We start from the raw sequence: 70,202 nt of genomic DNA, 5'->3' as shown, positions 1-70,202 counted from the left end.
CTCTGCAGTGTTGTATCAATACGGCAAAAGGTTAATGCCTTCAAAGGCAAGGGCTTCCAACAGCGGCTCCCACACTCCTTGCCTCCACCACGTCCCTTTCTCCTGTTTCTCCAGCAGGTCTCAGTCATGCCCTCTCGTTCAACCCCGCTGCAGCTCCTGCAGCTCCCGCCAGGACACGAGCCCGGCCGCCACAGCCGACTCCCTGGGCAGAAGCGCGCAGCCCAGCACTCCCATTTCAACCCGGGCAGCTTGACTTTTTTCAACTCTGATCTTAAAAATGAATCGGAGGAGCGAGCGAGCATCAGAACTGTTGTCCCCGATACGTGGCAGCCCAAAGGGCTGACTGGACAAGTGAGTGGAGGAAGTAGAGGAGTAAATCCTCTCTGCAGCAGCCCATGGTGCGCTCCACCTCTCAGTTAGTATCATCCTTGATAAAGATCCGTTTGTGAACAAGTTGGCCAAGAGTAATTAAATCTAAGCAGAGATCACTGTGGGAAGAACATGGGATAAAGGCTGGAGGGGGCAAATTCCTCCAGAAAGATGCCGGGTTTCTTGTTTCCTGCGGGGATGGGGGTGGGGGTGGGGGGTGTTCCTTACGGCCAGCAGGGAATCACATTCTCCCCCAAACAGCTGCTCTCTGACCCTCCTAGAGGGACTGTCTCCTCCTCCTCTCTCTTCCAACCCCCAGCATCTCCTGCTTCCTCGCTCACAACAACACTGCGCTACTGGAAAAGGATTGCTACACACTCGCCATCTGTCCTCCCCGGCACCCCCACCCCAGTCACCCATCTCTTTGTGACAGACCACCACATGCGTGGCTGAAAACCACCACCACTCGCTGTTTGTTACGTGGCGCCGGCCCGGGAGCCGCCCGGGGGGTGAGGTGGCTCGGGAAGGTAGGGAAGTGGCCGGCCCAGGTGGTCTCCTGCGCCCAGAGAGCCGGACTCGGAAGCACGAGACTCTTTGCACAGAGCAGTTTACTACACAAGGTGGCCGCCCAGGGAGGCCGTTATCAGGCTAGCACCGTAGTGCCGTCAGCTCGCCGAAGGCAGCACAGGGAGTTTTATCTGGGAGGGAACACGACTGTGCAGGATGCCGGGAATGCGGGGGTGCGGGTGGAGCCGGTTACCAGTGAACCTGGAGGGCGGGCGGGGGAAGGAAGGACAAAGGGTGGCTGGAGTTTAATTGCACTTGTTCCCGGTGTTTAGTCTCGGGGAGTCTTTCTGTTTCAACATGGAGGGGATCTGGCTACCGTCTCAGTCAGTTCCCGGAGCCGGGCTCGCCTGAGGACTCACTCTGCACGTCTGGTGCCTGGGCTGGGAGGCTCAGCAGCTGCGGGGTGGAGCAGCTGGGGTTGTGTCTTCCTGTAATGCGGTCTCCCCAACATGGCAGCTGTGGTGGAGCCACACTTGTTACAAGGCCGATGGTTTAGGTCTCCAAAGGAAGTGGAGAGAGAGAGAGACAGACAGACAGACAATACTGGGTGAGGTGGATACTCAGTCCCCTTCTCTGGTGTAGCTTTGGGAGTCCTACGTCACCTCTTGCTGTTCCCCATCAAAGCCCTCGCCAAGCCTCCCGGGCTCAGAGGAGGATGGGGTCGTGCGGACAAAGACGCTGTAAGCCCACGCGAGCGGGCGCGCGCTCTCCGGGTGCCGGCCTGAAAGCCCTGGCGGAGGCCAGTCTCCCCGCCAGCGCACTGGTCTCTGGCTCCGCGGGGTCAGCACCCCAGGTTCTCCCCTGTCTTTCCTAATATCCGCACCGTCCACAGTAACGCTCTGGGGGGTACTTCTGCCCTCTCGGCCTCAAGTGTGTCTTCTCGCCATCATCATAACAAGCTGCTGTCTTTCCCGTCCCCAGATGAGCCCTCTTGACCCCACGGGCCCGGTGAGCCACTGCCGGTGCCTGCTCCCCTTCACAGGGAACTTTCCAGAAGTTTGCCGTCTCCAATCCCTCTTCTCACATTCTTCCAAGAACTTTCATTTGGCCTCACCTTCAAAATACATCCAGCATCTGGCAAGTTCTTACCCGCTCCGCCCCTGCCAGCTGGTCTTTGCTTGAATTGCTGTGGCGGCCGCGTGCGGCCTCTCCAGCTTCTGCCCTCGTCCTCACGGCCTCTCCTCAACACGCTTCCAACACGACCCGTGAGAAACACAGAAGGCTTCCGAGCGCCAGCGTCCACTTAGGCCATGCCACTCTTCCGCTCAAACACTCGCAGTGGATCCGCATTCCACGCCAAGGGGAAAACTGCCATCGCCAGCCTCTCCCTCTCTGGCTTCGTCTCTTGTTGCTCTTCTACTCCCCCTGCCCAGACTGCTCGCCTCCTTACCATTGTCATGAATATTCCAGCATCTTCCCGCCTTGGAGGCTTTGCATTAGGCTCCTCCCCGCCTGGAACGCTCCACCCCCCACCTCGGCACAGACAACCTCCTTTCCCAGAAACCTTTGCTCAACGATGCCCACGCAAACCACCCAATTTTTAGCCCCAGCTCCAGCTCCAATTCTTGATTCCTTTCACACTGCCCTGCACTTTCTTTTTCCACAACTCCTAGCGTCTAGCATTCGATATAATTTATTACAGTTCTGTGTGTCTTAGTTTCTCATTTGGAGAAATAAGCTCCAAAAGTTTGTTTTCTGCTTGGTGCACTGATGTGACCAACACCTCGAAGCAGGGACCTTGCACATAGTAGGCATCAGTGAATATTTGCTCAAGTTGTCACTTTTCACAATTTTCTTCCACTTTGTTATCATGAGGTTTTATTACTTCCTCTGTATTTTTTTTTCAAAAGAATTATTCCTTTATTGTAAGACTTGTACGTATTTTATTTATATTATTTTGTGTAGAACTGGGGTACAGGCCAGAGGTGCAGGGGGTGAGACAATTCACCAGAGACAGAGTGGAGCATAGAACAGGCAGACTGACTGAAATCCACTGCTGAGGGGAGCAGCGGGTGAGACAGGATAGGTCTGCCGTGCCATGTGGGTAGCTCCCCGGCCAGCTATCGAACTTGTGTTGCGGATAGCTTCACAGTGCTGTGCTTAACCCCTTGCATCACCAGGGAGGCTCCGGCTTCCCATTTTTAACCTTTCCCCCACAAAATGGATGGATTGTCATCTAGTTCTATCCATTTGTACGATTGCATAGAGCTAAACAAAACTAAAAGAATAGACTTATCTGGAGATAATGCTTCTTAGGAGAGAAAGAGGCACTACTTGTTGGGAATTTCTTTCCTCTCTGGAAGCCTGAGAAGATTCGTGGTGGTGTAAAGCTTTGCTTTGGCCATTTTGCAACAACAGCGGCCTGAGGTTCTGAGGGACTAGGACGACTCCCAGTGGAGGTTGGAGCCTGCAGATAAGTTTCTGGGGGCTCCAGGCTAAGCGTCAGAGTCACTGAGTAACCGCAATAGGAGAGGACCGTGAGGTGAGTTGACCTCAAGCCCCACACTTCAGAGAAGCTAGGGTTGGTGAGCGCCCAGCCGGCGCTCCTCCACCACACGGTGTGGCCGAATCCTGACCTGACTTCCAATTCACCGGACACTCAGCCCCAGAATAAAGAAAGATGTTTAGTCCAACTGATTCTGGCCTCTTCCCTAACTTGTCACAAGGCAGAAGACTTCCCCTCACTTCCTCACTCTCGCCATTTGTTCTGCTAATCCTCACAACTACACCCGCATGTCTGCTACAAGCTTGCAAAGTCCTGGAGATAAAAAACACTGTTTGTGGCTGCCAGAGGGCAGGGAGCAGGGGCTGTGCCAATCCAGCAAAAGAGGCGGACTGCGGGGTGAAGGATGGAGTTAGTGGTCAACCTGTGGGACATACAGGTGTCGATTTACAATGACCAGCGATGCACACGCGACACCATATAATGTCATAAACCAAGGTTACTTCAGTTAAAAACATTTTTTTAATGGCAGAGGGCCAGTTTAAAAAAAAATGATTTGCAAAGCATGAGGTTCGAAACATCTTGGTAAATGTTTGTTCCAATTAGTCATCATAGTTCTGCTACCGCAGACATTCTTTCTGGTGGGAGTCTAATAGGGATCTAAAATCTGGAGACTCCAGTTCTGAATACAGGCTTGCATCCTGCCACAAAAAACGAAGCATGCGCGGGGGAGCGGGTCGCCACTTTAGAGGGCTGTTGAATCAAGCTTTTTCTTGACGGGTGGGCAGGCAGCTTTGCCTCTAGTCTTTGACCCACAATCTCTCGTTCTTCCCCATCACGAATTTCCCTGACAGGGGAGTTCTGTGCTTAGGAGACATACATGGCTTCTGAGATGTCTCTGGGACACTGGGTTCCTAAATGGGCAGGACCCTACTTTGTTTAACACAGTGCCTTGCATAAAGTAGATTTCTAATACTGTTTGTTGAATGACTACATGAGCACATACCTCTTTATTATGAAGATAAAGCTCAGCATACCTTTAACTTATAAATTCATAAACTACTCTAACATTGCATTGCTGAGCAATGGGTGCAATTCATTTTTTCCCCTGAAGTTGGTCCCACTCAAATCATAAATTTCTTTTTAATATTTGGAATTTTTTTTAAATAAAAACTCTAAATAGCAGAAGAGTAAGACATTACCATGCCAAGAATCCTTGAACTGAAAAAGGAATTAAACAAGATGCAAATGCACATTAGACCGAGTGCCTTCCTTGTAACTGGACAAGAGAACTTGAACATGATTGTCTAAAAGGAGTCTGGATTTTGGTTTAAAATGGCCTCTCTGACCTCTGCTTCCTCATCAGTGAAATGGGAATACTTAGACATCCTCTCAAGTTCATAGGCAGGGCTTGGTAATGTAACATAATTATCTGGCACACGTGACAAAAGGCAGCCATTGTGGAAACAGTCTAAATGCCCCCACACAGATGAGTAGATCAAAATGTGGTATGTATACACAATGGATCACTATTCAGGGATCAAAAAATATAAACTCATGCCATTTGCAGCAACATGGAGAGAACTGGACAGGATGATATTAAGCAGAATAAGTCAGAAGGAGGAAGCTAAATAACGAGTGGTGTCCCTTACATGTGGAATATAGAGAAACCAAACAAAGGGTCAGACACAGACAAGCCTTGAAAGCTGACCACAAATCTGAGGCCTCCAGGAGGGGAAGGGCAGGTGGTGGTAAGGAGGAGGGGTGAAAACAGGAGTGGGAGGAGCACACCAGACTAGGACAAAGGCCACCAGAAGTGGGGTGTGGTGTGGTGGGAGCAATGGAGGCTGACTGGGGCCTGGGTGGTAGGTGTGCTGACATAACATACAGTCGTAGACCTGTAAGCCGTACCGAAGACGTGTACTGTGGTGTCAGTCAGCATTGCCTCAATAAATATAGCTTCAAAGAAACTAAAACTACAAAGGACAGGCTGATGACTCTTCCATGTGAGTTCTACATTTCCCACTTCAACAAAAAGAGGTGGTTTACCCAGAGAATAAAACACCTGTGCGTGTAAAATCAAACATCCCATTTTTACCATAATTAACTCAAAAATTGAGCATCCAGATTTATCCAGCGTATTTGCATATGGCAGTGGCTATGATTCACCACTAAAGCTGGGCCGTGTTATGGTGTGTTATGCATTTTATAAAGCAAATTACTGAATGACGCCCGTCTTTACTCAGTCATTGCCCCAAATGCAAGGAAACCTAAGTACCGTGTAGCACTTATTTCAACGGACAACACAGGCCTGGCTTAAAAGTTCTGCTTTTAAACCTTCCCCCCTCCCTCAAAGAAACCCTGGGGCAAAGAGAAGAGACAGAATGTGACCCCTCGGGACTTTTGGGGATAACCCACAGGCGGCTACTCTAAGGAGAATTTTCTTTTTACTTTAGTTCGCTATTCATTCATGCACTCATTGATTCATTCACTCATGTATTTAGCAAACATAATGCTGCACAAATTAAGTGCCAGGCACCGTTTTATACAAGGACACCCAAGGCCAATGACACATTATTATCACAATGAAGAATATTTAGATAAGTTGGTCAGAGAAGACCTCTTCGAGGATGTTGCACTTAAACAGACACCAAATGTTTATGGTGATGACAATAATCTAAGAGATTATTGACCTGGCTGTGGCAAGAGGTGGAGAAAGATAATTTCAGGAAGAGGTAACAGCCAGCACCGAGAGTGACTCGAATGCAGAACAGAAAACTGGCCAGATGTCTGTTGTGTGGTCAAAGAGGGGGAGAGATGGTTCGGGGCAGAGAGGTAAACTGGAGTCAGAACACGCGTTGTGTAAGCCAATGCTGAAGGCTGGACCTCATTCACTGTTAATAGGCTGTCGTCCCACTTGATGTGATTCGTGCTTACAAAGAATGCGCTCATGCTGTTTGATGAATGAATTGTAGATGGTGAGAAGAATCAGGGAGAGCAGTTTGGAGTCGATTTTGGTAGCCAGGGGAGACCCAATGGCCAGTCGGTGTAGGGAGGAGGGAGCAGACAAAGGGAAAAGTGGACAGGTGCAAGAAGAAGACTAGAAAATAGGGAGAAAAAAGACTTTCTGGCCTCTTTTTCATTTGAATGCACAGTATGTCCATGTGTAGGGGCTCAAGTCTCACACTGGCTCAGGGGTGTTACGGTCAGAGGTTGCTGGGCCTAGCTCCTGCGGGCTTGCCAGAGCAATTCAGGTATCTTTCCCCATCTCTCTACTGACATCGCACCGATAGGTCAAAATTGGCCACATGGGAGTTGTGACACTACGGGACTGGTGCGTGCTCCAAGTCAGGACTTCACAAATCAGCGATTTGGGGAGGAAATGAGTAAAGTCCGTTGTTAAACATTTACCAGCAGACTGCTGTGATTTTTGGTGTAATATGCTTCCTTCATCTCATAGCCTCTTTCTCCTAGTCACAAAAATACTTGAAGCACATCCTGCAAAACTCAGTTTGGTGATTGCTGCCTCAGTTTGGTGATTGCTGCCTTCATGTTTTTAACTCAGTCCATTCAGGGATCCTCCCAACTCTCCCAGGGCCTCATCCAGGTTATGGGAATGGAGTCAGACAAGGGCATCTGGGTCACGGCTTGTCCTTTGTCCGCTTCGGCCCCCGCTGGGCTATAACTCACCTCCCCAGTGCACGACATTGCTCTTCACAGCCTTCCGTGCTGTCTTCTGGGAGCGGGAGCCAGGACTCCATCTTGCCTTCTGTCTGGTGGGGCATGGAGTCCAGGCCCTGGGAGCCCATCACCAGGGACCAGGCTCGCTCTACTTCTTTCTTTCCCTTTCTAAAGCCTTTCCCCCAGCTGGACCCCACCCTTCCTCCTTAAGTGGTAAACATTTTCCCTTGATCGCCATGTAAGCGATGCCCCAGGAAGATGTGCCATGTTTATCGAAGGCCTTCCTGCACCCCCTGGCCCACTGCCATCTTGCCAGGGGTCTGAGTGCTGCAGCTTGAGAAGTGCAGCCTTAGAGGGTAACTGACGGGGGGATGTGGCGGGAAGCGCTCTCGGGGTAGAAGGCTTGAGAGGCAACTGCGAGCTGGGTCTGGGCTTAGTGATTAGAGAAACTGGTGGGGGGTTGGGTCAGGAGAGCCAAAGGCAGAAGATAAGGGACACGCTGTGGGAGACCCTGGATGCCGTGACAGAAGTTGGGGCTCATTCTGTGCAAAAAAAGAAAACGAGACTATCTCAGAGCAATGCAATCTGATGACTGCTGGGCAAGCTTGATGGATAGGGTGGAGTGAAGAGCAGAAAGCCTGGAGGTCAGGTTTTGCAGCGTGGAATAATCTCAACGGAGATGGTGTTGGATCAAAAGGCGAACAGAGGGGGACGTCCAGAAGAACAATGGAGGAGGTCAGCTGGGCTCCGTGAATGGCTTCAGAGACGGGGAGGAAAGAGGTGGTGCAAGAAGCGACATAAGGCAGTGCTGTGGCGCCAACACCAGCACGCGTCAGGCCTGTAAAGTGGCGTGAAGAGGCTCTTTGAGAGCCTCTGAAACATCCTGCACAGAGAAGCAGCACACTGAGGGGAAAATGGCTCCTCTTAGGGGAATCTGATGACAGATAAAAGGGAAGTGGGCGTCTGGTTTATGATATAACGGTATAACTGGTTGATTCAGTCAACTGGGGGGAAAAAAGCATGAGTTGAGCTAGAAGCCAGCTGTAGAGACACAGGCTGGGTCATTCCGCACTAACCATTAAACTAGCCCGGTGTTCAGGAATGAGATCCCGAGAGGACTCCTGGGACACGAGAGCCAGCCCCCGGTGAAACCAGCCGCTAAGGCAGAGCAAGTTCAAGTGACTATGGCGATCAGCAAAGCTCTTCTGCTTCCCATATTCCCCTGGAAGGTCTTTCTCCCCGGGGTTCCAGGGGACGCCCAGTTTGCCTGAGAGTCTTGGTTTCTGCTTCTAATCTTGGCATAATTATTAAGAGCCTCCCCTCCTTTCATTCCCGTAAGTGTCCTGCTTGATCCATCGGCTGTGGAAAAATCCCAACTAGGATTGTGCTGGCTAAAAAAGGCAAAACAAGGACAATGTCAAGAAGTTAGGCAGCGCCCTGGCTCTTTACTCTCTTTTCCGGTTCATGTCATGTAAAAGCAGTATGTAGGGAAAATGCTCATCCCCAAACCATCCCAGGGGTGATTTCCAGAAACAGTTCAAGAGGAAAGCTAGCTTGAAGGGCGGCAGCACCCGCGCGGCAGGAGCAGGGAGGCTCACTTGGCTAAGAATGCCGAGCGATGCTGTCATCTGTAAAATGGGGGTAATGGGGCTCTTTCAGACGACTTTTATAATTTGTGCCAGAGCACGTTCAACAAGCAAACGGTATTCTTCCTGGATGTATTTGCATTTTAACTTTCCTTCAGCCACCAGGTTTCAGACTTTGGCAGCTAATTGATGGCTCCTCCATGTGGCACTCTAAATCACAGGGAATAGGAAAGTGCTGCCTCTGCCTCCTTAAAAGCTAGCTAGGTAGCTGAAAAGCTAAGCTGCCAAAGGTGCGACATACAACTAAATTATTATGAACCTCAGTAACTGACAAATACCGCCCTGGGGTGGGAGGCTCTGCTCGGCCAGCTGAGAACAAGACCTAAGGTGTTTATTTAAAACTGTAGCAAACGGGATGTTTCAATGTTGAGCGTTGGTACATTTTAGAATGGCAATTTGTTCTTTCTTATCCTTTCAGGCATTTCCAATGTGGACGTTGAAGAGACCATTCTTTGTCCTTTTAAACACGATCCTAATTTCCAGACTCCTGGGGGAGAGATGGTTTCCTAAAACTCTGCCCTGTGATGTCACAAAGGAAGATAACATGGCCCAGGTGATCGTGGACTGCACAGACAAGCATTTGACAGAAATTCCGAGAGGTATTCCCACCAACACCACCAACCTCACTCTCACCATTAACCACATACAGGGCATCTCGCCAGCCTCCTTCCACCAGCTGGACCATCTGGTAGAGATCGATTTCAGATGCAACTGTGTACCTATTCGCCTGGGGCCAAAAGACCACTTGTGCACCAGAAGGCTGCAGATTCAACCTCAAAGCTTTAGAGGACTCGTTTATTTAAAAGCCCTTTACCTGGACGGAAACCAGCTTCTAGAAATACCTCAGGGTCTTCCTTCCAGCTTACAGTTGCTGAGCCTTGAGGCCAATAATATCTTTGCAATCACGAAAGAGAATCTAACCGAACTGGCCAACATAGAACAACTCTACCTGGGCCAAAACTGTTATTTTCGCAATCCTTGTAATGTTTCCTATTTCATCGACAAAGATGCTTTCTTAACTATGAGCCGTTTAAAACTGCTCTCCCTAAAAGATAACAATATCACATTTGTTCCCAAGGTTTTGCCATCTACTTTAACAGAACTCTATCTTTACAACAACATCATCGCATCCATCCGAGAGGATGATTTTAGCAACCTCCATCAACTGAAACTTCTTGACCTTAGTGGAAACTGCCCTCGTTGCTACAATGCGCCATATCCTTGTACACCCTGTGAAGATAATTCTCCCCTAAAGATCCACAGAAATGCCTTTGATGCATTGACAGAATTACAGGTGTTACGTCTGCATAGTAACTCTCTCCAGTATGTGCCCCAAGAATGGTTTAAAAACCTTAAAAAACTGAAGGAACTAGATCTATCCCAAAACTTCTTGGCCAAAGAAATTGGAGATGCCAAGTTTCTGCGTTTTCTTCACAACCTTGTCCATCTGGATCTGTCTTTCAATTATGAACTTCAGGTCTATCATTCATCTATAAATCTATCGGATGCGTTTTCTTCACTGAAAAATCTGAAAGTTTTGCGGATCAAAGGGTATGTCTTTAAGGATCTGAACAGCCATAACCTTTCCCCATTACGGGACCTTCCCAATCTTGAAGTTCTTGATCTTGGCACTAACTTTATCAAAATTGCTGATCTCAGCATATTTAAACAGTTTAAAACATTGAAAGTCATAGACCTTTCAATGAACAAAATATCCCCTTCAGGAGATTCAAGTGAAGTTGGTTTCTGCTCTAACACCAGAACTTCTGTAGAAGGTGGTGGAGTTCAAGTCTTTGAAGCACTACATTATTTCAAATATGATGAGTACGCAAGGAGTTGCAGGTACAAAACCCAACAGACTCCTTCTTTCTTACCTTCTGATGAAGATTGTTACCTGTATGGGAAGACCTTAGATCTAAGTAGAAATAATATTTTTTTTATCAAATCCTCTGATTTTAAGCATCTTTCTTTCCTGAAATGCTTAAACCTGTCAGGAAATAGCATTGGCCAAGCTCTTAATGGCAGTGAATTTCAGCCCTTAGTGGAGTTGAAATATTTGGACTTCTCTAACAACAAGCTTGATTTACTCTACTCAACAGCATTTGAGGAGCTACGCAATCTGGAAGTTCTAGATATAAGTAGCAACAGCCACTACTTTGAGTTAGAAGGAATCACTCACATGCTAAACTTTACTAAGAACCTAAAGTTTCTGAAGAAACTGATGATGAACAACAACGGCATCTCTACATCCACCAGTACGACCATGGAGAGCAAGTCTCTTCGTGCCCTGGAATTCAGAGGAAATCACCTGGATGTCTTGTGGAGAGATGGTGATAACAGATACTTAGGATTCTTCAAGAATCTGCTGAAACTAGAGGAATTAGACATCTCTGAAAACTCCCTGAGTTTTTTGCCTCCTGGAGTTTTTGATGGGATGCCTCCAAATCTAACAACTCTCTTCTTGGCCAAGAACAAGCTCAAGTCTTTCAATTGGGGGAGACTCCACTATCTGAAGAATCTAGAAACTTTGGACCTCAGTCACAACCAGCTGAAGACTGTCCCTGAGAGATTATCCAACTGTTCCAGAAGCCTCAAGAAATTAATTCTTAGCAAAAATCAAATCAGGTATCTGACAAAATATTTTCTACAAGATGCTTTCCAGTTGCGCTATCTGGACCTCAGCTCAAATAAAATCCAGGTTATCCAAAAGACCAGTTTTCCAGAAGCTGTCCTCGACAACCTGGAGATGTTGCTTTTGCATCATAATCGATTTCTGTGCACCTGTGATGCTGTGTGGTTTGTCTGGTGGGTTAACCACACGGAGGTGACTATTCCTAACTTGGCCACAGACGTGACTTGTATGGGTCCAGGAGCTCACAGGGGCCAGAGCGTGGTCTCTTTGGATCTGTATACCTGTGAGTTAGATCTCACTAACTTGATTCTGTTTTCACTGTCCATGTCGGCGGCTCTCTTTCTCATGGTGGTGATGACAGCAAACCACCTCTATTTCTGGGATGTGTGGTATAGTTACCATTTCTGTAAAGCCAAAATAAAGGGATATCAACGGGTATTACTGGATTCTTGCTATGATGCTTTTATTGTGTATGACACTAAAGACCCGGCGGTGACCGAGTGGGTGTTGGATGAGCTGGTGGCCAAACTGGAAGACCCAAGAGAGAAACATTTTAATCTATGTCTCGAGGACAGGGACTGGTTACCAGGGCAGCCCGTTCTGGAAAACCTCACCCAGAGTATACAACTTAGCAAAAAGACGGTGTTTGTGATGACGGACAAGTATGCAAAGTCTCAGAATTTTAAGATAGCATTTTACTTGTCCCATCAGAGGCTCATGGATGAAAAAGTGGACGTAATTATCTTGATCTTCCTTGAGAAGCCCTGTCAGAAGTCCAAGTTTCTCCAGCTCCGGAAGAGGCTCTGTGGAAGTTCTGTCCTTGAGTGGCCAACAAACCCACAGGCCCACCCGTACTTCTGGCAGTGTCTGAAAAATGCCTTGGCCACAGACAATCACGTGACCTACAGTAAGCTGTTCAAAGAAACGGTCTAGCCCTTCTCTGCAAACTGTGACTTCCTAACTTATCAAGGAGAAGCGTGGCTGCTTAGATTTTCTCATAAATGTCTTGCTGAAAAAGTCTTTAAATTCTCCAAGACCTGGGGTGTCCGCATCAGACAGGAGTCACCGAGATGTATGACGAAGCCATCGGCAAAGGGGGGGGGTATAGAATGCATCCAGTTGCCTTTCTTATTTCTGCCTCCATTTGCACTTGATGGTGCCCCATCTGCACCTACACAAAACACTGTTGGGCAAAAGGTGCAAGGAGAGGACCTGGGTCTGTGATTCTCCTGTAACTGTGACGATGAAATGCAGACACAATTGCAGAGCTGGGAACGGCACTCCTACCCTTAAGAAGTACTGGTATGTAGACAGGTCAGGTAAAATATGCTCAGGACCTGTGTCTATAACATAAAAATGTACATGGCATCAACAATTAACCAGAGTTAATTACTGAAATGAAAATACAGTTAACTCCTCAACTAATTGCTTCATCACCATCTAGCACCCCCCCCCTGTGCAGACCTAGTGGTGGTACTTGGGGGGCGGCTGCTGCGTAGGTGTCACTTGCTCTACTCCCTTGGGCCTGTTGTTGGGCTCCATGGGGAAACAGTGAGAAGCATCATGAACACTGGTAGACAGTCTACTGACAAATGGAAAGAACTGGAAGTAATCTGCTTCCCTACAATGTGATGCTCTTCACCGTGGCTGATCATTTATCTGCTTTGATATATCATCATGGACTGAATATTTGCACCCCTACCCCCCCTCAGATGCATATGTTGAAACCCTAATCCCTGCCCAGACCCACTGGCTCCGCACCCCCAACTGAGCAATCATTGTTGTTTGAGTCACTCAGTCTATGGTCTTTTGTCATAGCAGCCCCAGCTGATAAAAGAATTGTGTCCCAAGTAAAACTGCCACATGCCATGAGCTTTCAAGCTGTCTGGTTCACTGATGTGGTCTCTTTGTACTCATGTGCAATCTTGATTCACCAGCATTCAATGGTTTTGATGGTAAACTTTAAAAGAGGATGCCAGGGCATGCACTTATTTAGTTATCAGGCAGGGGTGGCAAATATATGGAATCCCTGAAAGTGGGCGAGGTGGAGGGGTGGGGGGCGTGGGGGAGAGAGGTTTACAGACTTTGACACTGAGGAGGTTTCAGCCTTGAGCTTCAGCTTTACTGCTCAAAAGCAATAGAAAGGACCGAGACATGCTGAAGACACACAGACTTTCAACTGGGTATAAAGTCACGAGTTCAAGTGCTGAGACCTGACCAGTTTGCTTTGTTTCATAAAAGAAATGATCTCCAGGGCACTCTGGCCCTTTGAAGAATAGTGTGCATGGGTTCAAATCCCCAAATATTAGCTTGGAGATATTGTATTTTCCTCATATGGAAATGCCATAGGTTTTACCGTAAGTATAGCTAGAAATAGTCCATGAATGATTTCGAAAGAAATTCACAAAGTAATTTCTGGAATGATGAGAGAGAAGTTGCTAGCGCCAAGTATCTGGCAGCTTCTCTAAGCTTGAATGCTCCTGTAGATGCCTTTCTTCCTTGGTGAAAACGAGGAAAACATCATAAAAAATCAACATTGGGCCAGCATACATTTTCTTCCATGAAGACACACAAGCACACCAAGTTGAAGCTTTTTTGGTGATTACTAAATCATAAAGCACTTAAAGAAAACTAAAAGAGTGTCCAAAATGGATCAAGAGGAAGAGAAACTGAAAAGAACGACTCAGCCCACAGCGCTTCTGCCATAGGGTGCAGTGGGGGGTGTCGTAGCCACCGGACCAAAGCATATCCCCAGCTGGCTAGTTTCGTCCCTCTGAAGCCTGCTGCTCTCACCCGCAGAGCGCCCTCCCCCTCGTGGAGCACGGGACAACGGGAGCCCCCCATGAATGGCTCAGCTCAGATCAAAAGCCACCCATTCAGTCGAGCAGGAGAACATGAGGTCTCTCCGCCTTTGGCTCTGCTCTGGAAGGGACCCGAGTCTCCACAAATCCCACCCCACCATCCAGCTGGGGGCCCCAGCCCCTTTCAACCAGGACCTAGCAAGGGTATGTCGTTCCTCCAATGAGAGATGCTGCCCCCCAGCAAGACCTCGGCCTTCGTGGGGTCCCAGCCCAGGGAGGCGTTAGGCAGGGCCACTGGCATGGCTGAGGAAAAGGGAGCAAGTGTGTGCAGGGGGAGCGCGGGCGGGTGTGACTGAGCCCGGTCCCTGGACCGACCCTCCTGGCCGCCTCACGTCCGCTGCAGGCCGCTCTGCGGGCTGAACACGCTCCGCTCCAGATGGCAGCTGCATCTCGTCAGCGAAGATGACCTCGGGGAGGGGGTACCGTGACTTGAACACTGAGCGCTGCTTCCTCTCCAGGGAGCAGTCCCGGACCTGTGGGAGGTGTCCTGCCCTCTGCGCGCGCCCAGCAGAGAACGCGGGTTCTGGGGCACGTCTACTAGCAGGGCCGAGAGAGCGCGCCGGCTGTCAGGGGTAGCAGGGGGCCCACCCCCGTGTCATGTGCTGGGAGACCGAGCCCTTGGCCCTGAGGAACACTGGGCGCTACCTGTAGCTTCTGAAGCGCCCAGGGCAGCGAGGGGGGCGCGGCGCAGAGGGCACGGCCGGGGGCACCGAGGAGGCGGCGGCTTCGAGGAGCGCCAGGACAGAAACGGATCCGTTTCCCCGAGGAGAGCCAGGCCTCACAGGCCTCGCACCCTCTGACAGCGGAGAGGAGGCCGAAGAGGAGAGACAAGTCCCCAAGTGACCATGAGAGCGAGCGGGGAAGGGCCTGGCCCCGCGGGGCCGCCCGGGGTTTCGGCTGGTTTAGCTTTCACAGCTTTTCACCTTGTTCCCTGCCTCGGCCTCTCGCCGTTTCCTGCGGGCTCCGGACGCCCCCGGGACCTCGCGGAGGGCAGCAGAGCGAAGAGAAAGCAGCCGTCGTCGCAGGTGGGCGCTTCTGCTCGGTAGCCATAGCCGTGGTTTGGGGGCGCTCTCGGTCTAGAGCCCGCCCCTCTCCCCCACCCAGCGCCAGCCCACCTGCCCGGGGTGGGGGGGTGGGACTCCACGAAACCCTCCCAGCGCGACCCGGGCAGTCTCCTGCCCCGTCAAATTCTCACTCTCTAGACGCATCCCACCTTGAAAGCGCGAGTTGAGAACGGGGAGACCGGCCGTGGCGCCCCTCAGAGCCCCGGCCTCGCGGGACGGTTGGTTTCTCACACGTCTGTCGTGATATTTCACTGCTTGCATTTTTTGCCCTACCTACGCCTTCTCCCTCTTGGTGATTTTCAGGGACTCAATGCTTTGGAAGAACCCAGAAGCTGAGCCGGAAGGTTCAAGCAGTGTCTCACCACAAGCACCTTCCAGAAAGCATCTGCCAGCATTCTGCAGGGAAAGAAGTCCTGGTTGCCCCGGGGCGGTTTTCAGACATCCCTGGAGCCCCCCAGGGGGCCGTTCCGCCCACAGAAAATGCCTCTCCGTGTTCTGGTCGGGGCAATCCCGAGGCAAAGGCCACACAAAGACAGTCACCTGGGACAGCAGGTGGTCTCGCGGGACACGGACTGGCCGTCTCACTGCCCGAGGCGAGTCGGCGCTGGCTGTGTTCGCAGGGTTCTCGTAGCAGTGCCTGCAAGAGCTGACATCTTCACAGTAAAGGCTCGCAGTAACATCACCATGGCCCCCATGCCTGAGCCCTCTGTCGGGGCGCACGCTGCTCAGAAGAGTGGTTGTGGAAGTTAAAACTAGCCGGCCGTCCTGGAGTCACCCCTAGGACAGAGGACAGTGGGTAGCACCCCAAGGCCAGGTCCAAATGGGGGGCTGCAGGACTCTGTAACTGTGTAAGCTTGTAACCCAGGCTGCATTAAATAAAATGATTTGCTGCGCTCGTCTCTCTCCTAGGCCTGCATTGCCAGCAATTTAGTTCCCTTGGCTTGAAGCATGAGACTGAAGTCCCCGCTTAGTTTACAACCTGCCATGGATGGTTCTAACACATTCCTCTAGGCCATGAACACATCACGATGGATTAATTTGTGAGCGGATCGACTGTCCAGAATGGCCCCGTAGGGAAAAAAGAAGACAGGAGCCTTCTCCTGAGCGGGGAGGACGAGTTTGAAAATAATCACAAGCTGGGCTCCCACTCATGAGGGCAGCCCCCCAAAGGGAAGCAGAGGGAGAAGGACCTTCAGAAGATAGGTGTAAATTGCAGTCACTGGTACCTGGGCACTGTTACTAAGTGGGGTGTGGGTAAGGGGCGGGGAATGAAGTCACATTTATTAAGCAGCAAGTGCAAACTAAACGCTGCATTGATCCCATGGCAGTGTCACGTCACCTCTGTGAGGCAGGTAATGCCATCGCAGGGACGATGGGTTAACTCAGGGATGAAAGTCGTGGGATCACAGGGTTAGGTCCACTGTTGGAGGTCACAGAGGAAGTAAATGGCTGCACCCCAAATTGACCCAGCTCTGCCCAACTATTCCAATCGGCTCTCCATTTTTATGGGGGCCAGAATCACCTCAGCAGTTTGGAAACCAGGTGGTTTCCCAGCTCCCACCCCAGCAGCCTGCTCTCTGGGACCAAGAATCTACATCTCTGAAACTTCGGGAGTAGCTGCCCCACACAGTCCCGCTGGGAAGGGCCGCATCGCCTGTGGGGTACCAGGGGCCGCTGGTCTGCTCCTGCAAACAATCCGTGGCCCCGGGCAAAGTGCTGGCTTGTGAAAATGAAGCGTTTTTGAAACTGCTGTCCCCGGACAACTCGGTAAAGACAAAGTGTCCCCTCTGGGAGATGGGGTGTCAGCGCTCAGCCCTCCTTCCCAGAAGGTAAGACGGATGGACGGGGTACATCTGAGTGTGCACAGACAAGCTCGGCTAGATGCGTTCGCCAGACCCTGCCACATCATCTTTGTAGAAATCCTTGAACTGTTCTGTCTTGCAGACTATAAGGTCCTCACCGAGAGGCTAAGAATTCTGGCAGCTTTCCCAGAGCTATCTGAAGGCCTTCCCAGGCTCGGCTGTTCGGACTTGATTCTTTAATAAACTCTCTTAATTTTTGTTTGCCTCAATTTATTTAAGCCAACAATCTCAAATATTTTATGTATACATTGTATACAGATAAGTTATATAGTACACGTGTACAATGTATCAGCCATATATGCGTGCGTGCACACACCTCTGTGCATGTATATATATTTGTGTGTGTGTGTGTGAATATTAGAATTACTGATAGGCCCACCCTCACCTTCTACGTAAGTTAATTGTGACACTAAGTGATGAAACCCATGAAAAGGACGGGGCATGGGGTCTGACATCTACCAAGGGCTCCGTGACCCTCAGCCTGTCATTTTTATTTTATTCCTTTGGATGCAGAATCCATTTCATCATCTTCAGAAATGAATTCCGTATTCTTGCGTAGTGAATCTTCCTTCTTTCTTTCTTTTTGCATCCATGTCGAGCCACTCAGTCGAGTCCCTCAACCACTTGTGCTGTGTATCAAGGTTATGCTCAACACGTCATGTACTAGATTCCTGTATTATTTTAGAGATATTTTTATGTAAAGAGTGATACTCAATTTGTTAGTTCTCCCGTTCATTACATAGTCTCAATCACAGCTTGGTTTGCTTTTGTTTACTTTGGATTTAAGTCCACGAGACTTTCCAGAAATGTCTCAGACCTCAATTCTGTAGCTTTTTTTAAAAAATCTAATTTTTCATTTTCCATCATCTTTCTGCCATGAGAACACTGACCACTTCCTGCTGAAAACTCATGTGAGGAAAGTCCCTTTTTGTTTATCCAGTTTCCCATATTTCTTCAGTTCTGCTTTTTCCTGATTCTACAAGAAGAAAACCAAATGCACGAGGCGGTGCCAGGTGTTGTTCCCATAAAACACGTGATGGTTCTTTACCTGGAAATCAGAATTGACTCCTTCCCGCTCTCACTCTTGCCTGCTCCTCCCAGGCCCAGGCAGTCAAATGGTCAAGATCCATTGGCGGGGCCTCCCTGGTGGCACAAGGGGTTAAGCGTCAGCACTATGAAGCTATCTGCTGCCACTGCAGCACAAGTTCGATCCCCGGTCGGGAGCTGACCCACATGGCACAGCAGACCTCTCCTGTCTCGCCCGCTGCTCCCTCAGCAGTGTATTTTAGTAGATCTGCCAGCTCTGCTCCCCACTCTGTCTCTGGTGAATCCTCTCACCCTCCATCTCTGACCTGTACCCCAGTTCTTAGATACATAAATAAATAAATCTTAAAAAAAAAAAAAGAAATGCTTCATTAGGTGGTTTTGTGCTTGTGTGAACATCACAGAGTGTGGTTGCACAAATCTAGGGGGTATCGCCTACCACATACCTAGGCAGATCTACTGAAATACGCCGCTGAGGGGAGCAGCGGGCAAGACAGGAGCAGTCCGCTTGCCATGTGAGTCAGCTCCCTGGCCAGGCATCAGACTTGAGGTGGTAGCACTGAGACTTAACCCCTAGGCCACCAGGAGGCCCTAGTCCCACTTGTTGATTTTTGCTTCTGTGGCCTGTGCCTCTGTTTGGCGTCACATCCAAACACATCATTGCCAACACCAATACCAAGGAGCTTTCTCCATTTTCTCCAAGGAGTGCTGCAGTTTCAGGTCTGCGGCTCTGCTAATCCTAAGCGGCCTGTTCGGCCACCATTTTGTTACCTACAGTTCTAAATCCTAAGCAAGGTCAGAAGGGCCCAGTCAGATAGGTACAGGAGCCCAACGCTGCAAGGTGCCTTTCAAATCAGTCAAGAGCACAAAGCTGGGTCACGCTGGGAAGGCTGTGCATCACGAGATAGGACCCGGAACGCCCGGGTCGCCCCCCGCCCCCCCCCCCAGGACCGAAGTAAACAGGGGACCCCAGAAGCTGATCAGTGGAAAGCCTTGTTGATAAGACTGAAACCCAGGCTGGGGATCTAGGGCTTGATGTCAATGACAACACTGAGCCATCCAGCAGAGAAGTGCCTGCAGAGCAGACGCACAGTTCCTGATAACACAGATGTCAGCACGTTTTCTAGTTACTTTCTTCCCCTTTTCCTTTTCCTCCTTCCTCACAACAGATGCTGCCTAATTCTTCTATCCATAAAAGGGCCAGGATCTTGCTCTCTAGCAGCATCTTGCATTATGCAGCCCGCTCCACGACTCCCGTTGATCACTGTGGTGTTGCTCGATGCAACACAGGTCCTGCATTCAAGTCTTGAACCCCCGTAATCACGCAGGGAAGGTGGCCCCATCCCCCAGATGGAGAGAATTCCAGGATATTCCATCAGGAAGGATATACTGAGTAGGAGCCAGTCCCAATGATCCAGATATCGGCTTCCCCGCCTGTTACAGTGGTTCTTAACCTTGCTTATGCTTTGAAATCACCCGGGCAGCTTTTAAATCCCCACACGTGGGTGCCACATAGATCCAGTTCGTCCGTGGCGGGACGAGCCTGAGCGTTTGGGTTTCCGAGCGGGAGCGCCGCCCATCTGCAGGTCCCGACCGAAGCGCGACCTAAGCGTCCCTGCTCCGCTGCAACTAGTCCTTGGACTTCAGCATCAGCACAGTCGCCTGCGCATTCAAACTCATGCTGGGTCTCACGGCAATTCCTGACTTAGCAGCTCTGCAGTGGGAGCCTGAAAATCTGCATCCCTAACAAGCTCGGCCCAGGGGATACTGGTGAACGCTGGCTCCCCTTAGTGGTTGTCAAGCTTCACCGGCCCAGCCCTGGAGCGAGTCAATATATTTGCATCCTGACTTCTGCATTTCAGTGACAGAGGACTCCCTGCAAGCGACCTAAAGAGAGACCTTTGCAAAGCCCAGTTCTAGACACAGTTTATATTTCTAACTTCAGGTGGGGAGATGACCCTGGGGGGCAGACTAAGGTTTGAGAACGTCCTCTCTTTCCCTTTTTCCTCATTCCCCTTTAAGTTGACCTTGAGCTTGGGCACTTTGCCTTGGGGGAATGTGGGCAGGGTGAGTAAGTTATTTGGATTTTGTCTATTTTTTAAAGATTTATTTTTTATTTATACAAGAGCTGGGGTACAGGCCAGAGGCGTGGGAGGGTGGGAGGATTCACCCGAGACAGAGTGGGGAGCAGAACAGGCAGACGGACCGAAAGCACTGCTGAGGGGAGCAGTGGGGAGACAGGAGAGGTCTGCTGCGCCATGTGGGAACCTCCCCGGCCGGCCAGGAATCGAACCCACGCTACAGAGGCTGCGGACAGCCTCACAGCACTGCGCTCAACCCGCTGCACCACCAGGGAGGCCTGATTTTGTCTTTTAAAGGCCTGATGTTCTGGGCCTCCCCGGTGGTGCAAGGGGTTAAGCACCGCACTATGAAGCAATCCGCAGCCTCTGTAGCACGAGTTTGATCCCTGGCCGGCCAGGGAGCTACCCACATGGCACAGCAGACCTCTCCTGTCTCACCCGCTGCTCCCCTCAGCAGTGTGTTTCGGCCAATCTGCCTGTTCTGCTCCCCACTCTGTCTCTGGTGAATCCTCTCACCGCCCCCGCATCTCTGGCCTGTCCCCAGCTCTTGTATGCATAAATCAATAAATCTTTAAAAACAAAAATAAAGGCCTAATGTTCTTAGGGGTCACAGGGGGGGTATGCAGAAGGAAAGCTACGGAAGGGAGGGGAAGGGGGAAGGCTGCTCTTCCATCCTTTTTGGTGAGAGAAAATAAGAGAGAAGGAAGAGAACAGAAGGGCTGGGGCGGGGGTGGGGTGTGGGAGAGGGGGGTCCTGCAGATTCTAAGAAAAGAGGGAACCTGCCGCCTCTATGGGGGAGATGATGGAGAAATGGATTGTGCGTATGTGTGTACACACACACACACACACACACACACACACACACACACCCTACCTTGGTCTCACTACACTAGACCCAGAAACCCTGCATACCCCCTAAGAGGCAGTCAAGTCTCCAAGTCCTAGTGAAGCTGTGGTAGTCAGGCTGGATGGATGGAAGCTCAGACAGAAGGAAAACTGAGTCACAGAACACAAAGTTGTTTTTCTGTCCATTGCGGTTAGTGGCGAGAGTCACAGCGGACAGGTTAGACATACCTTGGATGGTGTGACCATTTTCCACCTGGCCTTATTTCTGTTATAACCTGGTTTTGTTTTGTCAAAATGTAACTCAGTGAGCGGATTTAGAACATACATTGGAAGACCTGCGCTTTACACGATATAATTTATGAAGCTGACCCTTCTCTAGCTCAGTACCTACTCCAAGTCCAAGGGGAGCAAAAGCTTATTGCTTCACGGTGTTTCCCTTCTTGAATCTTAAACACTTTGAGACCCATTGGGCAAATTATCAATATAAATGCCTTTTATTTGGAAACCTGAGTTGCCTTAACAAAAACAGGCCCCAAATCAGGAATAAAGCTTTTATAGATGTGTATATTATATTAATGTTTAGGGCAATTTAATTTTTTATACTCATTTAATCCTATATATTAGCACACCAAAAGACGACCCGGCTGCCTCGTGTGCACGCCTGAACTATTGGGCGGGAGCGCCCCCTGGTGGCGGGATGGTTTTTAACGCCATTGCTGTTGGGTGGCACGAACTTCCTCAAGGCATTTCTGACCTTGAAGGCAGTTGTGAGGTCCCTTGGGGGTGCAGTTGTAGAAACGAAGAAACAAAAATGGTTTTCTCCAACTCTCAAAGCACCACTTCAAGAGTCACGGATATACAGAAGAAAAAGAGGATTAGAAGGAAAGAGGAAAAAATACATTGTGGTTGAGAGGAGGGAAGGAGAATGTGAGCAATCAAATTAACACCGCAGTGGCCTGAGTTTGATCCCGGGCCAGGGAGGTGACCCATATGGCACAGCAGACCTCTCCTGTCTCCCCGCTGCTCCCCTCAGCTGTGTGTTTCAGTAGATCTGCCTGTCCTGCTCCCCACTCTGTCTCTGGTGAGTCCTGTCACACCCCACCCACACACACTTCTGGCCTGCACCCCAGCTCTGGTATGCATAAATAAATAAAAATAAATCTTAAAAAAAATAGTAACACCTCATAGAGTCTTCCTCTCCACAGCAGCCCTGCTCTCAGACCCAATGGTTCTCAAGCTTTCAGAACGCCCTCCTCATATTTGAACGAAGTGTTGTTCCCAAAATCTTGCCCTCCATTTTCAGCCTCTGCTATTGACACCTCTCCCCAAATCAGGTTCCCCCCACCAGTATACAACTTCACACCCTACATCACAAAGAAATTGGCCTTATTCGAGGAGCTAGGACCCGCCCAAAGCCTTATCTCTCCTCTCTTTTGTTTTAAGCAAGAACATTCACATTTTATTTCACATGTTTGCATGTATCTGCATAGCTAGGGAATTTTAACCTTTCTCAGATTAAGGTCATTTATTTTATTTTTTGATGAATGTGGTGGATACTCCCTGGGCCCTGTCCAGGTGGCACACGGGGGCATAAGACTCTGACTCGTGGTAGACCGCCCCCCACCCACACACACACCCACAGCACTGGAGGTGAAGCCAGGTCTTGAGTCCGAGCCTGTCTCTGCAGCTTTCAGAGTCCTGTGGACAACAGCTGAGGGAGACAAATCTCGTACAGAACAGCCCTCCAGAGCTGTCGGGAGCTAGTGGTTTCTACTAAGAGAAGAAGAAGAAGGAAGGAAGAGGAAAAAGAAGGAAGAAGGAACTCAAACAATCTAACTTTATAATGTGAGAACCTAGAAAAAGGAGAACTAAACCAAAGTTAGCTGAAGGAAGGAAATAATAAAGATTAGAATAGAAACAGCGAGTACAAAAGTAGACAAAAATCAACAGAACCAACCGTTGCGTTTTCAAAAAGATTAACAAAATTGCCAAGCCTTCAGGCGAATTGTCGAAGGAAAAAAAAAAAACCAGATGTTTCAAACAACTCAAATCAGAAATGAAAGCGGGGTCATTATTACCAATTCTGCAGAAATGAAAATGACTGGGAAGTGCTCTCAACAATTGCGTCCCAACAAATTGGCAAACTTAGCTGAAATGGACCAATTGCTGAGAACAGAAAGCCTGTCGAGACAGAAGAAGGGAATCTGAAAAGACAGACCACTAACAAGCACATGGAATCAATAATAAAAAACAAATCAAAGTAAAATAAATACGTATGACATGAAATTGACCATTTTACCCATTTGTAAGTGTACAATTCAGCGGCCCAAGTCCAATCCTATTGTCACACCGCCACCACCACTCTCCAGCTTCGGTACTTCTTATAATAAACACCCCAAATTGAAACTGTGTCCCCATCAAATACTAACTCCAGCCTCTCCTTCCACCCAGCCCTTGGTCATTTCTATTTCTTTGTCTCTGGATTTGCCAATGTCCGGTAGCGCGTAAGTGGAATCACACAAAATTGGTGTTTCTATGGCTGGCTTATTTCACTTAGCCTAAAGCCTTCAGGCCCGTCCATGCTGTAGCTGCGCCAGAGTCCCCTTCCCTTCAGGGCTGAACGCCACGTGTGTCTAGAGGCCACATTTTGTTTACCGATTCACCTTAGTGGTGGTCTGGGTTGTTTCCACCTTTTTGGCTCTTTTGAACAATGTTGCTATGAATATTAGAGTACAAGTAACAAAAAGTTAATACAAAAATGAAAAACAAACGAATCTTTTACTTTGGGGTAGACTTGTGGCCAAGTGGCACAGCCACTACTGTGTGCCTGTTCACCCCACGCCCAGCTGCCCCTATCGCCAGCACCATGTATTATTACAGTAACTTGTCTTTGTCACGCTTAAGGAAGCAACACTGATACGTGATTATGAACCAAATGCTGTACTTTGTTCCATTTTCATTAGCTTCCCCTAAAGTCCAGAATAGTCCCCACAGCCATCTTGTCTCCTCCAGCCTCTGGGAGGCATGACAGTCACTCAGATTTTGCTGTTGTTAAGGACCTCGACAGCCGTGAGCTGCGCCTGTGGTATTTGGGAGCGTGTCCTTCAATTTGGGCTTTTTTTTGATGTTCTTCTTCTCTCCTGGTTAGACTGGGGCTATGGGTTTTGGAGAGCAAGACCCGCGGAGACAAAGCGTCATTCTGGACACATTATAGCAGGGGTCCCTGCCAGTAACGAAATGCATTTCCTGCTTGCCCATCGGTATCTGTGTTCAACCGGGTATGGGCTCAGGTCGCTGTCTCCTGCTCCAAGCCAGCGCCTGCCCTTGGCGGCTACGTCCTCAGAGCTTCTCTTATCTAAGCTCTATTTTTGAACATCGTCACTGCATAAAGACTTTCTCTCCCACCCTGGCCTTTACCCACTGAAAAGGATGGCCAACGTGGAAAGTTTTACAAGCTATAAAAAACCTTGCCATCTGATGCAGGCACAATGGAACAATCACACAGGATGGTCTTGCTTCACCACCCAACTCACTCGACCATGGCCCATTAGTCCACATTGCCACTCGCTCAAGCCCTCAACAGTCCTTGAGGCGCTCCCTGTCTCTCAGCCAACGTTCACACTCTTCTCTGAAGCATTCCTTTCCATGAGCCTGTGGGTTTTACTGGAAACCAGCGCAGCTGTCACCGACCCTCCCTGCCCCAGTGCTCCACACTACTCTTGCACCATGGCAATGAGGAAAATTCCAGAAACTGCTTTTCCCCATAATTCCAGATGGGGTAAGAGGGGGAGGTTCCCTCTGCTCCTGTTCCCTAAAACTTATCTGGGGGTTCTAAGTTTTCTCTGCTGCTGAATTTACCCCAGGTCAACCCCTTGCGTGACAGCCAACTAGCATCTCTCTCTGTTTCTCTCAAATCATCTCATCCTCTCCAGACAGGGTAAGTGTGATCTTCTCCAAGGAAAGGAGACTCTGTTTTGTGCAGTTTCCTGTATCCCCTACGTTTAGAACTGGACTACAGCTTTTGAGATGCTCTCTGCCTCCAAGTCTGTGGAGTTAACCCTTCCCTGAAGCAGGGCCTTGTGGCCCACTTTCTGACTTCCTGACGGGAAGACCTTTGTCTCAAGGTGGGGGGCAGGGGTCCCAGTAAATGCTGTACAGTGCTTTTCTGCCTACTAACCCCTTTTGGTCTGGGGATGTCTTTCCACACCCACATTTGCATTGCCGGGCCTGGAGCAGCAGGAATTAGTGTTGGCTGCTTCACAATCCATTGCTGAAGAGATGAACTTGACTGAGGAGGTTTTAGCACAAGGAATGGAGAGTAACAAACACAGGGCTCGTGGGAGCCACAAAAACCCACCCTCGTCCTCAGAAAGTGTTTGGCTTGTTGCTTAGGGCGCCCGGAAGGGAGAAGTGGAAAGGACCCAGAGCAGAAGTGGAGCAGCAGAGTCCTGGCACCCCCCCCCCCAAAACTCTTGACCCTTGGCTTCAGTTCCCCCATCCATGAAGAAGGGGCCCTGCCAGCTCTGAAGGACTGTGTTTTCTTGCGGTGTCCTGTCCCATTGTTTGGGAGACACTGACTTCAGGAAACACAGGAGTGGGTTGCAGCTGACGGAAAGACCCGGTTTTCCAGATTATTTCTCTGCAGCCTGGGACTGACTCAGGAAGGGGATGGGCAGAAGACCGTGGGACCTTCCTCGTCCCTGCCCCTGTGCCGTCAGATACGCCATGGGAGCGAGTCCCATTCCTCATGATGAAATGAGCTTCAGCGTGGTTTAGCTGGGCTGCCACGTATGGTTGCCCAGGTTGTGCCCTGCTCAAGAGTATGTGTCCCTGCAGATGCCCGCTGGTCACTGACTCCTGCTTGCCGTGGGCACTGCCCAGGGAGGAGCAGAGTCGGGTAACACTCACTGCGGCTGCTGAATGTCTACCGGATGCGGATTCTGTTCTCGGGGTTCCACCAGCAGGAACACAATCCCCAGAGCCACCCGAAGGGGACGGTTATTCTCACCCCCATTTGAGAGAAGAGGGAATGGAGGCTCAGAAAGGGGGTTTGTGTCTCTGGGGTCACATGGTGCCTGGCGGGAGCCCTTCATGAAGGGTTGTCTCCATTTCGAAATAAAGACTGAGTCACACGGATGGCCGGGGAAGAACGGGACGGGCGGGTCTAGGAGATGCCCAGGGGCACTGTGCTCTCGCCAGGTCGGGCAGGGAGAGCCGATCCCTATGCCCAGAGCCAGTTCCTGACCCCTTCCTCCCTGGGGTGGAACTTCGGGCCCTCAGTGACCGGCCTAGTGAGTCCTAGGGCAGGTTGGGGCTAGTGAGGCAGCTTCAGGGACGTGCAGGCAGGGGCTGGGGAGGGTTAAAGAGGCTTCTGAGATAAGGGCAACAAAAGGGATAAGGGAAGCTCCAGAGACAAGGGCAACAACTCCAAAGGGAACTAACCTGATACCCCGGGGCCAGGGCCAGTGACGTAGTGACGTTCTGGGACAGGTCAATAAAGAAAAGGGACTCTAAGATCAGGGCTGGGCACGAGACATTAGGCGGCGAGAGGGACCGCGAGAACTGAGCACTCACGGGAGGGGGGAGGGGGGGCTTTAGAATAATGAGGGAAAGAAGGTCTATGTTCCCTGAGGCACGACTCCACTTGGGCTTCCTTGCCCTCCCTGGCCTGGCTCCATGGCCTGGGGTCCCCCTTTATTTCTGCTCTTTTTCTCCTCAAGAAACTTTTTCTTTCTCTAAACAAACCTGCCTCTTCTCGTTGCTTGCCTGAGCGTCTGCGAAGTTCCTGCTGCGGCTTCGTGAGACACCAACCCGGTGGGGGGGGGGGTGTCTAGTGGCTGGGGCTTAGCGCTGCCCCCGCAGGCTGGGATCCGTTCCTGGCTGGGAGACCAGGCCTGAAACCCTGAAATTACCGTATCACTGCCATGGAGTTGACTCCATTTTCATTTTCACCTTGTGTTTACCAGTTGTGTGGAAAAACCTGTGATGGCTCATTTGACTTGAATAAGTAGCTCGTGTTTGCATTGGGCCGACCAGAGCACTGGATTATGGGTATCACCCAGGCATGGGCCACACTTAATGGGAGTCTGGCAGGCTGCTCTAGAAGTGACCGCCATCTGGTGACCTGAGAGCCTGGACATGTGTGTTTGGCTTTTCTAGAAAAGCTGACCAACTCTCGAGCCTGAAGGGGTCTTGCTCCATCCAGTACGAGCTGCCATTTTTCCTTCCTTCTTTGCTTTCTGAGCAAATGTTAAGGGAGGCCGAGACTGGGAGGCAGCCAGATGAGGTCTTTGGGCGCACCATCACAAAGGATTTTGATGAATCCATAGAGCCATCGTCACTGTTCTTGGATGTCACAGGAATCCCTTCCCAGACCATGCACCAGGCCTTCAATTACCAGAGGGAGCGGTCATTAGGGGTCTATTTAAGAGCGGGCACCCAGTCTGTGACTCGCAAAAGGCCTTCGTACGTAACAAGGCTTCCCAAAATCCTTATGTTGTCACAGAGAGGTTCGGCAAGGGAGGGAGACCAAAGGTCTGGAGGGAAATCATCATAATAAAATACGTGCCTGTGTGTTCGCGTGTGTGTGAACATGTCGCTCCTGCCCGAGGTGCAGGGACACTCAGGGAAAGATGTCCTCTCTGTGGGCACAGCCCGGGGGGGATCCCCAGCTACCTGCACGACGTGCAGTCCTGGGAATCTTGTGGAACAATGACCAAGCCATGTTCATGTTACTTCACCATGTCTTTGAATTATGTTACACGAGATAACTTCGGGCACTCCTAAATTGAGTATGAATTTGTGGTAAGGTTTTTTTAAAAATACGCCGAAGAAAAATTCCTGCGAAAGGAATATTTTCCCCATTCTCTTCCTCAGTGTCCCCCAACCCTGCTCTCCAGAAACAAGTGGGGTGAACGCCTTCGCCACTCCCACATACACACAAACACACACAGACCCGCAACAGCACTCCATAGATGGCTGGCTCGGGTCACATTACTTGATAAGTGATTTTTCTCAACCCAGATTTCAGTTTTGAAACTTTCAAGCACAGTCAGTAGATGATTTGGCAATTGTGAAGAAATCACAAGTTCTCTTCTACTCACATGAACTTCTGCAAACCACATGCCAGGTTCCGCTGATGCTAAATCGACCTGTTTCAGGAAGTCCGCCTGTTTCTCTGCTCTGGGCACTGAGCACCAGCCGCACAGAGGTGCCTCTCTGCAGGCTGCAGGGGATGGAGTGAGAACCGAGCCTGGACCCGACGCACCGCGGTAAGGCACGGCTATTGCTTTAACAACATTCGCCAACGAAGCGGGCGTTTCTCCCCCAGCTACAGCTAGGCGCGAACAGTGTGAGCAAAGAAAGCAACTCGTAAGCAAAGTGGCCTGGTGTGCGGTCAGTCTAGAAGATCAGATGCAGCCGTTTCCTCATTCATCTGAACAGGAGAAGCAAATTCCAAGTTAGAAAGCCAAAGGGTTGGCAGTAGAAAGTGGGGAGGGCGAGGGGGGTTTTCCTGTCACTTCTACAGAAAAGGACAAACTCTCCTCACATACCCCAGTCATGTGCTGGCAGCCAGGCAAAGCCCAGATGAAGGACCAGGAGAAACTTCACTTCAGTGCTAATTGCTACTTTTCCTGTTCAGAGTTTTTAAGCAAAGGTGTTTCCATTTTTACTGTTATGTTCTGTGGTGCTGAGCCATAGCAGATGGTCAGTTTTCGTTATGGTCAAAAACCTTCCGATTGAAAAACAAACGTTATCATTTTTAAATGATCTATTTCTAGAAAATTCAGTGTGATCTGAGAGCAGTTGAAAGATCTGGTTTCCAGAGAATCTTATCCAAAATGTACCTGACATTCTTTCCAGGCTCACTTAGCTCTTGGAGTCGTTTTTTGCAACCACGTAACATGTCTTTAAGTGTTTGATGTTAACTTTTTACATCCATTTCATGCTCATGTAGATCTTGAAGGTAATGAAATGTGCTGTGAAATTTTCTGATGCTTTACAAAAGGGGCCACAGGAACTGGGCGAATGTGCCAGTGACATACATGCAGTGGCAACTGCAGTCACCGAGCCATGACTGGGTGTGCAAACTGCAGGCAGAACCAGCAGGACTGGACTGTCAGACAGTGAAAAGGAGAACGATAAGAAAATGAGGGTGAACTTGGGAAAACAGTCCTCCTCCTCCTGGTGGTCCTCAGTGGAGGCCAAGCCCCGCGGAGCCCCCTCCTCAGAGTAGCAGCTCCTAGCCTTGGCCACGTATTGGAATGCTAGAAGTCCTGGTGCCCAGGCTGAACCCCAGACCAATGAAATCAGAATCTGGAGGACCCCCCCCATCCCAACACTGCGTCTCTGAAGCTTTTCAGCCCCCAAGGACCCCCGGGGTGCAGCCAAAGCAGACAGCCACTCTCCTAAAGCAGCCCCTGAGCAGCTGTTCTAGTCCTTTCCTCAAAGAGCACAGTTCTTTTTGGGGGAGACCTGAGTGAAGCCTGTTCATTGCCCCCGTGGTGTGGCGGCAGAACGCAAAGTAAAAGCTCCAAGTCTGCGTACCTGGCAAGCTGGGGCTCCAGGTCGGGAAGGCAGAAGGCGAAGGGCCTTCTCCTGCAACCCGCGCCGCTCACCCTGCTCGAAAGTCCCCCCACCCCCCACACCCCCACACCCCACACACCCCACAGAGCGTGCGAGGAAGCAGGCAGCTTGGGCGGCCAGGCCAGGGCCTATCGGGACGGGTCTCACAGGGGAGGACGCGTCCCCCACGCCGAGTCCAGCAAGTCCGTCTGTGGCCGCCTTAGCGTCGCCGCCGCCAGGGTGTTTTGAGGGGAGCAGCATCCGACGCAATGCCTTTTGGGTTCCACTGAGGTGCTGAACAGAGGCGAGCGGGTCTGTTGTTTTTTTAACTATTATTCCCCGCTGTGACCCCAGGGCTGGGACCCGAGTAAACGCATAACCCATAACCCGCTGCTCTGGCTCGCCACGGGCCCCACAGGCTGCGGCGGCCTTTCGGGGGTTACCAACTGCTCCCAGTCGGTGCATATGTCTAAACTGAGGGTCCCCCTAGCCTCAGCCCCAGCTCCTCCCCTCCCGTCTGAGCGGTAGGGCCCGCGCCTGTAAAATAGGGGGGATAACAGCGCCCCCCTCCCTTCCCGCACCTTGCCGAGGTGCCCGAGATTAAGCAAGAGAACGCAGGCGGCGCGCTGGCCCCGTGAAGCTTCACACAGAACCCCGAAGCGCTCCCGCCCGCACAGCCCGGACTCGGGGCGCATCGCGGTTCCCATCTCCGTATCTCTGGAAGCAGGAGCCCCCTCTTTCTGCTAGGCCAGCATGCGGCCGCGGCTTTCTTTCCCAAAGCTGGCGGCGACCGCATCCAACTCGGGGTGACCCAAGCGTCTCTATTATTAGCTGTTGTCTTCAAAGACGACAAGTCGTACCTGCACGGCCGTGTCTTCATTTCCTTTGGTAACAGCCCTGGCAGAGCGGCTGCAGAGGAGCCAGGCTCCCCTCAAATTAGCGCCAGGTCCAGTTTGGCGACCATTCAGTTCCGGTTGAATCCCACGTAGGCCCAAACAGCTACGTGATTGTATTGGTGGGGGGGTTAATCACTTTTTATAATCAATAGCTTCTCTGGCCACTTCGGTGCTGGGGGCATCCGCAGGACCCACCCTGAGAAAGGGGTGCAGCCGCGGAGATGGTCTGAGGCGAATCACACCTGGACAAAGGCAGCCTGGGGAGGAGGGAGAAGGAGCTGCAAATGGCCGCTCCCAGCCCTGACAGGGCACGGGAAGGTGCCAGCTGTGCTCCAGGAGCAGCCCCCGGCCCTCTGCACTGCAGACTGCGTGGGAAAACCTGCAGTATTTATTTTAGTGTCACCTGCAGGATCACGCTGTGGCACCCCACAGTCCAGTCCCTGCCCTCGCTGCCACCCCCACTGCAGGGGCTGGGTTTTGGGGGTGGCTCCTGGGCTCATTCTGAATCCTGAGTTGAGGGTGTCCTGACTTGAAGCAGACTTTTCTGAGCTGTTCTGCAAACTGCCCTAGTCTTTTTTTTTTTTTTTTTCTTTAAATGAGTCACATGTTTTCTTTAAATAAATGGGTCCTGATTTTTTTTTCTGGGTGTTCCAAGGCAGCCTCCAGTGAAAACTTGTAACCAGCAGAATCAGGGTGTTGCAGACACTGGCTCATGGGGTGTGTCCACCAATGGCTTCCTCCGAGGTCCCCCTGGACAACTCTTGTCCCCCTGCTCTCTGCTTTTACTCCTCCCGTCCCCGAGGGTGGCGGTGACAAAGTACCTGAGCTCAGGGCCTCCAAACAACAGAAATGTACCCCTCATAATTCTGGGGGCTGGACACCTGATGTGTTGTCCAGAGAGTTGGTTCCTTTGGGGGGGGGGCTCAGAGGGAAAATCTCTCCCACATCTCTCTCCTGCTTCTGGGGCTGACTGGCAAGTCCTGGCAACCCGGGCTTGCACCTGCACCTCTGCAGTCTCTATGTCCACCTTCACGTGTCTTCTTCCGCTGTGCGTCTCTGCCCATGCTTCCCTCTTCTTTTTTTTTTTTAAAGATTTATTTATGTATTTATACAAGCACTGGGTACAGTCAGAAGCGCGGGAAGGTGAGAGAATTCACCAGAGTCAGAGCAGGGAGCAGAACAGGCAGAAGGACCGAAGTACACTGCTGAAGGGAGCAGCGGGCGGCAGGAGAGGTCAGCGCGCCATGCGGGTCCCTCGCCTGGCGGCCGGGGATCGAACCGGCGCTGCAGAGGCTGCGGACAGCTTCACAGGTTCCATCTTAACCCCTTGTGCCACCAGGGAGGCCCCACATTCTATTTTTTAATGTAGCAGATATGCAAGGAAAATGCAGGAAATGCTAATGTGTCCCCAATGAAGGTGGCCGAAGTATCAGTCCACACTCCCATAGGCCAGAACTGTGTCAACGCTCAGCTCTCATATTTTAGCAAGACAATATGGTACACAGAGGATAGATTATGCAATATTTCCAATGGGCCTGAGTCTCGCACACCTTCTTCTGTTGTGAAACGTGAAAGCTCATGGTGCATGGACGAAGAAAGATTATTGGAGCCGTGGGTAAGTTCCAATCAGGTTTGGCTGCCAGATAAGCTGCCTACCAACAAACAAAATCTGAAAGGTGCTCAGACCTTTTAGGACTGCAGAGAGGGGGTGGAGATCTCTGCAAGACAGGGCTGATATTAAGAAACCCGCTCTAAGCCACTGTCCTGATGCCAGGAGGCCCTGATTCAACCAGTTGTGGCATCTCCAATGTTTGTTTTCAGTGTTTGTTTCCATCTCTCTTTCAAGCTGGGTGAATTCCTTGGTGACTGGCACTGGGTGCTAGTTCTTATCCAAGAGTAGGGCGCCAAAGGGGCCATCGTAAATGCCAACTGCAAAGACAGGGCTTCCCAGCAAATGAGTCTCAGCCTAGGAAGGGTGAGTGTGAGCCAGCTTTTGTGGGGTGTTGACTGGGCCAATGTAACCCCTAGATGGTTTCTATGTGCCTAGCCTGGAGTAGAGTAAGGACAACACCACACTCAACTTGGGTGCAACATTTAAGGAGGGAGGGTGCCCCAAAGTTCAGTAATCAAGATCAGTAATACGCTAATGCTTTGATCTTTTAAGATCAAATTGTCCAGCTGCCTGCTGTGGTAAGTCAAGTTTGACTGGATCCAGAATCGGATGGGGCAGGGGAAGCAATGCCTGGCAAGTGCGGGGTCAGATTCTGTCTTTATTTTGATTGATGACATTCTGTTCATCAGAGATTTTCTTTTTTAAAAACAGGATCCATCTTGATGAGTGCACTTTGCACTCAAGGCCCTGCAACTGTGCGCATCCGTTTTCGCAGCGAGACCCCAGTCTGCTGCTGGGGTGCTGGAGCAGAGCAGCCATCAGCCGGTGGCAGTGCGCGAGCTGGGGAGGGGACGCGGTCGCGTACTGTCCTTTGATGCTGTCCATCTCTCTGGCAGGGCACCGAAACCAAGGCTCCTGGCCCCCTGGTTCTCAGAGTTCACCTTTGAGATGGTGAGTCAGGGGCAGGGGCAGCGCGTCTTCTCATACACTGCACCAGCCTGCTAGCATGCCGCCTTGCATGCCCCACCAAGGCCTCGTCATGTGCCATTAGGCGTCTCTGCAGGCAACTGGGACATGAGGTGACTTGGCTCTGGCTGGTCTTGGGCAGCAAGCCCGCCCCCTTCTGTGCTGCCACCAACTGCTCCACCACCTGCTCTCTGCGCCCTTGGCTTCTGCCCATCCCCTTGGCCCAGCTCCCTGCAGGCCCTCTTGCCTGCAGATCGCTAATCTTTCTGTGTCACTTTAAAGAGCCTGCGCGGTCAGGCACACCCCACAGGCCCTCCCTCTCAGGGCCTGCTCTCCCTGTGCTGGCACGGCTTGCATTTTCTATTCGATCTGTGCAGTTGTCCCTTTAGCCTCCTTTATTTGCAGAGCTGCCATTTCTCTTCTGCTAGGAGTCTGCTTTTCATTTGTGGGCTCCACCTTAACGAGTGTGCCCTTCACACTCCGCTTCTCCTTCCTTCTAACCTCCTTCTGGAGCCACAACTTCAGCATTCAGAGGACAGGCTGTGGCCACAGGAAGCACTTGGCCATAGTCAGCCCTGCTGGGGCTTGGGCGCTGCTCTCTCAGATCCAGCTGCATGAGGTGAGGGGAGTGGGGTTTCCCTGCCCGGCTGCGTGGACTCAGCTGCGCCTCCTGCCAGGGGAGGGCCTGAGGTGGAACTAGAGGCCACAACAGTCAGGGTTCGGTCCTCAACTTCCGTGCTAGCTGCCCCGCTCACCACTTCCCACTCTTCCCACCACGAGCTTCTGTTCAAATTAGGATTCTGTGGAACTTGTCAACCTGTGTTCTTACCTCAGGGAAAGGTAGGAGCCTCAAGTTCCTCACTCACAACCCCACCCCCGCCTGCTGCTGGAATATTCTGAGCCTGCCCATGCCCCAACCTTTAAGATGCTTCAGACTCTCTGGGAGGCTATTTTCATCCTGGAAATAAAAAAAGTTAACTTCAAAAGGCCTCGCTGCTGGTCTCTAGCGCCCCCTAGTGGCTCTTCTTAATTGCTCAGCATCGCAGGCAGTTGGTTGCCTTTGGAATCCCACCCGGACCTCAACTTGAGGCCAGCGAGGCCACACAGGACTACCCAGTCCCCTGGACCGGCCCAAGTAATCAGCTAAAAATGCCTCACGTACCAGGAGTGCTAGTTTACCTTAGCGGGCCCAGCAGCCTCCCCGGCACGGTCGGGGCATCTCGATTAATCCTTCCCAAGAGCTATCCTGATTTTCTCAGCAACACAATCTCAGACAGCTTTGTCGTCAATTTTTTGGGACCCTCAAAGTGGAACACTGAAAAACTAAAATCATTTGGAACCTGATTTATTTTATTTTATTTTATTTTTTAGAAGATTTATTTATTTATTTATTTACACAAACACTGGGTACAGTCAGAAGCGCAGGAGGGTGAGAGAATTCACCAGAGCCGGAGCGGGGAAGAGAACAGGCAGACTGACGAAATACACTGCTGAGGGGAGCAGCGGGCACGGCAGGTCTGTTGCGCCATGTGGGACCCTTGCCAGTGGCTGGGGATCGAACCGGCACTGAAGAGGCTGCGGGCAGCTTTGCAGCCCAGCGCTCAACCGCTGCACCACCAGGGGAGGCCCTGGAACCTAATTTAATGCACCGATTTAATTGTTAAGAGAACTCACACTTCAGCACTCAGCAAAGGATGGGGTAGCGCTGTTAATGCCTCAGCACTGGCCGCAGACGCTGCCGGTCTGACGTCTGACATCATGTCTCCGCTTTTGATTTTCTCTAGGAAAACATGGCCCTTCGGCCTTCGCTGCTGACCTGCCTTTTCCTGCTAATCTCCGTTTCCTATGAGATCTTCCCCAGAACGAATTATTCTAGAAGTTATCCTTGTGATGAGAAAAAACAGAACAACTCTGTTCTTGCAGAGTGCAACGACCGTCGCCTGCGGGAAGTTCCCCGAACACTGAGCGAGTACGTGACCGACCTGGACCTGTCAGGTAATCTCATCACACTCATAACAAACGAATCCTTCCAAGGGTTGCACAATCTCACCAAAATCAACCTAAACCACAACGCCAACCCACAGCACCACAATGAAAACCCTGAGCTGAGCAGGAACGGCATGAACATCACCGACGGGGCCTTTCTCAACCTACAAAGCCTGGAGCAGTTATTGCTGGAAGACAACCAGCTAGACAAAATCCCAGCGGGCCTGCCGGGGTCTTTGAGAGAACTTAGTCTAACTCAAAACAACATCCTTTCCTTCACTAAAAAGAACACTTCTGGACTGACGAATCTCAGCCGTCTCCACTTGGGCTGGAACTGCTATTTTGGCAACGATTGTTCCAAAACCTTTGTCATTGAAAACGGGACGTTTGAAAGCTTGAAGCACCTGAAGGTGCTGTGGCTCTCCTTCAATGACTTGCATCATGTGCCGCCCCGGCTGCCATGCTCCCTGACTGAACTTTATCTCAGCAACACCAACATCAGCAGCATCAGCCAAGAAGACTTCCAGGGGCTGGGAAATCTGCAAGTGCTAGATTTAAGCGGGAACTGCCCAAGGTGTTTCAATGCCCCGTTCCCTTGTCTCCCCTGTAAAGGCGAAGCTTCCATTCAGATACATCCTCTGGCTTTCCAAAGTCTGCACGAACTGCGCTACCTGAACCTCTCCAGCACCTCACTGAGGAATATCAGCGCAAGCTGGTTCGACAATATGCCTTATCTGAAGGTGCTGCATCTTGAGTTCAATTACTTAGTGCACGAAATAGCCTCCGGGGAATTTTTAACCAAACTGCCCTCCTTAGAAATACTTGACTTGTCTTTTAACTATGAAAAGACAGCCTATGAGCGCTGTATTAAAATTTCCCCAAACTTCTCTAACCTCACGTCTCTCCGAGTCCTGCACTTAAGAGGCTACGTGTTCCAGGAACTCAGAAAAGAGGACTTCCAGCCCCTGATGACTCTCTCCAACTTAAAGACCATCAACCTGGGTGTTAACTTTATTAAGCAAATTGATTTTAGTATTTTCCAGCATTTCCCCAACCTGACCATCATTTACTTGTCAGAAAACAGAATATCCCCCCTGGTCAATGACACCAGGCTAGAGCCTGGGGGCGGCTCCTCCTTCCAGAATCACATCCGGAGGCCGCGCTCGGCGGGCGTTCAGTTTGACCCGCATTCGAATTTCTACCACACCACCAACCCTTTGGTAAAGCCACAATGTGCAGCCTACGGCAAAGCCTTAGATTTAAGCTTGAACAGCATTTTCTTCATTGGGGAAAAGCAGTTCGAAGCTTTCGGGGACATCGCCTGCTTGAATCTCTCCTCCAATGGCAACGGCCAGGTGCTCCACGGGACAGAATTTTCAGCTGTGCCTCATGTCAAATATTTGGATTTGACAAACAACAGGCTGGACTTCGCTGACGACAGGGCTCTCAGCGAGCTGACCGAGCTGGAGGTCCTAGATCTCAGCTACAACGCGCACTATTTCCGCATAGCCGGCGTCACCCACCAGCTGGGGTTTATTCAGAATTTAACGCAGCTGAAGGTTTTAAACCTGAGCCACAACAGCATTTACACCCTGACGGAGTACCAGCTGAAGAGCGAGTCCCTGGAAGAGTTAGTTTTCAGCGGAAACCGCCTGGACCGCTTGTGGAACACCGACGACAACAGGTACCGGCAGCTTTTCCAGTGCCTCGGGAACCTGAGCCGGCTGGACCTCGCCTTCAACAGCCTGCAGCGGATCCCGGACGAGGCCTTCCTCAACCTGCCCCGCAGCCTCGCCGAGCTCTACCTCAACGACAACATGCTCGATTTCTTTAACTGGACGCTCCTCCAGTACTTTCCTCATCTCCACCTGCTCGACCTCAGCGGCAACCAGCTTTCCTCCTTAACCAGCAGCCTCTTGCAGTTCACGCCTCTTCGGACCCTGCTGCTGAGTCACAACAGGATCTCCCAGCTGCCCTCCGGCTTTCTTTCCGAAGCCAGCAGTCTGGTGCACCTCGACTTAAGCGCCAACCTGCTAAAGACGGTCAACAAATCCACGGGGCAGGGCAAGGCCGCCGCCACCTTAGCCATTCTGGAGCTAGGCGGGAACCCTTTCGACTGTACCTGCGACATCGGAGACTTTCGAATGTGGATAGATGAGAATCCGAACGTCACCATTCCCAGGCTGACAGACGTCCTCTGCGCCAGTCCCGGCGATCAAAGCGGGAAGAGCATCGTGAGCCTAGAGCTGACGACCTGCGTCTCCGACGCCATCGCGGCCGTCCTCTGTCTCTTCACCTCCTTCGTCACCATGCTGGTGATGCTGGCCGCGCTGGCCCACCACTGGTTCTCCTGGGACGCCTGGTTTATCTACCACGTGTGCTTAGCTAAGGTCAAAGGCTACCGGTCTCTTTCCACATCCCAGACTTTCTACGATGCCTACGTTTCTTACGACACCAAAGACGCCTCCGTCACCGACTGGGTGATCAACGAGCTGCGCTTCCACCTAGAGGAGAGTGAGGAAAAGAACGTGCTCCTGTGCCTGGAGGAGAGAGACTGGGACCCGGGACTCGCCATCATCGACAACCTCATGCAGAGCATCAACCAAAGCAAGAAGACCATATTCGTCTTAACCAAAAGCTATGCCCAGAACTGGAACTTCAAGACAGCCTTCTACTTGGCTCTGCAGCGGCTCATGGACGAGAACATGGACGTGATCATCTTCATCCTGCTGGAGCCCGTGCTGCAGCACTCGCAGTACCTGCGGCTGCGGCAGCGCATCTGCAAGAGCTCCATCCTCCAGTGGCCTGACAACCCCAAGGCCGAAGGCTTATTTTGGCAAAGTCTGAAAAACGTGGTCCTAACGGACAATGACTCCCGGTACAACAATTTATACGTCAATTCCATTAAGCAGTACTGACTGGTGCCAAGTCGCGGCTCCCCGGCGCAAACACAGGCACAGCCGCCACCCTGCTGTCCCAGGCCCCGACCGCTGTGGAACCAGCGACCCCAACTTCGTGGCTTCGGCTGACGCGCGCTTAACTCCAGGCCCGGCTTAACCGGGGCGTGGGCTCAGAGAACCCCCACAGGATGCCGACGAGGTGTCAGCAGGGCCTCCGGGCAGCCCTGGGGGGGCGAGGGTCCACCTCGACACTCAACTCACGGTCGATTTCATGATTCAGCCCCTCCTGGGCTGTTGGCCAGAGACGGCTCGCATAGTCCCCCGGCGAGTGGGTCCCCCACAAGGCCGACTGTTTCCTCAGAGCAGCAAGAGGGGATGCTAGCCAGGTGGAAGGCACCATCTTTCGGAACCCCACCCGGGGAGCCATGCGCCGCCACCTTGGCCATAGTCTCTCGTTAGAAGTCAGTCACAGGCCTCACCAACCCCCCGGGTGTGCTCACCTCAGCCAGGGAAACTTGTCTCTGACCCGGATGGCTGGCCGTGATACCCTCTATCGGCTTGCTGTCCGGCTTCTGGAGCAGGAATACCAGGAGGCGGGGAAAGCTGTGGGCCACGTCAGCCATTGGCCTACTACACCTTCTCAACAGCTCAGAGCTTCAGCAGCTGTGATGGTTCGAATGTTCTCTTGCTGTTTAGATTTATCATCTCTCCATGGCTCTGTGGTTAGATTGAGCTGTGGCTGCCTGATTCTCTCCTCCACAACTACTTCTACAAATACTGGCTACAGTATTTGACTTCTAAGGATGCCATGTAAAGGATAGTTTTTAAAGCTTGTTTTAAACGTCTTTACCATCTTTTAAAGTGTGTAGTTAAATTAGTAGCACTTGGAGAAAGTGTCGATTGCCATTGCTGTGAGTCTCGAATGATGGAAAATGCTTCATTTCACATGAGCAGATGAGAGATATACAGCAGGGAGGTACCGCTATAATACAAAGGAAATTGCTATTGCACTGAGTATCCTGAAACTGCTTTCAAAAATTAGATCTGGGTAGAAATCAAAGGGGAAGCAGTTTTCATGAGCTTTGTACATTAAGATTCTTATTATAGAGAAATCTATTTTGGATTCTTCTAGCTTCTGGGGTTTGCTGGCCGTCTCTGGTTTCCCTTGGCTTGTGGGTGTATCACTCCCATCTCTGCTTCCACTATCACACGGTTATCGTCCCTCTTTGCCTCTCTCTTCTCATACAGTCACCAGTCATACTGGATTCAGGGTCCACGTACTCCAATATGGCCTCCTTTTAGCTAATTACAAGTGCAACAGCCCCATTTCCAAATGAGTTTGAGTTACTGGAGGTTAGGACTTCACCACATAATTTGGGAAGGACGCACTTCAACCCCAAACAACAGCCAGGGCTTTTCTTGTCTAGAAAGGACTCAGAACTCTGTGAGGGTTGCAAATGCCTTGTGAATGAGAAAGTCATTTATGATCCTTGGCAGACTAAAGGCAAGTTCTCTCTCACCTGTGAATAAAGCTATTAGGTGATGTGAGTGTGTTTCCGCTGTCATTATCCTTGAGCTTAAAGCCATAATTGTGTCCATTATTTCCAATATTCCCTTATTTCACATGGTTGCGTTCTCTTCCTTTCTGCCTTTGTGTGCTCCCAGGAAAGAGGGGGCTTCGGGGATCCCCACGCCATCCTCTGCCATCACACTGAAGTCTTGGAGAAACAAGGCGAGGGATCTTTGTGCTTGGGACCCAAAGGACACATCTCAGGACTTTCTGTGCCAATGGCCCAAAATGGAAAATGTTGTTTACAAATGGCTCTCCCGTTTAAAAACGGAAGAGACTAAAATTCTTTATATATAGACTGAAAATTCATAATATATTCATCAGAAAAGCAAAATCCCACTAATGAGAGCAGAATATTGCTGTTAGGAGCCATTTTATTTTATTTTTTTTCTAGTGAAAATGCATTTATGGGCGTAGAAAGAAAAGACCCATCTGTCTTATCTGCCTTTCCTTTGGCCAATGTTAGGGATCATTCCCTATTTATTTCAGTAAGGATGACACCAGAGCTCAGAGACAATCAAGGGCAATGTTTGGGTTTGCAAGAAAAGCCCCAAAGCAATAGTGCCAGCCAGTACTCGAGACTCAGTGTTGATTACTCCATCTGACTCCCTCACCTGACCATTCATCAAGCACTCTAGATCTGAGCTCCCAAGTTTCTCTCCCATCCATCCTCTATCTCCATCATCAGCCTCCCTTGTCTGAGCTCCCAGCATCTCTCCCTGGCTTTCCGACATCTACCGTGGTCTCTCCAATCAGCAGCCAGAGTGATTCTTGAAAAGGGTCGTCTCTTCTGAATTACGTTTAAAATCTCAACTGTCCTCCTGTTTGCCTGTCCCTCCTCCAGCCTCTGCTCTAAGCACCCCCATGCACACGTTAACGTTTCCAGAGGTTTCCATGGGCTATTTACTGATGACACCGTCTTAAAACCACATGACTATGTTTCTGACTATGTCAGTGTGCACCACGCACCAGTCCACCGAAGGGATACAGTCTAGGAAACGCCCACCAAAACAGTCAAACTGCTCCTTCAGGTCTTCCTGCTCCTCCAGCTTAGCCCAACAGCGGTGCATACTTTGCCAGCAGCCTCCACCGGCCAGATGTGTCACACCAGGCCCTCATTGAACACCCATTCCAAAAGGAATGCTCACTAAGGTTTATGAGAACATGGTCCAAAGAGAATGTAAACTACTATATGAGTGCATGCCCCATCCTCATTACCCCAACTGATATACTTAAGGGGAAAATCCTTTCTGCAGAGATGGCTTTGTCGGTGAAACAGCCGCAGCACCAGGGGATGGGGCCAGTCTGGATTTACCACCACCAGGGGGCGCGCGACTCTTCCCCACGCCGCAACACACCCATCACGGCCACTAGATGGCAGCAAAGATCCGTGTAAAGCTTGGGATTTCGCTTTCGCGCAGGGTGTGGAAGGGCCTTTGTTTACGCTGGAACCTGGCTTGTCACCTGCCCCTGGACTCAAACCCTCCTCCCGCCACGCCGCCACAGCCTGAGAGCCAGTGTGCTGAAAGTCAGGTTGCTGATAAAGGGCTGGACCTGTGCCAGTGGGAGAATGGGCTCTCGTCAAAAGGGCAGTTGGAGGGAACCTCACCGCACGGTCTGTTCCCCATGTCTAGGTTTAATCAACTTGGACATCGACCGCTAAGCTGGGGTGGGGGTGGCAGCTTCTTATTGGCTCGTGGTGATGTCAGACCAGGCTGGAAGAACTGGTTTTCCTGGTGTGGGGTTTCTTTAAACCGTGAAACATCTTCTAGAAAATGCCTCCGTCTGGAGGGGGGGGGGGGCTTGGGGGAGCCTCCCATGGTCACTGGATAGGAAGCTCTTCCCTACCTGGCTCTTTATAAACAATGGGAGACCCAAGGCCTAGGGTGAAGTGGGAGGAGGAAAAGCCAGCTGTGGCCTAAGCCGCCTGCCGCCCTGCCAGTCACCTTGTGCTTGCAGGGCCCCACCAGGGGCTCAGAGGGCTTGGAGTGGGTGCTGCCTGGGCAGCGGGGCTGCAGGGAGATCCCGGGGTTCAGGGAGAAGTGTGGTTAGACGGCAGTCCTTGCTCTGGGTTCATGACACCCTTGGGTTCCTTATGCCCCAAGCTCAGCGAGACAGAGTCCGCTGCGGCAGAGCAGGGCCGTGTTGAGCCGAGCATAAAGCAGACGTGGCCTCCTTCCCCTCCTGAGCTGCCGCGGGCCTGCGGTTTACCGGGCGCTGAAGGAAGCGCTGGCCTTGGCCGACCTTCCCGGTTGTCTTTACAAAGGGAAGCCGGAGCTCTTGGACTTCTGGCCATTTGCGTTTGCTTCCAACCCCTCTGCCCCCGCGGGACGGAGCTCCCCTGTCCCCCAGGCCGCTGCGCTCCTGGGTGGAGAAGCAGCGCCCGCACAGCTCAGGCCGGGTCTGCGTGGAGGGCAGCCCGCGGGGCACCCCTGCGGGCCGCGACCCGGGTGACGCCAGGAAGCCTCGCTCCCGCCACCTGAAAGGGCCCCGGCCCCTGGGCGGCACGCGCTGCGGCGCCCCACCCTCTCGGGCGCTGGGCTGTGTGAGCCCCCAGCGGGGGCAGAGGCGGAGGGGTGCTGGACAGGGCGGCCCCCCCACTCCACGCCGTGGGCGGCGCAGGCGTGTCCCGTGTCCCCGCCTCACGCGCCGCTGCTCTCGGGCACGAGCACGCCGCGCGGCCTTCCCACACCCGCCCTCCGCTCACCAACTCGGGGCGACGCTGAAAAGGCCAGGGGCTGGCAGGTCCCCGTTTCCAGGAGCCGCCTCAGCTCGGAGGGAGGGAGCACGCGGCTCGAGGCGGCACAGGAGAAATCTATCGGATGGGCGGGGCAGGCAGGAGGCCCCCCCCAAGGGGTCCCCATCCTCACCCAGGGCACCTGCGAATGGCAAGAGGAAAGAGGGTGCACCCGGCAAGAGGAGACTGAGGGTGCGGCTGGCACGGGAACGGGCCAGGGTCCTGAATCCCGCAGGTGGGGGCGGGGGGGCGCGTCACAAGGCCCCTTAAAAGCAGGAGAGGGAGGCAGAACAGACTGGAACTACCGAGCAGAAGCCTGGGACACAGCACCGCTGGCTTTGAAAGGGAGGACGGGGCGAGGCCCAGGAACGCGGGAGGCCTAGAGACGCTGGAATGGGCGAGAAAGGAGATCCTCCCCTGAGCCTCCAGAGGGGCACCCAGCCCTCCAGTACCTGGGAACCACTGCTGGTCTCCAGTACTCAGGGGCGCATGCGTGTTCCCTCAGAGGCTAAAGGTGGGGTCCTTGGCTCTGGCGGCCACGGGAAAGTCCTGCAGTGAGACCTGCCATGGGGTCTCATTTCTCCATCTTTCTAGGCCTTTCCTTCTCCCGAGTTCCCTAAAACCTAGCTTCTGCATTGACTGTCCGGTTGGAACCCCTGACCTACCTGTCAGTCTGCTCCCAGATCACAAAGGGCAAGAAGAGTGTTCTCGACATTCCTGCCGCCCCTTCTGCCCGCACGGTTCCTTCCCCGAGACCAGAGCCTCACTACACTCAGCACGTGTGACTGTGCCAGTAATAAATGAAGCAGAGCTTGCCTCTGACATCCTTGGCGGAGCGCAGCCTCTTCACCCCAGAAACCCCCGCGCCAGCTGTGGACCTTCAGGACAGTTCAAAGCCACTCGGCCCACTTTCCCGCAGTGCGGTCTGGGCCACTGCAGGAAGATCCAGGCAGCCTGCCTCTCCCTGCCCCTGGCCCCCCACTAGTGTGCCTCTGGTAGTCTCTTTTGCAGAGGAAGGAAGGTTCTGGTTCAAGACAAAAGAGAAAGCAGCGTGATGAATGATTCAAGGAGCCTCAGACTCGGCTCCGAGTGTTTGTCTCAGAAAAACTCCTAACTGGATTTCGGCCTTTAGGCAACTCACTTATTGACTCTGTCTTCATTTATCAAATGTGAGAAATGCCAGCTCTGTGCTCTGCTTACTTCCAAGCCTGCGGAAAAGGAGTAAGACTTATGGCCGGGCCCTGAATGCTGCCACACACTGCGGTGCTGGGAACAAACGTGACCACGTGCTCTGCAGGGCTGGCTACGTAGCAAAGTTCACATTCACATGGGAAGTGAAAGTGACTCACAGTGCTGTTGCTGTCACGTGACTCTGGGGGCGGATCAGCTCCCAGAGCCTGTTTGCTCTGTGTGAGAGAGAGATGAGGGACAGGAGCTCTGCTTAGAGCTCACGGCCCGCCCCTTCTCAGCCCTTCGCTGATTTTTTAAAAAATCTTTCTTGAGGTGTGTTGGCTGACAACACTCTATGATTTAGGGGAACTGGCTTGCACCTCTCAGATGTGTGTGACCCCACCACGCCCACACTGAGGCCCCACACGGAGCCCCTCCCCAGCCCTGCCTGCTCTCCTAACTCTGCAGGCCATCCAGTTTACACTTTATCCAGGCACACAGCTGGGCAGTGGCAGAGTGAACCGGCAGTTACACAGTTGGTCGGCTCACAGCCCCTTCTTCAAAAATGACTCAACTTCAAGATGGCGGTGGCCGGATGTTAAACCAAGCAGGGGCCCTCCTGAGCCGGGCCCCACAAGGTCACACCGACCGCACAGCCTGGAAGCCACCGGGCTGTCTGACTCCAGAGCCTTCTGTCTTCACATCTATGCTACCACAGCTGTGTCCTCCGGGGGAGGTTGGAAGGGAGGCTAACATGTTCCTGGCAGAGAGACAGCGTGAAGGACCGTCTGGAAGTGGAGGCGCAGAGAGGGATACGCTTGAGGGATGATAAAGGCTCGTGGCCACAGTGTGGGTCACTTGGAGGAAGCAAAAATGTCCTGGTAGATAGCACTGGCGGTAAGCGGTGGCACTGAAGGCCACCCCAGGGGCCAAGGCTTGCTGCTGCAGGCAGGTTTAGAGGCCCTTGATATCGGTGCAGGTCAGGGAACTAACCCTAGGGGGCAGTGTGGAGTGGGCAGCCTGGGCCCTGGGCCCAGAGCCCCGGGGTGGGTGGGTGGAGGCTGTGACCTCTCCAGGGGCACAGTGATGATGGGCTCTTGCTGTAGAGGCAGGGTCGTGGGGAGAGGTGGACAAGCGCCAGGTGAGTCGAAATGATAAATTTGGGTCAAAATTTATCATGGGCGAGAAAGAAAAGCTGTTGATGCCGATGCCCTGAAGTTTTGTTTTGGGGACATGAGGTCTGTCTTGGGGTGTCATCACACACACAACCTTTGCCTTTGAGCAGACAGCAAATAGCGCATGTGTCTTCAAGAAGCAGAAAGTGTTTGAGAAGAAAAAAACTGACTTAACTTCCTAAGAAGAACAGCTACTACTGGCTGTCCCGTCATTCCTCAGTGTGGGTCTTTCCCCTCAAATACATTTCTGAGGCATTATTGATTCTCGGGGTGTGTTCCTCGTGTGTAATTATAGCACATAATAATAACTAAATTCCAGAGGAAAGAAATGGCAATTAAAACAAAAACAACCCAGAAAATAGAAAAAAAAAAAAAATCTCTCCCAGATTCTTTTCTCAAACTGGGTAGAAGCCTGAGTCTCAAGTTCAACTGCCTGGGTTCAAATCCCAGCTCTCCTTCTTAGCCACAGGGATTGGCTAAGTTAGGTAACCTGGTTCCTTCTGTAAGTTAGGTAACGATACCAGTTCTCACTTCAATCATACTGTGTAAGCTCGTTCTAAAGAGTGAGAACTGCTTCTTCCAGCCACTGACAGGAAATAAATCAGCAGGCTAGAAGTGTCCGTTGTTACATTCGTTGATTTTCTACGATGATCCTGAATGACATTTTAAATGAGAAGCAGCTATATAAAGTTGTATTATTATGATAAGCTCTGTCTCCTCAGTGGGGAATGAAGGTCCAATCCACGGAGGTTAGGTTAAGCCATATGCCTACCCTGGAGAGCCAGAAAGGAGGGCTCGAGGGCTCATGGATTCCCATGGGTCTCTCACAACGTACCAGAAACCCGAGTTCAGCCAGGCTACAGGGAAGAGGGGGAGCCGGCCCCCATCAGACCTGTTCTGGAAGAGGAGTGCTCCAGATTGGTAACAATCTCCCTATGTTTCATCATTCGGGGCCTGACTCCTGCTGCCATATAGTTCTTGGGTAAGCGGCACAGGCCCCAAGCATTCAGGGCCCACACTATGTGGTGGAGAACAAAGAGAAACAAGACTGAAGCCCTCGGCTGGGGAGGTGCAGCCTGAAGGGGTGAGAAGACAGGGAACAGGCAAATGCAACAACCAGAACAAAAGTCTCCACCGAAGATTTTCTGAGGCATGGGGGTGTGAGCACTGTGTTCTGCCTCAGGGAGTCAAAGAAAGCTTTGCCGTAGGCTGCCATTGAAGCGGTAGTCTCTTAAATGACGAGAGACAGGGAACTTTCTCAGGGGCACGAACACATGATTTCAGTCGGGATGGTGGTTACATGGGTTTATGTGGTTGTCAGCGCTCACTGGATCAATACTTAAAATGCACGCATTTCATTTCCTGTAAATTAAGCCTTAGTCAAGTCGATAGTGAAAAGAGCCTTCCTGGGCCTCCATCATGTTGTCGCGGTAACACACTGCCTGGCACTTGCTGGATTCTCTGCTGAATGAGACTGCAGAGGTGCAGAGGGGGGAGGGCTGAAGCCTTCTGCGTCCCCAGGAGCCCTGGTTGTGAAGCCTGCCTTTGTGGGGCCCCAGAACCCGGGTTGAAGTCTGCCTCTGGGGGGAGGAACTCTCCCAGCCTGGGCAGGCCTCAGGGACTTCTGAGAAGTCTTGTTGCGGGTGTCTGGAACACAGCCTATTCTGGGGTGACTGGGCCTGACTGGGCCTGACTGGGAGATGAGCTCCAAGCCTCACATCTTGGTGGTGGTTCTACTGGCTCTTGGAGTCCAGTGTCTACAATCTCCACTGGGCTGAGCACTCAGCTGCCTTCATTTGAACTGCTGCTTTCTCTTCCCATGCTCCTCCCCTTCTCTCCCCCGTCCCCCACCTTGGCCAGAGGACCCACCTGGGGCAGAGCAGGAAAAAGACCCTAGGCTGAGAACTAAGTCCTGTGTGTGCATGTGTGTGTGTGGGGGGGGGGGGTAGCACACAGCTGAAGTAGTGATCAGTCCATACAAAGGCCTACGTCCCCTCTCAAGGCAGGGCTGCCAGATGGATTACAGGATGCCCAGGGGAATTGGCATTTCAGATCAATAATGAATAATTGTTCAATCTCAAGTGCTGCACGGACTAACTTAGACTGGGAAGTTATTTGTTACTCATCTGGAATTCCCTTTTACTGGGCCTTCTGCATTTTGGGGGGTGGTGGCTGAATGTAGCCACCCTCCGTCAGGGTTTGATGGGGATGCTGGCAAAGGGGAGAGAGGACATCCTTCCTCCAAGTGCCCGTGGCACTCCCCGGGGAAGGAGAGCAGGGCCGGCCTACCCAGCTCTTTAGTCCAGGCATTAGAATCTGCCTCAGTACGGAGGTGGTGGTGCTGGTGGCTGGACTGTGGTTGTGGGTGGCTTCTCTGCTCTTTCCTGGGGCAATTACCCATAAGGCCTGTGGGAAAGGGCAGCTGGCAGACAGAAGGAAGGGGTGCTGTGACCTTGTTCCATCCCCTCTCCCACCCCTCCCCCTCCTGGGGGCCACACCTTTTTATTTCCCCAAAGATGAAGCCACAGGAGGAAGCCCAGTGGGAGGAACAGGAGCTCCTGGGCATGGGTAGGAGCCAGAGGGGAGGCAAAAGGCCCCTACCAGCCCCATCCACTACCGCGCAGAGGCCTCCCTCTCACAACTCCCACTTGCGCGCCCCATCGGGCTTAACTCTCGAGGTAGGCGGGGAAGTCAGTGGAAAGTTACTTGCACATAAACGGACAGACGGATGATGAAACCCCAGGAAACCACAGCTCCTGCCCTGCTGGGGGAACCAGGCCAGAAGCCAACCTGCTAGGCTTGGGACCCACTTCTGCCCTCATTTGCTACAGGCCGGAGACCTCCCACAAGTCACTTAGCATGTGTGCCATTTCTTGCTTTATGGCCGGGGTGCCAGCTGCAAACATGAGCTAGCAGATGCCAAGCAATGGCACTGACCAACGAAGCATCTACTGAAGTACACTTTTATAGAGGTTCGACCTGGTCTCAATACGTGAAACCCAATACAGGAATATTCACACGCAACGGGTTGCAGGTACAGCTTCCCTGACGATGCCATTGACCACAACGTTCCACCGTGCTCACATCTTGCAGGCAAGCTCCAGGGCATGGCTGCTGCACTAAGGATGGCCTGTCCTCAGCCGGGTGCTGCTGGCCGAGCTCTGCAAGCTTGCTGTGCACGTGGGCAGTCGGCTTGAGGTAGGCTCCTAAGAGCCACTAGGTCCCCCGACTTAACTGTCCTCCTGCCCCTTTAAGATCACAATTTCCTTCAATTGCAAATAGGCAGGAAGTGCTTCTGCTCTGTCTGGCTGTGCATTTCACTTCCTTTCAGAGGTGTTTTCTCACTGAAGAAGCCCCAAGTTCACAGTCACATTCCACTTCTCTCAAAGGCACACTGTTTGTGTTAGTTCCATGGCAAGAAAATATAGAAATTATATGTGTGTGTGTGTGTGTGTGTGTGTGTGCATGGATTTGAAGCTCTGTAATTTATGTTTGAATTTTTAATAGACTATTTTTAGAGCAGTTTTAGGTCCACAGCAAGATTGAGTGGAGAGCACAAAGATTTCCCATGAACCCCCTCTGCCCGCCCCCCAACACACAGCCTCCCCCACTATCAATACAAATAGTATTTTTTAAAAATGAGAGGAAAACATAAAATAACATTTTTTTTTAAGATTTATTTATTTATTTATACAAGCACTGGGTACAGTCAGAAGCGCGGGAGGGTGAGAGAATTCACCAGAGCCAGAGCGGGGAGCAGAGCAGGCAGACTGACAAAGTACACTGCTGAGGGGAGCAGCTGGCGCGGCAAGAGAGGTCTGCGCGCCATGTGGGACCCTTGCCAGTGGGCCGGGGATCAAACTGGTGCTGCGGAGGCTGCGGGCAGCCTCTCAGCCCAGCGCTCAACCGTTGCGCCACCTGGGAGGCCCCATAAAATGACATTTTAAATATTTAAAAATAAAGAGATACCTGCTTCTGGTAAAAATGTAAATGGCAGAGAATTCTCGATTCCCTATTCCCAGAGGTAAACCTCTATTAATAGTTCTTAAATTTCCCCTTTGGATTGTCTCTGTACACCCCACTTTTTTATTGCACAGAGGAGGCCACCCAGTATTTAGGAGGTTCTGTCTTCTCCACCTAGAGCACACACTTTGTACATTCTGCGTGACATCATGAAGAAATCTCCCCCAGTCTTTTTCTAACAGCTGCGTAATTTTCCACTGTTCGGACTCTGTCACATGTGTAGCTAATCTCCTAATTCATAGTCACTTAGGTTGATTCTAACTTTTTCTCCTGCCTGCAAGGCTGGGGGCAAGGTTGTATCTGTGCACGTGTGTGGATGTGTAGATAAAGGCAGGCCCGCGTCTGTGCGAGTGTCCACATGGGGCCTTAGAGACATGTCTGGCAGTGGACTCGCGTCACGTGGAGATGCTGCGGCAAAGGTGAGTGCCACTGGCACCTGGGAGGAGCCGCGTGCCATGCTCCTCACCCAGCAGTCTGACCAACCTCACCTTTCTGTCCTGAAAGGGGCAGCGATGACACCCCTTGCTGATTTGCATCTGAGAAACTGCGTTCCAGGGCATCTTCCACCATCAATCCTGACTCTGCCAGGCCTGACTTTGGCAGCAGATATGGCTAGATTCAATCCCAGCTCAGCCAGAAGGTCCTGGTGTTTTCCTGGGTCTTAGGTTTTCCATCTGAAAGGAGCATCCTCAGACCAAATCCATTGTTGAGAGGACCCAACAAAGCAATTTCAAGTGTCGAGGCCTATGTGAAAATGTTCCGGTCAATCTCCCATCATGCCTATGCTGGCGGTCTGTGCTATGGTGCGTGCAAGCTGCACTATCTAGGTGTGTAGAATCACACTCCATGATGCTAGCAGGACAACGAAATTGCCTAACTATGCACTTCTCAGAATGCATCCCTGTCATTAAGCCACGCATGTACAGATGTCAGTGTTGCCCTTTCAACAAAAACAAACCAAAAAACTGATTTCAACTGGCCAAGTCAAAGGCCATTATCGTTCCCACAGTACTTGAGATGTCCAGTTTCTTTTCTTTTCTTTTTAAAGATTTATTTATGCATACAAGAACTGGGGTGAAGGCTAGAGGTGTGGAGGGTTGAGAGGATTCCCCAGAGACAGAGCAGGGAACAGAACAGGCAGACTGACTGAACTACACTGCTGAGGGGAGCAGCGGGCGAGTCAGGAGAGGTCTGCTGTGCCATGTGGGTAGCTCCCTGGCCAGGATCGAATTCGTGCTGCAGTGGCTGCTGCTAGCTTGATAGCGCCAAGACTTAACCCCTTGCACCACCAGGGAAGCCCCCTTTTCCTTTTGCTTCTGCTTGAGGGAGGGAGTATGCAAATAGAATTTCAGCCATCACATTAAATGGTGGGTCTTACTAGCTGAGTGACCTTGGCCATGGCACTCCTTTGAGCCCCAGTTTCTTCCTCTGTAGGATGGGATCGTGATTGCTACCCACGCAGGCCAGTAGGGGAGTCCCCGAGCTCTGAGGTCAGTGCCCACTGGGAGATGCCCTAGACCCACGCACGCAAACCCAGCTGTAGTGCCCCCTTACCACATGCCCATACCCAGGAGCCACTGCCGTAGACATGGCCTGTCATCGACCGAAGTCGTTGCCGGTGCGTGACGAGCTGGTGGAAAGGGATTCTCCAACTTCCCGGGCAGCCCCTTAAGGTGGACTCACCTCCTGTAAGTTGAGCCGTGGGTCTTCATCTCCTCTGAGGTCACCATCAGCCCCATTCTCTACCACCTAATAAGATCTGGTGGGTCGACTTTATGAAAATATATTTGCACGTCTGATCTTTTCACATGTCCTCCTTTGGAAGGAGCGCGCACTCCAGATACCATGCAGCGTTAACGCCACGACTCTCTACTAGTGAGCGGGAATGGAGCGGGTATGGTTCTCCTTGTCCGACCAGGGTGGGTGTGGTGGGGCGTGATCCACTTCTGCTGAGGTGTCGATGAATCCCACCATACTGAGCACTGTGGTTTGAAGGTTTGTATCCCACTCCCAAATCCCTATGTTGAAATCCTAATCCCCAAGAGGAAGGTCTGAGGAGGCAGGGCCTTTGTGAGGGGGTCAGTCATGAGGATGGCGTCTCCATGAGTAGGATCAGTGACCCTATAACAGACACCAAGCACACCCTGAGCCCCCTGCCACGTGAGGACCCAGTGAGAGGTCTGTGACCCTGAAGAGGCCCTCACCCCACAATCACAAGAAATAAATTTCTGTTGTTTACAAACCTCCCAGACTGGTTCACTGAGCTAGACATTCTCTATGAGGACGATGGAAATACGCGCACCACATGGGGAAGAGTGATGCACTCAGGAGCACATCTCAAAAAGTCAACACTTTAGTTAGGAGCGAGGTGAACACCCCCAATAATGCAACAAAGCAACAGCACTGCCTCCTGATGTGAGAGAGGCGAAGGTCACAGCAGCCCTTGTGTAGTATTCCTGCCGGGACGGCAAAGCCCACACCTGATCTTAGGAAACATCGGCCAAATCGGAATTGAGGGCAGTGCCACAAACAAGTGGCCTGTTGGCCTCAGAAACACCAGTGTCGTGGAGGAGCAAGAGAGGCAGAGGCTCTTCTCAATTAAATGACACTAGCGGCACATGACAAGCTAATGGCTGGTACTAGATTGGAACCTGGACCAGAAAAAAAGTTCTTACAAGGACATTATCAGGTGAATAGGCACAGTTTGAACAGGGTCTGTAGGTCAGAAAACAGTCTTGAGGAGACGTGACATTTCCTATCGCTGATCACTGTACTGTGCCGATGCTGGAGAACGCCCTTGCTCCGAGTAAATGCACACTGGGGCTGCAGAGGTGTGAGCTGTGCAAGTGACTCTCAAATGCCTTAGAAGTTAGACAGAAAAAGTGTGTGTGTGTGTATGTGTGTGTGTGTGAGAAAGAGAGAGAGAGAGAGAGAGAGAGAGAGAGAGAGAGAGAGAACGAGAAAGCAAAGGTGACAAAACATTAAGATCAACAAATCTGCCTGACACCCATGCAGGAATCCTTCACTATATTTTGCAACTTTTCTTTAAGTTTGGAATGATTCCCAAGTGAACATTTCAAGCATTCTGGGGACACCAGCACGCTACATGTTATCAACTAAATAATAAACGGCACTCATTAACAAAGGAAACAAAACAAGAACATTGCAGAAGTTTGAAACAAAAACTAAAATCTCTCATGACAGGAGGACCTGTTTCTCTTCCATGCCTTCTTCCCTGCTTTCATTCACCATCTCCTTCTTGGCAATTTTACCATTCCTGTGCTCAGATTAATTTTTTTCAAAGTCCTCTTAGTACAAAATTGGAAACTCTTTGGTCCAACTGATAAGCACAAAGTACCCAGTGGGTGTGAAGCCACTAGCCCAGTTCCTATCAACTCAATTCCCAGGGGCTATCGTTCTCGCCAGAGGCGAAAATGGCACCGCATCCCACAGTATCCTCTCTGTGCCTTGGGTGGGAGAGGTGGGTAGAAAGGGGAAAATCCTCATTAGAAGCTCCCTGACATGTCCACGTGGGCACTGCCAGACAAATCGAGTGTCTCTGGCCTCCCTCCCTTTGTCTCTGGCAAAGGGTTAAGCACAGCACTATGAAGCTATCCACAGCCACTGCAGCACAAGTTCGATCCCCAGCCAGGGAGCTACCCACATGGCGCAGCAGACCTCTCCTGACTCGCCTGCTGCTCCCCTCAGCGTGTATTTCAATCAGTCTGCCTGTTCTGTTCCCCACTCTGTCTCTAGTGAATCCTCTTACCCCCCACATTGCTGGCCTACACCCCAGTTCTTGTATGCATAAATAAATAAATCTTTAAAAATAAATCAAGTGTCTCTGTCCCATCCAATCACCTCATTTTCCACCCCCACACTGACCCCCATCCCCCCTCGAGATGGTGACTCCATTCTTCCAGCTGCTCCAGCCAAAAGCTTTGGTTTTATCTTTTTCTCCTCACTGCTTTCCCCTCTACATCCTATGGATCAAAAAATCCTATTGCTTCTACTTGCAACATACAACGCGGCACCTGCCCACCCATCACCACCGTGCGGCTCCCATTCTGGCCTGTCCTCCACCTGACTCGCTGCAATGGCCTGCAAAGATGCCTTCCTGCTTCCGGTCTATTCTCCACTCAGCAGCCAGAGTGGCCCATTCAGACCTAAATCACACACGGGACTGCTCTCATTGGAAACTGTCAGTGATTTCAGCCAAGTGCATTATCTAATCCTCAGCCAAAGCCCTTCAAGGCAAGTCCTGTTAGCCTGGATTTTGCTAGAAGGTAACTCACACTCAGGAAACACAAAACTAAATTCAGGTTTGAATACAGACTCCAACCAAGAATGAAATTTTTTGTTGCGAGATGTAATGATAATCACTTCTGGTCCTACCTATTTTTTAGACCCTTTATTTTATAGAAAAAGGAAAAGCAACCAGCGATTTTTTAACTCCTGCATAAAGGGAAGGGCATGGTTCTTAAAGTGTCCTTTATGATTAGCACTCAGGCTTTGGAGTTGACTGTGGCCGCTCCCTGGAGCATACTCCCCCCAACACCTGCGTGGTTTACCATGCTATTCCTTTGCAGTCTTGGCTCAGAAGGCACTTCGTCAATGAAGCCTACCTGAGGCCTACCTGGACCACTGCTCCTTTCCCGGACTTCCTATTTGTTGTCCATATCCTGCTTGATTTTTCCACACTCATCTTTTAGTATACTATACACAGCTTCAGTTTTCTATATATTGTTTATTTTCTTCACTAGAATATAATCTCCTTAAGTTCTTGTTTACTGAAATAGCCCCAATGCCCAGAACATTGCCTGCCACAAAGTAGTAGCACAATAAATATTTGTTGAACAAATGAAGATTATTTAAAAAATTAAACATAGGGGATCAATATGGGTGCTTTTTTCTTTTTCTATAAAATAAAGGGTCTAAAAAATAGGTAGGACCAGAAGTGATTATCATTACATCTCGCAACAAAAAGTATTTATTCTGGGTTTGGAGTCTGTATTCAAACCTGAATTTAGTTTTGTGTTTCCTGAGTGTGAGTTACCTTCTAGCAAAATCCAGGCTAACAGGACTTGCCTTGAAGGGCTCTGGCTGAGGATTAGATAATGTACCTGGCTTACTAAATGAGCTGTGAGGTTTTCCCCCTCCTTTGTTCTGTGAATCTACCCGGAATGAGGCCAGACTTCTCAGGAGAAGGGCACAGCTTTCCACAAGGCTACCCTCACTTCAGATACCAGCCCAAGTCTGGAGGCTCCAGGGCTTCCCCTCTTCTGACCAATTAGCTAAAGCCTTGGGGGTTCCTAAGACTTCCCTGAGGTTAGACAACCTGCTAGAATAATTCACAGAACTCAGAAAAATGCTACGCTTAGCAAGACAGTTTGGCTAGAGAAAAGGTAACAAAGCAGAACCCGCTGAAAGAATAAACCAGGGAGAATTCCAGGCAAAGCCTATCCTCTTCAGGGATGTGTTATCATCCTGACGTCAAAGTGTGACAATACCCAAAGAGTGTTGTCAACCTGAGAAGTGCACGGGGGTTACTGTGTCCCCACTTTTTATTGGGGCTTCCTTTTCTAGACCTGATTGATGAACTCAATGGCTATATGGTTGAACTCAACCACCAGAACCCCTCTCTCCCCCAGAGGTGGAGCTGACATCATATGACTCAAAACCTTAACCTTCCAACCACATAGTAGGTCTTTCTGGGGTGGCCAATCCCCTTCTTGAGTCTTCTCTTACTATAAACTATGGAGGAGGCCACTGTGAGAGGCCTTGTTGTCATAAACAATCACCTGTGGTCCCACGGGGCTCACCAGCAATAACAGAGACACCACACCCGACACTTGGGGAATCCTGGGAGTTTGGAGGTTGCCCCCCACAAACCAGACTCGAAGGCCAACCACATTTTTTATTATGCAAAACCAGATCCAATATTCCAGTTATAAAAGGAAGGGGTTCGTGCAAACACAGCCATGCAGTAGAAAACACAAAATTCAGACACTAAAAAACCTCCTTCTGGCCCAAACTAAAATTATGTCCTGTCTGCATATAGACAGAAAAATAGGAGATTCAAGTCCAAATGTATGCTCACATACTGTGCCAAGGACCGTAAGTAGTCGAAAAAAGAGGGTGGGTATGTCGGGGAAGCCATTTCCATGAATGAGTAAATTTAGGACTTTGGAAGCCAAGCATGCAGGTTCAAATCTGAGAAATGGATGCTTGGATGATAAAAACTAACTAACAAAATGCCACCCCACCACTATCACAACAGAGCCAGGTGCTCTGTTGTTGGCTTAGCCTTGGGAACAACTCCAGTAGCAAGAAATCATCCGATGGTTAGACACTGCCCTCAGGTGACTCAAGTCCATAAATGGCAGGATTTGGCTCCTTTTCCACCTAGATAAATAATTTCCTCCTGAAGCTTATCTGAGCTCTAGCATGTAAAATCAAGGACCAGAGAAGCACAGTTGAAAGGAAGGCATTTCGGTCTGTGGTCCTGGCTCTGCTAAACAACTGAATACCCTTGGGCAGGTCACTTAACCTCTCTGTGCAGACTTTTGTCTTCTGGGAAACTGCTACCAACAGCCTTTATTTGCATAAGAGTGCTTTAAGGATAAATGACACAAAGATGAGAAAGTGCGCGGACTGAGTTCTCAAAACCAGATAAATACGAGTTATATTACATAAGGAACTACTAAAGCCCAAAATGTAAGGTGATACCTATAAGCTGGTCCAACTTACAGGTTCCTCTGAATGGCTGCCTAAACCCTTTAAGGTAAGCTGCTCGTATAGACGATGGAATTTAGGCCATTCAGAGACAAGCAGGAGTAAATGGTAAGTTAAATTTCCAAAGCAGAGTTATTCGGTGACTGCAAGGTCAGAATAAGACAGTCTGAGAACCCGAAAGGGACCATCAGAGATCACGCAGGGCAATTAATTTCTCTCAGAGGGCAAAGACCAGGATTTCCTGGGAGTAGATGGTGTGTACAAGCATGGTGGGTCCTGGGCCATAGAGAATGACCCTTAATCGGGGAGAAGATGAAGGATTGCACCAGTGCTCACTGGAGCCAGTCGCCTGGGAGCCCTGGTCTGGTAGCCACAGTTCCTCCCCTGTGCACTGAGGGTGGGTAGGCCCTGCAGCCTCCTCTGGGCTGTGCCAGTCACCCCACTCTATGTGTAGACTCTAGTATGATTAAGAAGCCTATTTAATTTTGAACTATAAAATTCGTTTTCCTCTGGTTTATTCATCAAAGGTCTCTTTGCAAATTGCTAACACCTCCTCAACTGGATCAAGAACAGAGCTGTCCACACTTGGGCAGCACTAGTGGGAATGATCAGAGCGGGCATTCTAGGTAGAAGATAGGCACAGGAGTGGAATGTGAAGATGGCAGCAGCAGAGCATTAAGCCAACACTGGGCCTTTGTGAGGGTGTGGCCTTGTGTGATCAGTAACACAGGCCACACACCCACGGAAGCAGCCTTGGAGAAGGGACATGATCAGGGTTATTTCTGGTTGATTCTGGCCTACCTGAACTTCCCCTCCTGAACTGGTATCTACTTGCCCCACCTGCACTTCATTTTCCTCGCCATAAAGCCATGAACCACATGCTGCTGCTGATCTGGGATCTATATCTATAAAAAAAGCTTTGCTGTCTACAGAAGCAGCACGTTAAAATATATGAATGCTCATTACTGGCTAATGGTGAGTCTACTTCACAATAGGCTGGATGTTTATCACGTAGAAGGCCATGGAGAGTGTGGCATGCTCCCTCTTCTACATGCTATTTGACCTAGTAATTATCTTTAACCGCTGTAATGTGAATGACTGCTGGGGAAAATATTAAAGTAGTGAAAAGCTGTGTGAAACTATGAATGTTCGAGGTAAGGAATTCCCTTTATGGTGAGAGCACTGGCTTTGGAGGAGGCAAAAATAGCAGATGGAGTGTCTGTAATGAAATTATTTGAAAATTGGAGCAGGCAAATTTTTAATTTATAAGATATAGGACTATAGTATCTATGTTTAAAAGTTTTAGTGATGTAAATCTGGATGGTTTATTGAGACGAAATGGAACCCCACCCTGAGGTAGCCTATAGAACAGAGCCCAAAGGCCTCTGCTTGGGATTCTGGACAAGCACGCTGTTTAAGTGAGGCAGAGTCTGAGCCAGCCAGTCCAAGTTGAATCTGTCTCTGGCTTTCATGGTGGTTTATGGTAAACTATTTTATCTGCCAGGACTCCCTCATCTGCAAAACGAGTAACGTAACAGTGCCTCAGTCATAGGTTGTGTGAGGATTTCGGGAGCTGCATGGAAAGCTCCCCTTCTGTGGTAAGCACGGAGAAAATGGCCGCTTCTCTTATGGTGATGGTTGCTGTTGTCATACAGTCTGGCCCCCGCCTGCCTCTCAACATGATTTCCTGTCACTTCCTCTCATTCTAGGCCAACCGGGGCAAACTAAACTGCCCATGGCCCCCTGCACATACTCTGAAGATCCTTGGCCTTCTTGTGTTGCCCTCGCTGTGCATAGGCCAAGTAACCACTTGGAGGGGATGTTGCAGAGGCGAATTGAAGCCACAGAAGGGAACTGAGTGGAATGAGATTCCCTTTAAAGTTGCTTTAGGCTCTAAGATGCCCTTAGATCAACAAAGTGAACAGGCAAATTAGCAGCACAACATTCGATGTGCTCGAGGGTGTTCTTCAACTCCTGTCTGGGTGCCTGGGATCCTCCCGTCATTTTTAGCACACTAGCCCAGGGAACCTTCTGTTCCGGGGTACTGAGCACAGCGGGGAGACCCCAGGGGTGGAATCCTGGAGAAGCATTTCAGTGAACTGTAAGGCAGACACGGGGCCTCACGGAGGCGGTAGGCTTGGCTGACAGCCCTGGGTGTTTGCCCTCCAGCAAGGGCCTGAAGGCCCCTCAGGGCAGTTTCCTCAGCAGTGAAATGGGGATCTGAGTACCCCCACAGAGGGCGTGAGTTGAGTCAGCGTCCACAGTTAGTCTAGTAAATCTCCTTTCCTCCCTTCTCCTTCCTCTCCCTGTCACTGGGGGGGGGGGGGAACTCGGGCAATGTGTTTTAGGGGATTTAGAGGAACAGATGGAGACTACCCGGGTTACAGGAGAAAGCGGGCTGCAGGCAGGGGGGCAGATGGTAGGAGGCCCCAATGCCCAGACAAAGGGATATGGGCCGGAGGGAGTCAGGAGCCGGTGGTCTTGCTGTCGTCACCGCTCCCCTCTTCCTCCTCCTCTTCCTTCTTTGTGCACATTTCATAGGTTCAAAATAGCAGGGCTCGTGTTCATGAGCGCAGACTCGCAGGGCTGCCTCCCAGCACGGGAAACAGCTACCAGGCTGCCCCAGGCCCACCCTCGGAGGCAAAATAAAACACAGTGTGCTGGGACAGCTCTTCCTGCTTCCAGCAGCCTGCTGGGGCGTGTGTGTTTGTGTGTGTGTGGGGGGGGGGCGCCTTTCTCTGTGGGCTTTCCTGGCACTCTTTTCCAGGGCGCTGTGACCCGGGCTGGGGAGGGAGGGGCAGGTGCCAGATGGGCTCTGGATTCGCCTTTCACTGGGGGGGTCCCTGGCCAGCAGGTGCTTGCAGGGCGCCTGCCCTCTGCCTTCCCCACTGGCAGGGCCAACTCCCACCTCACGGTTGCTGTGCCCAGCACATGGCACCCCACCTGCACTGGCAGCTCCCAGGAGGCAGGACTTACCCCAGAATATTGGACTTATCTGGGGAAGGAACTAAGTCCCAGGTCCGAGTGGGCCAGAGCTGAGTTCAAGGACCTTCCTTGCTTGAGCGGCCGGTTCTGCACCGCCGGAAATCTTTCCTGAGTAACGACTGTCACACCGTGGGAATGAAGCATTCTGCTCCTTCTCACTCTTCCGGGGTTCTTGGGTGCAGACTCAGGGGACAGGGGTGAAGACTTTTATGTACAGAATTAGTTGAGGGTGCCTACCGACTGAGCCACCACCATGCGTCTCTAAGTCTCAGTTCTGGTCTGTGTAAAGCTCCTCTCATGAGAAACAGCGGGCACAAAAGACAAAAACAAACGTACAGGCCCAGTACAGTATGTGACTGATGAGGCATCCACCCAGTGGAAGCTGTTATTTCTTATTTGCTATAAAACTAACAAAGGATCTCATTTTCATTGCTACCTTATCAGAGAAAGAACTACTGTAAAAACATCTAAAACTGTGATGAATCCCAAACACCAAAGACACTTTTTCTCATCTGAAATAATTTTTTCTGCCACCCTAAACAATAATGATAGTAACGGTACAAAGTCCTTACTAAATGTCAGGCACCATTCCAAACATCCGGGACTTCCAATAACCCTGGGAGGCAGATACGGCCTTGAGATCCTGTTTTATGGATGCAAAAACTCTGGCACAAAAAAATGAATTCATGGCCTGGATCACACAACTCTTTAGAATATACTGTGAGTTTCCGTTTCTCTCCAGCCGCCTCATCCTCTCCTTGTCACTGTCTCTCCGTCCCTGGCAAGTCGGCCAGTCGTGCGCCATAGGGTGGAAGCTGGTCCTCTCAGCAAAGTGTTCTTCCTCTCTCTAGCCCCTGGCCCTCTTTATATCAACACCCAAACACAGCAGCAGGCTGCTTGTTACCAAACTAGAAGAATCCTCCTCCAGACGTTTACAAGCTTCCACTCCTCCAACTCCTTAGGAGACTTGGTTTCTGCCAGGCCTAACCTTTTCAAAGGAAACGGCCTCTGGGAGAAGCAGCCAGAGCCTGTGCTGGTGAGTGTCTCTAATCCGAGAAGACAGCAGCAGGGAGGAAAGAAGTGCTTTTTGACAGCTGCTAGACAAGGGGTGGGGAGGGTATCATACAACCTCCAGAAGCTGTGTCAGTGCAACACAGCTGCCAGCTACCGCAGGCCAAATATTCACACTGCACTATCCTTTCTGTCTCAGCGGTGAAGTGGACTCAGGCCACTCAACCAGGGCTGGGGCCGGAGGGACGTGTTAGCTGAGAGGTGACGGCCTGTGCCCCCTGAAATGATTCAGTTTCCCCATCCGAGAGCAGAATGGCTGCCACTCAGCAGGTCATGAACTGGGGATCCAGGGGGTCCCTGGCCTGCCCATCCCTCCTCTCTCTACCCAGGAGGAAAGACGACGGAGGAATGGGGAAGCCCAGCGGCTCCTGCGGGGGGCTTTTAAGAGCCTGTTGCGTGGACGCGGAGGCCCTGTGAGACAGCACCCTGTGCCACAAACATGGTCAGCAGGAGGTTTCTGGAAACCTGGGCGCAGAGAGGAGAAGAGGTGCTGTGCGCACGAGCCTCAGGGCCCCGCGGTGGCCAGGGGGCCGTTTCCGAGCTGCCCGCTCTCCCGGCCGCACCGCGGCAGCCCCTCGGCGCGTGTGTGCAGCCCGCGGGCCTCGGGGCGGAGGGCCAGGGCCACCGTGGAGCGGCGTGGAGGCCGCTCCGGGCGCGCCGCCTCGCCGCGGGACCTACCTGCCGCGCTCGCTCGGGAGGCTCTCGGCTGAGCCGCGCCCTCGCGCCCGCCCGGCAGCGCGGTCTGGTCTGGGGCGGGCGTCCAGCCGAGAGCCCCGCGGGGCCGCGGCCACCCCGTCGCGGGGGGCGCGTCCCGGCCGCAGAGCAGAGCGGGGGTCCCCGCGCCCCGCCGGGCAGGGCGCAGCCCCCGTCTCCGGGGTTGGGGAGCGCCGGAGGCGCCCGCCGAGGCCCTGCGGCCGGCGGGTGCTGCAGCGCCGGACTCGGGCGCCCCCAAAATGCGGGCGCCGGGGAAGCGCGGAGGCCACCGTGACACGGCGAGAGGCGCAAGGGAGTCGGCGCGCCTTCCCCGCCGCCCGCGCCGGGCAGGCCAGGCCGCGGGGACGAGGCCGCGAGGGGCGCTGCGGCGCCGGGCCGGGCCGGGGTCGGGGCGAGGCCCGGGGCCGGCCGCCGCACAGGGGCGCCGCGGGGAGCGGGGGAGGGGGCGCGGGGAGCGGGAGAGGGGGCGCGGGGAGCGGGGGAGGGGCGCGGGGGAGGGGGCGCGGGGAGCGGGGGAGGGGCGCGGGGGGGGGGGGGCGCGGGGAGCGGGGGAGGGGGCGCGGGGAGCGGGGGAGGGGGCGCGGGGAGCGCCGGCTTCCGCCCCCGCGCGGCGCAGGTGGGGCGCGGGGGCCGCGGGCGGGGCGGGGCGGGGCGGGGCGGGCGGCCGCCTGACGTCACCTCATTTGCATAGCGGCGCCCATATAGCGGCGCCCGCGCGCCCCGCCCGGCACTCCGCGGCGACCCCGGCTCCGACGCTCCTCGCAGCCTGCGCCTCGCTCGGTGAGCCCCTGCCCCGCGCGCCCTGCCCCTGCCCCGCGCGCTCTGCCCGCCCCGCACCCGAGCGCCGCCGCGAGCCTCCGGGAGGGGCCCGGCCGCGGGGAGCCCAGCCCGGGCGGGCGGGGGGGGCTGCGCTGCCCGCGAAGCCCGGCGGACACGGCGCCCGCTCTCCCCGAACGCGCCCCGCGCGGCCGCCCGGGCAGCGCTCGCGCCCGGCACCAGGCCCTTTGTCCCGGCCCCCGCCCCGGCGCGCGGCTCCTTCCACGCTGGCTGCGGGCGCGGGCGGGCGTCCCTCCCTCCCCCCCTCCCTCCGTCCCGGGCAGGTGCCGCGGCCCGACCCCCCGCGCGCCCGGCTTTGTGTGCGCCGCGGCGGGGACGCGCGCGGGGCGGTGGTCGGAGGCGCCGGCCGAGCTGCCGCCTTTGTGAGGCCGGGCGGAGCGGGACGCGCCCCCGCCGGGGGCCCCGCATGTCGAAAATGGGGAGCCCTTGTGCGGCCCTACCCTCATTTTAGGAATTTTCACTCGACTCCCCCGCCCTGCCCCGCCCTTAGCTGGGAAGGGGCTCCCGCGTCCTCCCTCCGTGCGCCCGGGTCTCCATGTGTGCGCGCTGCGGTCACCCGCGGCCTCCATCCCGCACCCGGGAGGATGCGGCCCGCACCGGGCAGCGAGCGCCCACCCCGGCCCCGCGCTCGGAAACGGCGCGGGAGCAATGGCGGGGTGGGGGGGGGCGTCTTTTTCCTGTAGAAAGAGGAAGACTCGGGCCCGGGGAAAGCGGAAGGAGGCAGAGGTGTGGCTTCAGCGCAGAGCCGGGGAGACGGGGCCGTCGCGCCCGCAGAGCCGAGGGTGGGTGGCCGCCCTCATCCTCCCTCTCTGCTTTGTGCCCGCAGCTTCCTCTGCAACCATGTCTGACAAGCCCGATATGGCCGAGATTGAGAAATTCGACAAGTCGAAATTGAAGAAGACAGAAACGCAAGAGAAAAACCCACTGCCTTCGAAAGAAAGTAAGCGCCCCCTGCCCCCCACCCCCGAGAAAAGGCTGGCGTGGCGGGCGGGTGACAAGGACGCTGGGAGTGGCCCGGAGAATGGGGGGAGCCCACAGTTTCTATGGTGCATGTGGCCGGGAAAGGTTAGATCAAGATTGTTTTGCAGCCAACACAGCAAGGCTTCAATAATTTTATAATGAGTATGTCCTATACCATGTCCATGCGCATGTCCTTTGATCTGCCCCAATGTCCTATTTAATATCAGTGTTTCATGATCAATGCCCGTTGCCACATGGAGAATTCCTGATAGGGAAGGGTGTTGTGAAAGAAAGGCGTGTCATTGCACACTAGGCTCTACTGGATTCTCACAGTCGGTCCCCTCCATCTTTTTCTCTTTTTGTCTTTTTCCGGTCACAGCGATTGAACAGGAGAAGCAAGCAGGCGAATCGTAATGAGGCCTGGGCCACCAATATGCACTGTACATTCCACAAGCATTGCCTTCTTATTTTACTTCTTTTAGCTGTTTAACTTTGTAACATGAAAGCAGTTGGATCGAGTTTGAATGACTGTGCTGCCCCTTTTCACATCGAAGAGAACTACTGCCAAGGAAGGCGCGCCTGCCTCTCCCATCTGCCTGTCAGGCTGCGGGGAAGGGAAAGAACTGGCATGTTGGCGAAGGAAGAAGCTCGTGGGACGACAGTGAAATCTAGCGTAAACACCCCGTTGGTCCAAGGTGTCCTGCAGGCTGTCCAATGCAGTTTAATCAGAGTGCCATTTTTTTGTTCAAATGATTTTAATTATTGGAATGCACAATTTTTTTAATATGCAAATAAAAAGTTTTAAAACCTGGCTGGTGTGACTGTTTGGTGTCTGGAAGGGAGCGGCGTATTTCCAGATGAAACCATGGCAAAAGGGCCTGCCTCGGTCTCACTGGGGAACAGTAAAAGATAAACATCTGGTAATTTGGTAAATTCTCCGCCGGCCTAGAAAGGGGCTTCAGCCAGGTATGTGCAATACTTCCTCTGTACTAGGTGATGGGAGATGGTTTTCTTAGGCTGGTTGAATTCCCAGTATGAGTTACGAAAACCAAATATATGTGCAGTTCTTAACTTCCAGGGGGTTTGATAAGCCACAAGAAAAAGTCGATAAATCACTGCGAAGTGTTTCTCTAGGTATCAAACTGAACTTGGCTATTTAGCCAGTTAACAGTACTGACACAATGTGAAGGGTCTTAGATAAAAAGTAGAAATGACATTTGAGATACAGGCTTCCTCTTTAAATAATTGGTTTCCAATTAGCATTCAGTCTTTAAAATTGCCTTTGCAAAATGATAAGCACACTTGACATAATGCATATTAATATTGAATATTAATAATTTGAGAAAACCTGGCGTTCAAGGGCAAGAAGGAAATTTGTGCTAAGCTTAATTCCAGTAAGGTTTAATTGACTTATCTCCAGGGTTTGCCTTTCTCGAGTCCCTAAAACTTCTCAATTTGAAGAACATACTTGAAGGTCACTAAAACCCTAGTCCTCTGCACTTAAAGCTCAGAAAAGGAGAACTGAGGGGTTGGTCTTTTATAACAGGGATGCCCTTAAACATCCTGAATGGATTCCTCTGTTACATAAGGGAAGGTGCAAATACTTTTTCAAAAAGAAAGCAATTCTATTATGCAGAGACAGCATTAAGTCCGGTGTTCTCCCAGCATCTTAGCAGATTCACCATGCAAAGGATCAACAACTTAAACTCCCTCCCCCCTTCCCCCCCAAAACCGGACTTATAAAAATATTCTTTGTGAAGGGGAGGGGGTGCAGGGCAAATTGTTGATCATTAGGCCAGATGATTTCATTTCCTTTGCTTGACACTCATTTTGAGAAGTGCACAGGAAACCATTCACCTGTGGTTTAGACAATCAAGTAGACCATCGGCTAGAGGCCTTTCTGCCCTGCAAGGGAGGGGCTGTGTACCTGTGGCTGCAGAACCCGCAGTGGCCAAGCCATCTTGATGGAGAAAGACAAGATGCCTGCACGCAGAGGGATGAGAGCCTTCTCAAGATGGCCCTGGCCCCTCCAGCCCTGCCTTGGCTTTTCCTGCCTGCCGGGAAGGGCGTGGGCAGTGAGACCGACCCGGGCACAGAGAGACACCCGGCCCAAGGAGGTTTTTGCAGCATGCGTGCATTTTTCAAACAACGCAAGGATGAAATCAGAGTTGAAAAAATGAATACACCTTGAGTGTTGCTCTGTTTAAAAACTAAGCTTTGGGCCTCCCCGGTGGTGCAGTGGTTGAGCGCTGGGTTGCGAAGCTGCCCGCAGCCTCTGCAGCGCCGGTTCGATCCCGGCTGCTCCCCGGCCCCTGGGTGAGGGTCCCAGATGGCGCGCAGACCTCTCCTGCCGCCCGCTGCTCCCCTCAGCAGTGAACTTGGGTCCTTCTGCCTGCTCTGCTCCCCGCTCTGGCTCTGGTGAATTCTCTCACCCTCCCGCGCTTCTGACTGAGAAGCTTGTATAAATAAAAATAAATAAATCTTTAAAAAACAACAACAACAACAACAACAAAAAACTAAACATGAGCACTAAGGGAAAGGGGGTAATTCCTGAAGTCAAGGGATGAGACAAGACTTCTCTCTCCTGGGAGGACAAAGGTAAATCGTACTGCCCCCTCCCCCCGACCCTGCCAAAGTCAAATGAAAAATCTGGTCATTGAAGTGTGTCTGCTCGGGCAGAGAGATGGGGAAAATCAACAGCTTCTGCACCTGTCACACATCACACACACTGATGCAGTGGGAGAGGCTTTTTTTAAAAAATTGTTTGACGGGGAAAGAGAATTCTCTTTTCTTCCCAAGGAAGAATCTTCCCAGGAGGGGGTGGGGTGGGGTGGGGGGTATTAACAAATCAGTATGGAAACTTGGACTCCTGATATTGAGGAGCTGGGAGGGGACAGGAGGATACAAGGGATCACACCAGTGGCAGGAGACCCAAACTACCACATCTCTGCCCCCCACCCCCAACCCCACCTCCACCACCACCTCCAGGAGGAAACAGGCCAAGGGAGTTTACGGAAGAGGTAAGAGCGAAGGTCACAAGGCCCAGTGCGGCGTGTCTGCAAATTTTGACCTGATCAGGAAGAAAAATGCAAATAGAGAGGAAACAGGCTCGCTGGAGGACTCAGCACAGCCCTGTAGTCGCTTTTTAAATCTCACAAATTTCTCAACCACTGCAACCATATTTTCCAGCCTTTCGGCCTAAAACTACTTTCTTTCAGATCAGCGCAGCCTTGGAGATGTGTGTGGAAGGATCGAGCGTTAGGGGCAGTGCTGGGAGGCAGGCAGTCTCAAGAACCGCTGACCCTCTCCCTTTGAAGGACCTTTCACACCCGACAGTTGCACCTTCCCCCACACCCGTGTGGGCGAGAGCGCGACACTGTCTCCTTTAACTGCACCGCGAAGATCTATTTATTTTCCCCAAAGAAGCATCTAATGTCTCAAGGCACAACAATGAGGCAATTTTGTATATTTCTAAACATAGAGGACCATTTTAACGCTTACTAGAAAGAACCACATTATGATCAAAAAGTAAAAACAAAAAACCTTGAGCCTTTCCTAGCTGAGAATGTAAGTGGACATTGTTTAATAACATTGGCGCACTTAATACTTGATTTACCCTAGTAGCCTTTGCTGGCGTACCAGGAGAATAAGAAAATTACCCTTTCCCCAGCGCCCTTCTGCACCCCCTCCCCAAATTGTTCCTTTTAAAAGCAGCTGATCCTGCAATCTAAGAGAATTAATCACACCCATGTGAAGTTCAACTATATATATATATTTTTTAAATATTCAATGAATTACGTGGTAATGACAATTTTTATTTTAGAATACTGTTTTTCCTTGTTAAAAAACATTCTTGAGGGTCTCCCCGGTGGCACAGCGGGTTGAGTGCAGCACTATGAAGCTGTCCGCAGCCTCTTCAGCGCGGTTCTATTCCCAGCCGGCCAGGGAGCTACCCACATGGCGCGGCAGACCTCTCCTGTCTTGCCCGCTGCTCCCCTCAGCAGTGTCTTTGGTCTGTCTGCCTGTTCTGTTCCCCACTCTGTCTCTGGTGAATCCTCTCACCCCCACCCTCTGGCCTGTACCCCAGTGCTTGTATAAATAAATACATAATAAAAATCTTTAAAAAAAAATCCTTGAATAAAACTATTTCATTATCACATATTTTTAGTATGATGTACAATGTAGCCTTCAGAATAGAAAATTCCTTTTTTTTTTTTTTACCCTACTCTGCTACTATGGTTCTAGTATATAGCCTTAGGAAGAATAGTGTCTTTTCTACAGCCATAAGCATTCCAGTGTCTGTTTCTCTTCTAATACTGAATACTAAAGTTAGAGTAATCAAGTTTAGAGATGGTTTTTTCATTTGAAAAGTCCACTCGGTCAGTTCGAGAACTGGGGTTCCCCACTTTGCTCAGCCAGGACTTCATGGAATTGACTTTCTCTTCGGGGCCTTGGACTTGGCCTGTCACAGTGCCTTTGCTGCTGTTCATCACCCAGCCGAGCACGCCTATCTTCTTCGCCTCGCCTTCAGCGTACCTGCTGAAGCAAACACCCCGCACTCTCCTGAACACCTCCTAGTCCACGGATTTGAGGGAGCCGGCGGTAGACATGAGCCCTCTGCTGAGGAGCTGGAGGGGGCTTCGGGGTGCGGCAACTACGGCTGCCGCGAGAAGGAAGGGGCACACGGGAGCGCTGGGCGCACCCCGCGCCTGGCAGCAGCCCGGGACGCGAACGCGCCCTCAACTATATTTTATTTGCCCATAATGAGAAGGGATAAAATTACAAATTGCAGACTCAGATGTGCAGTGAAGTGAGCTGTGGAGAACAGGCTCTGAGATCTCCATTTGCCTGGCTTCGCTCTTCAGGGGATACTCGTACAGCTTTTCTCTCTTTAGTCTTGGCTTGGGAGACTTCTGTGCGCAAGGGTGTCTCCATAGGAGTGGACACAGATGCTCTTTCCCCTCTCAATTGACGGAGACTTCATTTAATGTGCTTGTTTTAGGGCTACCTTTGAATCCACGAATGCCATGACAGATTGCACAATTTTAAATATATTTTTGAAATATATTTAAAGAGCTTTGAACACTAAGCGGCCACTGGCTTCGGGTGTGCTGATTTACAGCCAACGGTGTATTACGAAGTTAGGCCACTGGGTCATAGCTCCCTGCAGCATTTACTAACTGCCCAGTAGGTAGCCAGTATTTTCTTTGCCACAGAGATAGTCATAAGAAAGATGCAGACCCTCATCTCAAGTCATCCCCTGGCCAAAGATGCTCTTTCCATCCAAATTTGAGTAGAAAGTGCTATGAACTTCTTCTTTTCCACTTTTAGGGTGAATGATGAACTGTGTTGGGGTGAATGATGAATTGTTTTGAAGTTTTAAATGGGTTCAGATTGATTCTTTGCTTTAGTGTGGACATTTCCCCAAATGTATCTCTAAAGATTACATTCAGATTCCTCCAAATGCTCAATGGTGAGTGAAAGTTGATGGAAACCACCAGCTTCTCCACATCACAAGCAAATATTTTATCAGTATAACAAACATAATAAACAGCATAATAATCTGGCCTGTTGTCTTTCGATAATCCTCTATGAGGAATGCTGAGATTTAGGAATGGGATGAAAGGATATTATTTTAAAACCCATCGTCTAGGATTTTTATGATTTCGATGCTAAATTTCCAGAGAAGCACTGCTTATTGCTAAATGCTTACCCTTCCTCTGTCAGTCTTTCTCCAACTGGACTGTGAGGCTATTGGGGACAGAAACAGGCAATGGAATTTTGAAAGTCCTTAGAAAACGTAGCAAAATGCTGACTACATGAGGAGCCATAAACACAGCACCTGCTGGGTTAGAGGCTGGGTGGCTTTTGTTTTTCGGAGTTCATAGCTTTGAGCTTCAAACTGAGAGGGACAAATTATGTCCATGATCTATTCAAAGCAGTTGGAGCTATTGCTGTCACCTTACTGTCAAACCACAGGAAGTTATGCCTTTCCTTATTACCACACTGACTTCTGTGCCTAGCTGATACCCTTTAGCTACACAGACTTAGCGACAGTTTTCCCAATCTAGAAACAAAAATATTTCACGAGATTAAATATATCTTGGAACAGAAAGATCCTGGAGCAGAAAGAAGACATTGATAGAAAAATTTAGGAAAGTCGCATCAAGTCTGGAGTTGGATTAATTTTAAAAAAGGAGTAATACATTGAGTGCTGTTTAGTGACTTTGACCTAAAGTAATGGCTTTCACGGAGGGTAGAAAGAATCATGCTTTATTTAGTCAACATTTATTGAGCAGCTCCTGTATGCCCTTCTCTTTCCGAACTGCTGGGACAGAACAGCCACACATGGCACCAGCCTTCTATCTATGCATCTACCCAACAACTATTTACTGAGCTTCTATTTTTCTCTGCAATACATTGGGCTGGGAGATGAGGTGGAACCAGGTTCCGAAGGGCCCTTAGGCCTGGCGAAGAAGTTTGAACATTACCCTTGGGCAATGAGGAGATAACAGAAGTAGCACCACTGAGTCCAAATGAGACAGCCTGTAGATGCTTCCTGTTCAGAAAGGCAGCTCCATGGAGGTCAAGGCAAAGAAGAAGCTGTCTGTACTTGTTATTGAAAAGGATGATCAGTGTTACATTAGCTTAGCACATGAGAAGGTAATAAATCCTACTTTTATTGGTATTTCTTAGTCCACATTTCAATAAGACAGGCTGTAACGCCTCCACATTCTAAATGCTTTTCATTCTCCTTTGCTGCAAATTTTTATACTGGTGTGGACAGAAGGCTAATGTACATGAAATAGTTAAAATTATATTATTTGTGAGACTGCTGAGGTTTGCAGTGCCTTATACTAGGGCTTGCACATTAAAAGCTGGTCTTCAATCAGGTATTAGTTTCCTGAGGCCACTGGAACAAATCACCAGTCAGTGGCTTAAACAATGGAAATTCATTTTCTCACAGTCCCAGAGGTGCCTGCAGGACCACATTCCCGCCAAAGGCTCTAGGGAGAAAGCTTCCTTGCCTCTTCCTGCGGTGACGGCTCCAGCAGTTCATTGGCTTGTGGCCATGTAACTTAAGCGTCCACCTTCATTGTCACATGGTCTCTGTGTCTTCGCTTCTGTGTCACACAAAAACCCTTCCCACTGGATTTAGGGCCCACTGATGGTCCAGGATGATCTAAAGATCCTTTGCTACATCTACGAAGACTCTTTCCAAATAAGCTAACATTGCAGGGATTTGCGCTTTTGGGGGGGGCACCAATCAACCCACTATGGCCTGCGATCAACCAGTTTTCTAGTGGATGCATCACAGCCATTGGATGAAGCAGTGAACTGGCAGGCACCCTCTCCTGAGCAAGTGAGTTTGTGGGAGGACAGAGGATGGTGGCACTTTTTTCAATTAATCAGAAAGTTACTGCATGATATAAAAATTAACATGGCAAAATGGAGAGGAATGGCAAGTGAGTGGAGACAACACCGCACGGAATGGAAGGAATATCAAAGGCTTGGGACCAGTTACATGTGCACTGTGATGACAGAAATGAAGAACATGGGTGGTCATGGGAGAAAATAATTGTGCTAGCACAGGAATCTGAAATGCCCCCAGAGTGAGTGAAAAATATCATCTGGGAAAATAAGTCCATATACGGTCACCAGTGGTTGGGAAAGCCAGTGCTGAAAATTAAAAAGGAAATAACAAAGTAAAAAGAATATAATTTATCTGATTATTTGAAGAAAGGATCAACACATGTAACCCCAAACTTGTCATTTTCCAAGGTTATTGTTAACTTGAGTGAGGAAGGCGAGAGTACCGTAGCGCATACACGCAAGCAAATTCTAGAAGCTGTTCACATACGCCCAAGGTATTCCTCTAAGAATCCAGACTTTCTCTTTAAAGCTCCTTGTCAAGACAGATGCATGAATACATGTGAGCACCAAGAGCAGACATCCTGGCAATGAGTGGGCACCAAAAGTTAAGTCTCCTCAGAGCCGCAATCGCAGTTTCAAGAATTCTTCATGTTAGAAAGAGGTGGGGTCAACCGAATCCAACCCAGACATTAGGGCCATGTGCCCCAGGGAAGGCCCCACTCTTCTGACCATATTCCTTTGAAATAACTCTGATGTCTCTGTCCTTCTCTCCGAGAAGCTGACGCCTGTGTATGTCAACCTCAGCACATGTTCAGAATTTCTTAGGCATC

The 70,202-nt window shown here is 51.2% G+C and overlaps 3 protein-coding genes and 1 pseudogene across 5 annotated transcripts in view; 3 read left to right on the top strand and 1 right to left on the bottom strand.

Annotated features, from left to right (window-relative positions):
- The window catches only part of TLR7 (toll like receptor 7), a 17,654-nt gene extending 4,852 nt beyond the window's left edge, over positions 1-12,802 (top strand). Inside the window, exon 2 of the mRNA XM_037512712.1 lies at positions 9,125-12,802. Coding sequence (XP_037368609.1) covers positions 9,125-12,271 — 3,147 coding nt within the window. The 3' untranslated portion in view covers positions 12,272-12,802. The remainder of the gene's footprint in view (positions 1-9,124) is intronic.
- A 15,489-nt stretch (positions 12,803-28,291) lies between these two features.
- TLR8 (toll like receptor 8) lies at positions 28,292-39,669 on the top strand. 2 transcript variants are annotated; one of them, XM_037512710.1, is made up of 3 exons: positions 28,340-28,367; positions 33,066-33,120; positions 34,920-39,669. In XM_037512710.1, exons 2-3 carry the CDS (start codon positions 33,118-33,120, stop codon positions 38,037-38,039), a joined length of 3,123 nt encoding a protein of 1,040 aa, XP_037368607.1. In that variant the 5' UTR covers positions 28,340-28,367; positions 33,066-33,117; the 3' UTR covers positions 38,040-39,669. The 2 variants fall into 2 exon arrangements, with proteins under 2 accessions (XP_037368608.1, XP_037368607.1); XM_037512711.1 differs by lacking the exon at positions 33,066-33,120 and having other exon boundaries at positions 28,292-28,367.
- A 19,759-nt stretch (positions 39,670-59,428) lies between these two features.
- Positions 59,429-62,808, top strand: TMSB4X (thymosin beta 4 X-linked). 2 transcript variants are annotated; one of them, XM_054695850.1, is made up of 3 exons: positions 59,429-59,452; positions 61,865-61,978; positions 62,378-62,808. In XM_054695850.1, exons 2-3 carry the CDS (start codon positions 61,879-61,881, stop codon positions 62,410-62,412), a joined length of 135 nt encoding a protein of 44 aa, XP_054551825.1. In that variant the 5' UTR covers positions 59,429-59,452; positions 61,865-61,878; the 3' UTR covers positions 62,413-62,808. The 2 variants fall into 2 exon arrangements, with proteins under 2 accessions (XP_054551825.1, XP_037368606.1); XM_037512709.2 differs by lacking the exon at positions 59,429-59,452 and adding an exon at positions 60,922-60,981.
- A 3,500-nt stretch (positions 62,809-66,308) lies between these two features.
- On the bottom strand, positions 66,309-66,608 carry LOC119246792 (acylphosphatase-2-like; annotated as a pseudogene).
- Between the last annotated feature and the right edge of the window lie 3,594 nt (positions 66,609-70,202).

This window comes from Talpa occidentalis, unplaced genomic scaffold (assembly GCF_014898055.3).
Source record: "Talpa occidentalis isolate TD23 unplaced genomic scaffold, MPIMG_talOcc4v2.1 talOcc4.15, whole genome shotgun sequence".
NCBI lineage: Eukaryota > Metazoa > Chordata > Mammalia > Eulipotyphla > Talpidae > Talpa > Talpa occidentalis.
The sequence above is the reverse complement of the archived record's forward strand: the minus strand, read 5'-3'. Positions and strand labels throughout refer to the sequence as shown.

What these genes read in the sequence shown, in the direction of transcription:
- TMSB4X (XM_054695850.1), top strand. Translation starts at nt 61,879, where the DNA reads ATGTCTGACAAGCCCGATATGGCCGAGATTGAGAAATTCGACAAGTCG. An exon ending in CCCACTGCCTTCGAAAGAAA is followed by an intron (nt 61,979 to 62,377) that starts GTAAGCGCCCCC and finishes TTCCGGTCACAG; the next exon opens with CGATTGAACAGGAGAAGCAA.